Source organism: Carassius carassius, chromosome 2, assembly GCF_963082965.1.
Source record: "Carassius carassius chromosome 2, fCarCar2.1, whole genome shotgun sequence".
Taxonomy (NCBI): domain Eukaryota; kingdom Metazoa; phylum Chordata; class Actinopteri; order Cypriniformes; family Cyprinidae; genus Carassius; species Carassius carassius.
The window spans coordinates 30,959,095-31,031,183 of NC_081756.1; the positions used below are offsets into that span (position 1 = coordinate 30,959,095).

At 38.2% G+C, this 72,089-nt stretch overlaps 3 protein-coding genes and 1 pseudogene across 4 annotated transcripts; 3 read left to right on the top strand and 1 right to left on the bottom strand.

Annotated features, from left to right (window-relative positions):
• The window catches only part of LOC132098875 (ornithine decarboxylase antizyme 2-like), a 15,243-nt pseudogene extending 8,473 nt beyond the window's left edge, over positions 1 to 6,770 (top strand).
• Positions 6,771 to 8,100: 1,330 nt separating this feature from the next.
• Positions 8,101 to 12,598, top strand: slc25a44b (solute carrier family 25 member 44b). Of its 2 annotated transcripts, none has more exons than XM_059514573.1 (4): positions 8,101 to 8,249; positions 9,260 to 9,923; positions 10,109 to 10,236; positions 12,389 to 12,598. In XM_059514573.1, exons 2-4 carry the CDS (start codon positions 9,299 to 9,301, stop codon positions 12,578 to 12,580), a joined length of 945 nt encoding a protein of 314 aa, XP_059370556.1. In that variant the 5' UTR covers positions 8,101 to 8,249; positions 9,260 to 9,298; the 3' UTR covers positions 12,581 to 12,598. The 2 variants fall into 2 exon arrangements, with proteins under 2 accessions (XP_059370556.1, XP_059370564.1); XM_059514581.1 differs by lacking the exon at positions 8,101 to 8,249 and adding an exon at positions 9,027 to 9,178.
• A 6,147-nt stretch (positions 12,599 to 18,745) lies between these two features.
• On the top strand, positions 18,746 to 25,013 carry LOC132097765 (cellular retinoic acid-binding protein 1-like). The gene is made up of 4 exons (XM_059503688.1): positions 18,746 to 19,004; positions 20,463 to 20,641; positions 21,391 to 21,504; positions 24,624 to 25,013. The coding sequence occupies exons 1-4, from the start codon at positions 18,935 to 18,937 to the stop codon at positions 24,672 to 24,674; spliced, it is 414 nt and encodes a 137-aa protein (XP_059359671.1). The 5' UTR covers positions 18,746 to 18,934; the 3' UTR covers positions 24,675 to 25,013.
• A 1,121-nt stretch (positions 25,014 to 26,134) lies between these two features.
• LOC132108083 (paired amphipathic helix protein Sin3a-like) lies at positions 26,135 to 52,873 on the bottom strand. The gene is made up of 21 exons (XM_059514596.1): positions 52,654 to 52,873; positions 50,229 to 50,436; positions 48,356 to 48,523; positions 48,164 to 48,270; positions 44,786 to 45,077; positions 44,453 to 44,704; positions 43,633 to 43,785; positions 43,387 to 43,542; positions 43,202 to 43,282; positions 42,954 to 43,072; positions 42,648 to 42,858; positions 42,137 to 42,253; positions 41,780 to 42,018; positions 39,697 to 39,880; positions 39,035 to 39,602; positions 38,007 to 38,176; positions 37,730 to 37,903; positions 36,513 to 36,605; positions 30,633 to 30,727; positions 28,545 to 28,746; positions 26,135 to 27,609 (listed from the first exon to the last, which is right to left on the bottom strand). The coding sequence occupies exons 2-21, from the start codon at positions 50,403 to 50,405 to the stop codon at positions 27,388 to 27,390; spliced, it is 3,780 nt and encodes a 1,259-aa protein (XP_059370579.1). The 5' UTR covers positions 50,406 to 50,436; positions 52,654 to 52,873; the 3' UTR covers positions 26,135 to 27,387.
• Between the last annotated feature and the right edge of the window lie 19,216 nt (positions 52,874 to 72,089).

Genomic DNA, 72,089 nt, shown 5'->3' on the forward strand with positions numbered 1-72,089 from the left:
TAAATTAACCATACCTAACTTGAATGCATCCAGGAGTTTTCTGCGCTGGATAACAGGTAACAGACCAGCAATGTCTTCCTGTTGTACATATTTTAAGTCTTCTTTTGATTCCAAGCCAGAGCTCTGAAGTTTTGATATTATTTGTAACTGGGTTTCTTTAGACAGATTTGGCAAGGTCTTGCAGATGATCTCTTTGATTTCTTCACTCATGTTCGCCATCATTCTGGACTAGAGGGAAATAATGGTGAAGATTTATCAGTGGTGTGCAATGCACAGTGTACTCAGGCAAGGGATAATAATCTAGCAGATTCTCCTGATTAATACAACAGTAGCTTCTCTGCATCAGTGTGAGGCTGTAAACACCCATGTCAGGAATACGCAGGGCACGATACTTTTCAGCAATAAAATATACTGCTGAATCCTTATGAACGAGAACCACTTTGATTTTTCCAGTGACAAGCCCCTCATCATCATCATCAATCACAATGAGCATGTTCTTTCTGTATTTTGTCCCCTTCACAGTCACTTCATTGGCTATCAGAGTGTTTGTGGAGTCAAAATTGTGATGTGCAACTGCTTCTATGATTACATCATTGTAGTCATCTGAGAAAAACTGTGTGCCCCTCTCCACTGAAACACCTGGAGGGAAGAATGTACCAGCACTCAGAAAGGCCTGCAGAAGCTGATGTCTCTCTGCAAGGGTAGAACATGGATTCTTAAAGTTGCGCAATTTTCTCAAACACTGCTTAAAATATGCGTGTTTGCTCTCGAATCTTAAAGTCCATAGGCGAATAAGTGGCCCAAACTGGATAATAAGCTCAGGATAATGACTGACATAATGATGTTTGGGCTTCAGTGGGTTGTCAGGAAAGGTTTGTATTCGGCAATGCAAATATTCATCAATCAGAACTCTTAGGTAGGCTATCTGACCAATTGAAATTGCAGGTGCACAAATGAGGTCCACAACTTCTCTAAGTTGCAAAACCAACTGCCATACTTTGTTGTCACCTGGATTTTTTATTTTGTCTCCAATCAAAACGGGCAACATTCTCAGCAAACACCAATTCTGCACAGCATGTCCCCCAAGTTTTCCACCCTCTGGATTAACCTCACACGGTTTGTCATTAGCATCCCTACAGAGATACTTGAACTGATTTATTCGTCGATTCAACTCAATATAGCTAAACATTTTATCCACCTTAACAAGATGGTTAATGTACAGTGCCAGATCAGAGGATACAATACCTTCAAAAAGATCATGGCCAAGACATGGAGGCAACCCAGGCTGACATACATGTAAGTATTTGAGCGTATTAAACACAGAGTCAAATTTAACACCTCCACTAGATGTAGACTGTCCTTCACTGCTCTGAACATGACCACTGTATGACTGCACTGTGCGTTTTGTGCCCTGGATAAGAGGATCTGCATGGAATGCTTCTCTGCTGATATCACAATATCTGCAGAAGTGTGAAATCCTGCTGAAGTTCTCCACAAACCCTCCTATGTTATGTGAGCCTAGGTTGTCACCTGCAATGGCACACAAAGTTCCCTTGTAGACCTTTCCATCAGACAGGGTAATACCATTGAGCTCAAGATCTTTAAGATCATTGACGAGTGTGCCCATAACCAAGTCTTGACCAAAATACTTAAAACCGTTTTCTTTACAGAGAAGAACAAGTTGCATTTGATCAGTGCTGGATCTGTTGTGTGGCATTAAATCTGCAAGAGTTAGATACACTGCAAGTATCTTGTGTTTTTTCTTTCCAGATCCCAGTGGGTTTACCACTTCAAATGCATCCTGATACAGGATCAAGCTCAGTGATGAGCTCTCCGTTTGGAAGAGAACATTCTCAGCCATATTTTTGCCATCCCACACATCCTTAAGAATATCTTTAGAACCAATACTGGAGTGTACTTGCTTATATTGTTCCTGCACTGACTGGCAATGGAATAGAGAACCAATTGTCTGTTTAATAGGAACATACTGGGCAAAACACTCTTTGCCTGCCTCATTCTGACCTAGACAGATCTGAACTGGCTCAACATAGTTGAAGCTGTTCTTGAAAAATGTTTTTCTTTTCTGATCAGTTTTCAGTGGCTGAGTGTTGCAGGTCCTAAAGAGATCGTCAGTTTTCATGACATCAATCACATTGTTTGTGTCAGGTTCAGAAATCCCAAGTGTAATCAACTTCTCTTTTAGTTTGAACAGCAAATGTGACTGGCTTATATCATTTATTTCCTGAAAATCTTCAATAATTGTTTGGATGACAGAGGATGGGAGCAAACACTTGGCTTTCAATTTCAAATAAAAAAGGGCTAAATTTTTAAAGAACTGTGATTCATCAGCAATCTCTGGGTAAATCTCTTGTTCATCACCTGCATCACTGGGAGGATCAATCTGCATATCAGACTGATCTTGTTCACTCTCATGGGAAAGGCCAGGATTTACAACGGACTCAGCCAAATTTTCCTCAGCACCATTTTTATGTTTCCGACTCATGTGTGAAGTGAATATTGATAAAACTTTAAAGCTCTTGCTACAGTGTTTATAAGGACAAGCGACTGTTTTCCCCTCTCTAATGTGTGTTTTCAAATGAGAGTAAAATAACGTCAAAGTCTCACACTTTGCACTGCAGATATCAACATGACATGTTAGTTCAACACCAGACAAAGTAGGCCTAACTACACGTTTGTTATGTCTGTAAGTGTGACATTTAAAAGTTGAAAAGTTTTGAAAAGTCTGACTGCAATCTGGCAAAACACACTTAAAAGTTAAATTAGGTGTATTTTTATGAATTCTCATGTGCCTTATGTATGTCACTATTGTGGCACAATTATGGCAACAGATCTGACGGAAACATTTTGTTACTGCCAGATTGATTACTGCTGCTGGCTTTAGTGACACCGTATCAGTCTTCACGCATAAATGTTTAACCTTAACCGAGTTGCAATGTTAAGATTGTGAAAGAAAAGCCACAGATGAAGCCAAACGGTTTGACAAAACTCTCTAAAACAGTTGGTAGAAGTAATGTGAGACGCGCAGCGACATATAAATAAACAAAATGCATTCACAAAGAGTCCAGAAAGGCAATATTTTCTCACCAATTTTCCGTTTAAACAGAAAAATGCAAAGCCTTGAGGATTCAAGTGTCTCTCTTTAACCGAACTACAATTAACATTAGCTTAATATTCTTGTTAACTGTTTGTACAACACATTGCATTAAAAGTCGACACAAACAAAATAAAACTCACCAAAACCATCGGTTAGTCGATGTTCCAGTAATCTTATGGTTTGGTTGAAATAAATCAATCACCGGGCAAGATGTAAGCTAATTATTGCTAATGATATTTTCCTGCTGCCTCCATCTGCCGATTGCCTCTCTTACCGGTTAACAAGTGTTGTTTCTCGGATGCAGACGTTCGACTAATGTTTCAAAATTTAAAAAAAAAGTAATATTGTTTTGGCTATTCAAATCTAAGCCTCGCTGATAATGACATGTTAACATCCCTAACAAGACAAGCTCCTGATAATCAGTTTGATATCAAACATTCTTGGCAATATGAATAAGATTTTAATTACCTTTTAATTTGTAGAAGACCCGATGGATGTTGATGAAGAACACTCGATGATGTGTAGCATGTACGTCATTTAAATTGTGCGTCCTCTTCTGGAAAATCTCCTTTCCAAACGATCGTTCCTGAAGTCACTTCAGGAGGAGTTGATGGCAAATTATTTCTGTATTTTTTTTAAAGAAATTTTTACCAAAACAAAAGCAGTAGCCTCAATTTAAAAGACTAATGTTGTATCAAACTTCTGACTGTGCTCCAAATTCTCCAGTCAACGCAGTTTCTAAAAAATACTGTAATTCCCTGTAATTTAAAACATCAGCATACTGTTTAGGGCCTCTGTCCTGTCGCTCCAAGTTAAGCAACCCACAATGCATTGCTAACTAAAGTACTAAACTGTTAAACATTAAAACAGTATTTTAGTGTTGAAAATTGGCTGTAAATTTACAGCAATTGCTTACAGTGTGAACATGGTCCAGAAGCGCCGTCGTGTCCTGTGGGCCAAGGCTCGTTTAAAATGGACTATTTCAAAGTGGAATAGTGTTTTATGGTCAGACGAGTCCAAATTTGACATTCTTGTTGGAAATCACGGATGCCGTGTCCTCCGGGCTAAAGAGGAGGGAGACCTTCCAGCATGTTATCAGCGTTCAGTTCAAAAGCCAGCATCTCTGATGGTATGGGGGTGCATAAGTGCATACGGTATGGGCAGCTTGCATGTTTTGGAAGGCTCTGTGAATGCTGAAAGGTATATAAAGGTTTTAGAGCAACATATGCTTCCCTCCAAACAACGTCTATTTCAGGGAAGGCCTTGTTTATTTCAGCAGGACAATGCAAAACCACATACTGCAGCTATAACAACAGCATGGCTTTGTCGTAGAAGAGTCCGGGTGCTAACCTGGCCTGCATGCAGTCCAGATCTTTCACCTATAGAGAACATTTGGCGCATCATTAAATGAAAAATACGTCAAAGACGACCACGAACTCTTCAGCAGCTGGAAATCTATATAAGGCAAGAATGGGACCAAATTCCAACAGCAAAACTCCAGCAACTCATAGCCACAATGCCCAGATGTCTTCAAACTGTTTTGAAAAGAAAAGGAGATGCTACACCATGGTAAACATGCCCCGTCCCAACTATTTTGAGACCTGTAGCAGAAATCAAAATTGAAATGAGCTCATTTTGTGCATAAAATTGTAAACTTTCTCAGTTTAAACATTTGCTATGTTATCTATGTTCTATTGTGAATAAAATATTGGCTCATGTGATTTTAAAGTCTTTTAGTTTTCATTTTATTAAAATTTAAAAAACGTCCCAACTTTTCCGGAATTCGGGTTGTACATTTACTGAAACAATACACTGCTGTTATACAAGTATATGCCTGTATATACTATTTTGGTGTTTATTTGTGAGCTAGCTTTAATTTTAAGTTTTTTATTTTTATTTTTTTAATTACTATTTAGGTTTAATTAATTTTTTTCTTTTTAGATTTTAAGCCAACAATTTTTTTTAGGTTTTCATCTGATATTTATACTCTATATTATTTAAGCTTTATTAACAAAAAAAATGTTTTAATAGTTTTAGTTAACTATAATAATCCTGCGTTATACTATCAGGAAGAGCACCTCATGTAAAGTTTGACCAAAGACCTATTTTAGCAGTAAGACACTGTGGATGGTGATCACTAAGCCACACTGCTATCGTATTAATAGAGGTTATAAATGTTTCAAAACTTTCTAATCCTGGCCTAAAAGGTCTTGCGTAACTGCTTTCTGCACTCTCGCTGTATCCCAAAAGGGGCAACTTCTTCACAGCCAAACACATTTGAAGATACAGCTGGAAGCATCAACAGTTGTACCAACAAGGTTCGCTCATATTATTATGACTGGGAGAAAGTGCAATAATCAATATGGCGTAGAAGGTTCCGCTTTCTAAATAAAAGTGCTAGTCACCAATTGCATCACCGCAGCTGCCGTTTAAAGCCTGCTATTTGAACACAAGAAACAACATTTATGGGAAAGTTTGTCAGATTTCATTACTGATTTGAAATATGTTTTTTAAATGTAAGTTTGTCAAGCACTTTTTGAGATCTCAGTATTTCCCCATTCAAGATAGTAGTTGGTCATCATGCATGTCCAAAGAAGCCGGCAGGCATTACAAATATGGCCTCAGATCGAACTGACTTTCCTCAAAAAGGAATTTGAAATGTTTTCTCTGTTCTCTTTACCCCTGAAGGCTCACTGCTGTATTGGAGTTTGCCGAGGAGAAACTGAAGATGAATCATGTATTTGTGTGGTTCATGAAGAACAGGCCAGATAAATGTAAGTGATTTTGGGTTGGGTCTTACAGTTACAGTCCCAAACAATTACAATACATTACACATTGTAAGCTACCTTCTAAGATATTATCATAACTCTCATTTCACCAGAGGTGTTGACAGAAATGTTCTAATCCGGCCTATATAATCTGATGCATTTTTGAAAAGTTGTGACTTTTCTTTTCTCTTCCCCAGTGGTCCTCACCAGAACATTCTGCTACCCTGGCTTTGAGCTCGTAAAGCAAGATCATCTAATAGCATCCATTGGAGGAGATTTGCGTCTTATGGTCTACACTACACAACAAACTCACACATCAGAAGAGTCACTACAAGGCCTTCAAAATACAAAGAGGTCTAAAGACTGTTGCTAGGTCCACTAAATGCAAAATCAGTAAACAGTAGTTATTGTTCAAATTGTAGAGGGGCATTCAGGGTAAAGACAACTGAGTAACTAGAAGAAAAAAAACAGTGATGTTAACCTTACTGATTATAATTAAAAGAAACACACCTATATATACATTCACCTAAAGGATTATTAGGAACACTATACTAATACTGATGTGTTTGACCCCCTTTCACCTTCAGAACTGCCTTAATTCTACGTGGCATTGATTCAACAAGGTGCTGAAAGCATTCTTTAGAAATGTTGGCCCATATTGAAAGGATAGCACCTTGCAGTTGATGAAGATTTGTGGGATGCACATCCAGGGCACGAAGCTCCCCTTCCACCACATCCCAAAGATGCTCTATTGGGTTGAGATCTGGTGACTGTGGGGACCATTTTAGTACAGTGAACTCATTGTCATGTTCAAGAAACCAATTTGAAATGATTCGAGCTTTGTGACAATGTGCATTATCCTGCTGGAAGTAGCCATCTGAGGATGGGTACATGGTGGTCATAAAGGGATGGACACGGTCAGAAACAATGCTCAGGTAGGCCGTGGCATTTAAACGATGCCCAATTGGCACTAAGAGGCCTAAAGTGTGCCAAGAAAACATCCCCCACACCATTACACCACCAGCCTGCACAGTGGTAACAAGGCATGATGGATCCATGTTCTCATTCGGTTTACGCTAAATTCTGACTCTACCATCTGAATGTCTCACAGAAATCGAGACTCATCATTGTGTGACTCTACAATTTTCATAGTCATGAAAATAAAGAAAACTCTTTGAATGAGAAGGTGTGTCCAAACTTTTGGTCTGTACTGTATATAGATAGATAGATAGATAGATAGATAGATAGATAGATAGATAGATAGATAGATAGATAGATAGATAGATAGATAGATAGATAGATAGATAGATAGATAGATAGATAGATAGATAGATAGATAGATAGATAGATAGATATGGAAAATTACAATGATTGTTGTGTTCTCTGTAGATGAGTTTTATCCAACACTTTTTATGACAAAATATATGTAATCTGAATTATAGCAACACTCGTATGCTGTAATGTAACTTGTATTGCACTTTATGAATCAGTAAGTGACATGGTCTCAGTACAACCACAAACAATAAAAATACATAATAAAAAAATACAAAGCCAAGTTTAATAATTGAACATATTGTATATTTAATTAAGCACAATTTACTCCTCATCAGTAGCTATGCATTTTTAATGTATAATAAGTAACAATATCTGGATTGTTTTGGTGATATAACAACAGGAACATTGATTAATATTTGCTGAGCACATTGTGGAAAGGTATGTGTATGAAGATTTTATTTTAAAGGCAGTAGTAGACTTTACTTTATTTTATTCTCTTTTTTTATTACACATTTTGCACTTTAACAATGCAAGATGGAATATTCCAACTTTAGCAAGGCACACTAAACAACAAAAACAAGAAGAAGCAGTTTGACAGAGGAGCAAAAGTTTTCAATTGTTGTCTTATTTATTTGTTATTCATTTATTTTTAATTGTTAGAAACTTCTCACAAAATCATGTCAGTCTTTGAATATCCAAAAATTGTCACAAAACCAAAATAAGAAATAAAGTAAAAGAAAGCAAACTGAATGTCATTACTCTGATCAAAAATACATAGATTCCACACACACACACACACACACATATACACTTTTATAAAATAAATCAATAACGTGACATCTACATTCTACAGTATTTCGAACACACCTTTCGAACTTTAACCTTTAATGGTCAGTCAGATCAGAGAGCTGTGATTGGTCGGTTCAGCTGAGTGATGCAGCCTGCGTCATCACAGTGGCAGACGATCCCGCCCATGTTCAGTCATGTGCCCGATAAGCGAGCGGCTGTAGTTAGCGTTCCTGTCCTGTACCGAACAAGCACACTAATGCCAGCTTAAATATGTCAAATCACTGAATCATTTCTGCGGCACGGTAAGACGTTTACTGCTGTTGCTCAAGTGTAGCCGAGCTTAGATCATAGATGAGAAAGCGGAGCCCGGCTGTCCATTCAGCCGCGTGAGAGCGCTGCTAGCTAGCCACTAATTTACACACAATGCTATTACAGCGAGCGGGCTCCTGACAGACTGACACTGGGTGCGTCTAAAACAGCTGCTCTCTGAATCGTCGACCCGGACAGTGTTCACCTGGACCGAACACGATGAGAGACAGCAGTGTTATGTTACAGAGATAACTTAGCATCAGTGTAAGTTGCAGAGATCTAGCGGCAGTTAGCTCAGGCATGTAGACTGAAAGCTAATTAACGACGATAGCAATGTGACCTTATGATGAACCATTGCACTCTCTAGATGTTTCAGGAACTAATAGTGCAAACTACTGCAGCTGAGGACAAAAATTAACCCCCGGGAATGAAAATTCTGGCAACATTTAATCGCCTTCATGTCAATCCGCTTTCTGTTTTAGATATTTTAAGAAGTGGCACAGTGGTTTTTGTCACAGTGAAAGTCAGTGGAAACCGAAACTGTTCTTCAAAATATCTTCTGAATTCATCTGAATAAATAAAGTCATACAGTGTCACCAGGCTGAACGATCATTTTATATGCGTAACTTAATTGTTTTAAGATCTACACATTTCAAATTCATGTTACCCCCCCCCCCCCCCCCATATATATATTCATCTTGGGTTTAGACTGTACATTTAAAAATTGTAGTAGCACATTCCTCATCACATATTAAACATGCTCAGTTTAATTATTATTATTAATATAATTAAAGGGATAATTCACTCAAAAAAAGAAATAACATAAATTCAATCATGATTTACTCACCTTCACGTTGGTCCAAACCAACTTTTGTGTTCCACGCAAGCGAGAAAGTTCAACAGGTACACTTTCAACAGGAGGGTGAGTAAATGATGATAGAATGGTCATTTTTGTTCAGCTATTCCATTAATATGTGTCATCCCTCCCTTCTCCATTTTCCAGGTGGCTTGAGACTAATGCGGGGCACTACAGCCTGGAAACATGCAGCAGAAGCGCAACATTCAGATCATAGAATGGGAGGACTTGGACAAACGCAAGTTCTACTCCTTCGGGATCTTCATGACCATGGCCATCCGCGCCACGGTCTACCCGGCCACGCTGATCCGCACCAGGCTGCAGGTTCAGAAGGGGAAGTCTCTCTACACCGGGACCTACGATGCCTTCCGAAAGATTCTGAGAGCTGAGGGTCTGAGAGGACTTTACAGGGGCTTCATGGTGACCACATTCACGCTCATATCAGGGCAGGCATACATAACCTCCTACGAACTGGTAAGGAAATATGTCTCCAACTATTCTAAAGACAATACGCTGAAGTCATTAGTTGCGGGAGGCTCGGCCTCACTGGTGGCCCAGAGCATTACCGTTCCCATAGACGTCATATCACAGCAGCTCATGATGCAGGGCCAAGGGGAACATCTGACCCGCTTTAAACTCAAACCCACAATGGAAGCAACGCACACTGTATTTTTCGGCCAGACGAGAGACATCATTGGGCAGATATTTGCTGCGGATGGCATACGTGGCTTTTATCGAGGATATGTGGCATCTCTCCTCACATACATCCCCAACAGTGCCGTTTGGTGGCCATTTTACCACTTCTATGCAGGTAAGAGATGTACTGACCATCAGCATCACCTTTATTTATTTTTTTTTAATTAACATATTATGCTAGTTTTGTCACATGGACAAAAGTCATCTTGGTTGGCAAAATATCGATCCCATTAGAGACTGATATAATGTCAGTTGATTCTGAAGAAGCTGAAATGTAATTTGCTCTTCTTGGCTTCACAGAGCAGTTGTCTAAGATGGCTCCCAGTAACTGTCCTCATCTCGTGCTGCAGGCAGTGGCTGGACCTCTGGCAGCTGCCACTGCCTCCACTGTCACCAACCCCATGGATATCGTCAGGGCCCGGGTTCAGGTGATTTACATTAAACACAGTGTAAGATCAGACAACCTATGTGTATAGCTGGCGTGAGTGTGTTTACATGTGCAACAAAACACAGACTACTATTAAAAACCAGCTTATGTAAAACGCAAAATGCTAATTGGTTAACCAACAACACAACAGAAGTGATTTTACTCATGCAGTGGGTATAGAAAAGAATCATCCCCTTTTAAAATAATCACTTTTTGTTGCTTTGCAGCCTGAAATGAAGACAGACACAGTTATTGTTTTATCCAGCTGTATTTAATCAGTGCCGCTTATAGCATCCAAGTGAAAGATATAATACTAACATGTCAGAAAATAAATAAATAAAACAGAATGACTGAGTTGGATAAAGGATCACCCCCTTGAGTAAGTATTTTGTTGAACCACCTTGCTTTGATTACAGCCTTTAGTTTGTGGGGATAAGTCTCTACTAGCTTTGCACATCTAGGCTTTGCAATATTTGCTCACTCTTTTTTGCAGAACTGCTCAAGTTCAGTTCAATTTGATGGTGAGTGTTTGTGGACTGCAGTCTTCTAGTCATTCCACAGATTTTCAGTGAGGTTTAAGTCTGGCTTCTGATCAGGCCATGCAAGGACATTCACCGTTTTGCTGTATGCTTTGGGTCAGTGTCATGTTGGAAGGCAAACCTTCTTCCCATTGACAACTTTTTAGCAGAGGGCAGCAGATTTTTCTCAAGAATTTGACTGTATTTTGCTCTAACCATTCCCATGGGTTCTCTGTTTCTCTGGTGCAGAGAAACATAATGTCCACAGCTGAAAGTCAAATGGCTTTGTCTGCCATTGAGAAGGTGATTAGCTTCACCTGATTGCGTTTACAAGTCATTTTAAGGAGGGGGTGATCCTTTTTCCAACTCATTTTGTTTCATGTTGCTGTTATATTTTTCACTTGGATGCTATAAGTTGTACTGATTATATACAGGTGCTGGTCATATAATTAGAATATTATCAAAAGTTGATTTATTTCACTAATTAAATTCAAAAAGTGAAACTTGTATATGATATTCATTCATTACACACAGACTGATATATTTCAAATGTTTAATGTCAAATTTTAATTTTGATGATTATAACTGACAACTAAGGAAACTCCCAAATTCAGTATCTCAGAAAATTAGAATATTACTTTAGACCAATACGAGAAAGGATTTTTTACAGGACTCAATACTTAGTTGGGGCTCCTTTTGCCTGAATTACTGCAGCAATGCGGCGTGGCATTGAGTCGATCAGTCTGTGGCACTGCTCAGGTGTTATGAGAGCCCAGGTTGCTCTGATACGTCTGTGTGTAGTGGTTCTTGAAGCACTGACTCCAGCTGCAGTCCACTCTTTGTGAATTTCCCCCACATTTTTGAATGGGTTTTGTTTCACAATCCTCTCCAGGGTGCGGTTATCCCTATTGCTTGTATACTTTTTTCTACCACATCTTTTCCTTCCCTTCACCTCTCTATTAATGTGCTTGGACACAGAGCTCAGTAAACAGCCAGACTCTTTTGCAATGACCTTTTGTGTCTTGCCCTCCTTGTGCAAGGTGTCAATGGTTGTATTTTGGACAACTGTGAAGTCAGCAGTCTTCCCCATGATTGTGTAGCCTACAGAACTAGACTGAGAGACCATTTAAAGGCCTTTGCATGTGTTTTGAGTTAATTAGCTGATTAGAGTGTGGCACCAGGTGTCTTCAATATTGAACTTTTTCACAATATTCTAATTTTCTGAGATACTGAATTTGGGATTTTCCTTAGTTGTCAGTTATAAACATCAAAAGTAATAGAAACATCTGAAATATATCAATCAGTCTGTGTGTAATGAATGAATATAATATACAAGTTTCACTTTTTGAATGGAATTAGTGAAATATTTTTTATGATATTCTAATTATATGTCCAGCACCTGTACAGCTGGATCAAACCAAAATGGTGTCTGTTTTCATTTCAGGCTGCAAAGCAACAAAATCTGATAATTTTAATGGGGTGATTCTTTTTTATGTCCATTGTATGTAAAACATTTTTTATATTTACATAATTTTTCTGGTGTGCACTTTCTCCAGTTCTCCCATTTTTACGTAAATTTCTCTTGAACCCCAGAAAACCTAATCGCTGAATATCTGACTGTTTTTTGGGGGGCAGGTGGAGGGCAGGACGTCAGTCACTGAGACCTTCAACCAGCTGATCAGAGAGGAGGGATTCTGGGGGATGACCAAAGGCCTCTCTGCTCGCATCATAGCCTCAGCGCCCACAGCAATAGTCATGGTAGTCGGTTATGAAACTCTGAAAAAGCTCAGCTTACGCCCAGAGCTGGTTGACTCGCGACACTGGTAAAAAAAAAAAAAAAAGAAACTTTACAGTGTATCATCTCCACTATGACTTCTTCACTCCACCTTATTTTCCATGTTTGCCTTTTAAATCTCCTCCCTTGTGATGCTTCAGTGTGACAGTGCTGATTGCTTTTGGGTGATTATGAAATATCTTTTTTTTTTTTTTTTTTATCTAATAGTAACACTGCAGCTTTTGAGCTCTGTGTTACTGTCTGTCAATGGGGGAAATGCTGCTCAGGTTTGTAATCGGTGTATGAGGCACAAAAGTTTTTCTTGAATTAATTTTTAAGAAGTATGTGATCTAACAGATTGAATGTTTTAGAAAAATACTATTTTATGACTAATTTATTGCTCGTTGTATAAGTGGGATAAGTCTTCAGTCATTGTTAAATTGTCAGTAGTATATAAATAATATTTCTTTTAAGATTTCATTTAGAGAGCTCACTGTTGTACTGTCCCTACAAAGGCATTTTATCAGTAGCAGTAAACTTTAAGTTTATATTGTACTTTAAGTTTATGTACCTAGGTCTTTTCATGTGCACATTGTTCACCTCTGAATGTGCTTTTCTTCGTTTTTGTGGGGTGTTGGGATTTTAAGTTGCCAAAGCTAAACAAATATTCAAGGAAAATCTGTTGCTGACAGTGAATAATGAAAAATCAAAACCGATTGTAAATATATGGAGTTATATGTGTGTGCCCTTCCATTTTTACTCAGTCTTTCCGACCTTTCTTCCATACCATGAGCCGATGTTTAGCGGAATGTTTGAGCTGCTCTTAAAGCACTGAAAGTTAATGGGGATGAGCTGTCACGCTCTAAAAAGGACAGCTTAGCATTATAATAGTGCAATCAAAATATCCAACTTGTGCAAAATGTTCAACATTTGGTCAAGTCATCCATTCGAAGTGGAAACTTCTGCAAATCTTTCACTTTGTGGAGTATCCCATTTTGGACATTCTGCTATAGTGTTCAGTAGAAGTGAGAGAACTGATGACACAATGTTCATTTTTGGGTGAATTATCCTTTTGAGAACATCGTATGATGCAATTGGAGTAAACCGTGGGAATAGAAGTTTTTTTTGTTTTTGATGTCTGTGAAGCAGCTGTAAGATCTCAAAAGAAAAAATTACCTGTAAATATAGAGTAAAGATTAACTGTAAACAGAAGGACAGCATTTATGAAGCATTCAGATTCTGTGCTGTTGTGATTCTACTTGTCACCACTAGGGAGCAGACACTTCTAAAAAGTTCTCTACTCGACTGTTCTCTAGTCTATTTTTATTTTTTTGAAAGGTACTGTAATTTTTTTTTTGGTATTCTGACGCAGTTTTTACTTTTATTTTAATTTTAACCTCATCCTGGCTACCTTAGAACAGCAGGGTAGACAGCAAATCAATAGTTTAACTTCTATACATTCATTTGTATATAGAGGAAACGGTGTTATTTTTGTGAGCATCAACAAATTAATAGTTTATGGGAATGAAAAAATATATAAACGCACAAGTAACTTGAGGCAAGAAATAGATTATTTAATCATTTTAAATAAAAGTGCCACACGGCGTGTTATGACTCACATTTTCTGAAATACTGTTTGATGCACATTTGTAACTGCTGATCTGTAGAAGTATGTGTAATATACATAGTAAAGATTATAGTTTATATTCAATCAGAGGGGGAGCCTATGTGGTCCTCGAGATGATTAAAATCATTCAAAATAAGACGAAACAAATAGAATTGATATTTATTTACTTATTTTAATTTGCCTCCTAAACAGATGCCACGAAAAATCTCCCTGTTGAATAAAACAGCATAGGCTGGTTAGGTAGGTTTTAAAGCTGGGATGCTGGTTTCTGCTGGTCGGACCAGTTTAGGACCAGCACATGACTATCTTAGGACCAGTTTAAACCAGCAAAGGACCAGCTCAAACCAGCATCACTGCTTCAAAACATACCAAACCAGCGTATGCTGTTTTTTTTTTTCATCAGTACTCGAGGTATAAGTAAGCCTCATTTTAATAGTGTGATTTCTAGTCAATTCAATTAATTTAATATAATCATAAAATGATGTGGCCATTTTTATAATGAATATACATTTATCTTGTTATCTTATACTCTCTAATATGCTTATATTTTTGCTAAACTATATATATATATATATATATAAATATATATAAACAATACTGGAGCAACTGTAAAATCCATGGAATATGGTTGTGGATAATGGGGGCTTGGAGTCAGAAAGGTTGTGATTTCAAGCTCTCACAGAGTGTTTTTGCAGAAATCATGCACCATAAGTAGCTATAAATTCAAAAGCAGTGGTGCAAAGACATGTTTTCAACACTGCAGCAGAAGTACACAAAGATTGACTGTTTAAGAAGAGTATATTTATTATTTACATTTCAGGGCAAGTACGCTGCCCCCTACAGTGTGTTTGTCTTCAGGCAGCAGAAATTCTTTCAGCTCTGATTTAATGATTAGTGCCAGAACAGTGCTTCTGTGGAGCCTGCAGTTAGAGATGAGACAAATGTTTCCCTGTAGCTACATTCATATGATAGTTAGTTGCGCTTCAGACCAAACTTTGGGGAGGGGAAGGGAAGATATTTCTCATCCAAACTTTAGATTTCAAATCGCAAGTTTGCAAGATATCATCAATCCGTTTCTGTCAGTAGGAGAGCTTTGAAATGTTGATGAATCTGCTGCAGCATGATCTGATCTACATGGAACAACAACTCCCTAAACAGAAAAATAGCCTAAAGAAAAAAGTTCAGTTGGGATGCCATGGAAATGGTTTCTGCAGAAAACCAATATATATTTTTTTTGTTTACACTGAATGCCATAAAAACCACAAAACAAATGTAAACAAATATAAACTGGGACAGTTTATGCTCAGAAAATAAATAAAACACAGAATATGCCATCGCTTCACTTGCATAATTCACACTTCCCAAGATTTTAAGCAGAATAATTAAATCATAACAGAAGAATGGCCTGGTGATGGGGATGCAATGTGGAGCTGTGATCAACTAGTGCTGTGATGGGCCTCAGGAAAGTGCTGCCAGTGATCCATGTCTCAGCCAGAACACCATGGCACAGACTTCATCACTGCGGCCAAAACCACCATCTTGCTCCCGCAACAGCTATGGTCAGCTGAAAAGAGCATTGCTGTCATTTACCATAAAACAGCATTTTATGAAAAGATATTATCCTTATTCTTTGGTGGGTCCATAACATATTTGTATTATTATTATTATTTAATAATATTTGTCCATTTCTTTATTGTAACGTTAATTTATTTTCATTTATTAAGAAAAAAATGCATTAAAAATGGCCACTTCAGTTAACATTAACATGAACTAACAATGAGCAATATAATTTACAGTATTTATTCATCTTTGTTAATGTTAGTTTATAAAGCATACATTTCTTCATTGTTTGTTCAAGTTAGATAACAGTGCATAACTAATGTTACCAGATACAACTTTTAATAAAAAAAAATGCATTAGTAAATGTTAAAATTAACAAAAGGGGCTGCGTTCAAAGTTGTATATTCTCTGAGAGGTACTTCTTTTGAATTAAGTAACTGTTGGGCCACCTTTAAATAAGATATGCAAATGAAACCTTGTGGCATTTTCTTAATCCTAATTAAAGAATGCAGCTGAGAGAAGCGTTCAGTGATCAGCAGATGGGAAGCTTGCGAACTCGGGTCTGATGGGTTAATCACTGATTAGTTTGAGGTCAACTTCGATAAATGATCAAGCAAAGATCAGATGGACTTGAGATTGAAGCACAGCTCTTCATAGTCAGACATTGACACATGCTGTCCCACTGGGAACGACTTCCATTAGGTACATAACAGATGCCCTAACAAGTCTGGGGATCTCAATATCTGTGATATCAGTGGACAGGGTGTTGTCACAGAGAGTTGTGTCTATTTGCAGAGCTGGACTTTGAAGGATGCTCTCCATTAGTGTATGTCGATTGGTGATTTGTGGTTTAATCTAGTATATGACTCAAACCAGGTCCATCTGCACTCTTAAAAGTACAGGTTCTAACTCATGCCCAGAAAGAATCGTTTCTGGTTCCATAAAGAGTCTAGCAGTGAACAATTATTTAAAAAAAAAAAGAAGTTTGAAGAACATTATAAAAACCTTAAGAGCCCCTTTCCACTTTAAACTTGTGATGCAAAACCCTAAACACAAGAAAGCAAAAGTTAAGCACAACTGCATGGTGGTCATTATTTATGCACACAATAATTCAAAACTGTTCACACTTGTTTCTAAATATACGATTATATGACAAATATAAGCCAGTTGAAATTGCAAAATGGCATGGGTGCATCCATCAATTTGAGAGGTACAGAGGAGTGCATATATGAGGTGGAGGAAGAGCAAGACCAAGAACAGTCATTTCAGATGAAAATGGAGCAACTGTGATAGACCATGTTATCGTTCATGGAATGACAGAGGCAGGACAAAGAGTTTAACCTAAATTGAGCCGATTCTCTGGCCACCACAATCAGTCACAATCACCACAATCAACCGCAAGAAGAGCGGAGTTGAGTGGAAGTTTTTTCCCCATCGCCTTAAGTCCTCTGATTCATATATGTATGCATGTGTATGTATAGATAAACCTATACTGTGTGTGTTTCCTTTTTGAGAGTATTTCTTTTTTGGTATATTATCTAAAAACTGTTACCCATTATCAGGATTGGACCTGTTTTGATGTGTTTCAGTTCCTGTTTTGCCTTATTTGGTCTGTTTCCTGTCTCTTAATAAGCCCCAGTCTGTTCAGTCTATGTCTGTCGGGTCTACTGGTGTACTGTGAGTGTTGCTCAAGCTCCTATTGAGATGAATTGTTTCCTTGATTAAAGACTGCTAAACATTCTTTTGTGCCTCCCATGTTCTTCCTGAACAGCGTATTGTGACACCCATACAAAAAACAACAACTGGGTAACACTTGATTTTAGTTAACAATATGTACTTACTTTATAGGGTTAGGATTAAGGTGTGGTTTATGGTTACCTACTTGTAATTACGGATAATTTGTGGTAAGCTGTATACAATTTTACCTATAACTGCTTAAATGCAACAGCCTATTTTCTAGTCCATTGTTAATGCATTACTATATACTATACACAATGCAATACAGTATGTAAATGCAACCTTTCTACATGTTCCTGAGGAACAATGGCCCTCCACATCATGGTCTTGGCATAGCTGATTGATCAACTGATTGATGGGACAAAAGGTGGCCGATGAGGGTGTGTGAGCGAGTGGATGGGTCCGTTCCTTCTCCTGGATACTTCCTAGAGAAATGACAAAATGCTCTCTGCCCTCTCTTTACATTAATTATCAACTGCTGTCTCAAATGCACTTTGTCAAAGAGATAAATGAAACAACATCGGGACAGGAACAAATCAGACTGCCTAGGAGGGGTGGGGGGGTTGGGGTTAGCCTGGGGCCCCTAATTTTCTCCTGGGGCTCCTGTCCTTCTCCTCTTGGGAGGCAGGATCCAGGATGAATGGGTCTTCATGGGAAACGTGTCGAGGACTGTTTTCAAAATGTGCTGTAGGTTGAAGAGAAGAAAACTGACTCAAATTGATCTGATTTATATCTGGAGGGCATATAGAGTAAAAAAATGAGGTGGGATTTTCTTGGAAACAGTTTTGACTTGGAAATGACTTGTAACATGTCACAAGTAATAGAACAAATTGACAAGGAATCCTGAATAATAAGATAACATTTTGTAGTAGAAAGACTGAAATAATATTTTCCTTTAAAAAATGTACGCCAATAGTGCACTCCAAATTTCATCCCCCAGATATATTTGTAATCAATATTGAATGTTGCAGAGCTGAATAGTTTTTAAAAAGTGCACTGGTGGAAAATGAAGCCTAGATTTTACATCAACTTTAATCCGAAAGTCGAAGAACTGGCAAAGCGATAAAAAGACCATAGAAGAGCATGAACTGACTACTTAAAGTCTCTAGGCACTTTATATGAGAATAAATGTGACAGCTCGGATTAGTATTAAAGCAATGAATTCAAGGGTGTGAGATGAATGAGAAGCGTTAGAGAATGGGTGCTCCTGTAAGCCATTACATCCATCTGGGTGGAAGAGAGGGAGGGACCACTGACGTACGTCACAGATGCTTGCTATCAGCAGTGGTCCAGAAGGCGTAACACAGAGACCGAAAGAAAGAGAGGGTGACATTGTAGAAGAGACCGGGTGAGAAAAAGAAGAAGAAACGGAGTGGAAACTATCAACTTCTTAGATCCAAAAAATAAAAAGTGGCTGAAGATCTGTTTTCTGAATTAAAAGGCAAGTTTTTAAAGCCAGAGTGATTAAAAGGAGCAGGTCAAGATGGCCAATTTTGCTGGAACCTGGAACATGAAGAGCAGTGAAAACTTTGAAGAACTCCTCAAAGCACTGGGTAAGTGATCCACTTACTTCATCCTTCACTGAGTGTGTAGTATATGAACACTTTAGGCTGATTTGTCCTGTTGTTTAGGCCCAGTCCAGAATCCTCTCTTCTTCTGCTGTTTCGACTTCAATAGCATATTCATGGATTAACTAGTGTGAAGAGTAAATCACTGTTATTTTCAGGCTGTTGGACTGCGTCTTTAGTGTCTTTTGTTTCTTTGGCTGTTTGGATTCTTATTCAAATTCTCAAAGCCACAGAGACTTAGTAAGGGCACAAACACGCACCAACTCAGTGGATTAAAAAATATATATATATATATATATATATATATATATATATATATATATATATATATATATATATATATATATATATATATATATATATATATATATAATATATACATGCACATATGAAATTGTTTCATACTAATAATAATAATACATTTTGTGCATCCCAGAAATTATGATTCGATCACATTTCTGAACAAGTCTTGAATAAGATGTTTTTTTTTTTTTAAGTTTATTATTTGCATTACTGCTCAAAAGTCTGGGGTAAGATTTTTATATTTTTGAAAAAAGACTCCAGCATTCTTTGATGAGAGTTCAAATGAACAGCATTTATTTCAAATATAAATCTTTTCTAGCAATGTCTTTACTGTCACTTTTGAACAATTTTAATGCATCCCTGCTGAATAAAAGTATAATTTTTTTCTTACCCACACATTTTAATGGTAGTGATCATATCATATCAGAATTAAAAAAACAAAAAACAAAACAAAAGGCATGGTGAGTGAAACTGATGCCTGTAATTCTCCAGAAAACTCCCAAATATAAAAAGAGACATTTTGGAGAACTGAAATGTTTATGAAACCAATCAGACAGTTATTCACCCTAATAGTTTACACTACAGTCCTGTGCCAAAAATGTAGAGTTTTAATATTGTCCAAGTAGATACTGCACAAGACCAAGAGCCGTGGCATTCCTTCCAGTCAACACCCTGTCATTGCAGCTCCTTATTTGCAACATCTGCTGATAACAATCTACTCTGTGTTCCCTTGATAACTATTTATGCAGAAAAATGGCTGTATGAATGCTTGACTTGCCCTAGTTATGACTAGGAAAAATGAACACCAGTCACATAAAAAAAAGCATGAAAGCCACACAAATGAAAGCAGGTCAGATATTCCCCTTTGCCCCAGTATCTAATGCAGCAGATTCAAATAAATGATGTAAGTATGCCATCTTGAGGGAATTAGAGTGAGATATACATACAAGTGGATAATTACAGCACAGTCAAGAGTGACGAGTGCTCATGGAGTTATTCAATCATTTATTGTAAATAATAATCTTTTCCTTTGTTTGCTCTACTCTGCCTCAATAACATAGAACAGAAAACATTTACAGAAGCAAAGTGACAAATTTGACATAACTCATGTGGCGTAATGAGATGTTTTGTGTAATGTAGGGGTGAACGCTATGCTGAGGAAGGTGGCCTGTGCTGCAGCCTCTAAACCCCACGTGGAGATCCGCCAGAACGGCCAACAGTTCTACATCAAAACCTCCACCACCGTGAGGACCACAGAAATTAACTTCCAGATAGGACAAGAGTTCAACGAGGAGACCGTAGATGGGCGCAAGTGCAAGGTAACACGAGTTAGGGTTGTCGTTTTTTTGTGATCAGCATCTTTCAGAAATTATTATACAATAGGAGTTCATATCTTTATTCGGTAAGGTCTCGACCAATTAATTGTTTCAATATGATCATAAAAACAAAGCAAAATGGCACAATACAACATGGAAGCATATCACTAAAGCTAAATAAACATTTTGTGACTAATCTCTCTTTCACCTCTTAGCAAGGTCACAGACAGTTTTAACAAGCTGACCTTTGTGACTGCTGCCTTTTTACAGGCAAATAAAAGTAACCACAGGCCTAGCATAAAATAGACATCTGTTTTTGACATCAATGGACACCCAAGCATTTTTCATTTTACTATTTAGCTATTCGGCAACATTAAATGAACATGACACCTGTATATTTAGCCATTCAATTATATGAACAAAAGATTCGAGTAAAGCTGAGAGGCTGATGAATATGAAATGAAATGTGTGCAGAGGGTACATCGAAAGGGTAAAATATATAGCTGTTACTCATCTGCATGATCTAGCAGGTCACCTGTGGTGGTCATCTCTCCTCAGTCCATTACTAAGAGCTTTTAACATTCAGTGGACGTAATTCAAGTGCAAATGGACAGAATAATTCCTCTGAGAAAAATCTGAATGTTCTTCCCTGGAAAACATATTTTTTTTCAGTGTGCAGTAGATGTAGATGCAGATGTTCATCTTCAAAAGGCTGCATTGTGAGATTGCCAATAGCCTGTAAATGTTCACAGAGCTTGGTCACATGGGAGACAGAGAACAAGATGACCTGCAGGCAAACTCTTGTGGATGGTAACGGCCCTAAGACGTACTGGACACGAGAGCTGAGAGGGAACGAACTCATTCTGGTGCGTAGCTTTTCTAGAAATCGCTTCTGACTTGTGCGCTCCTCATTTGGGAGTCACACTCATATTCTTTGCGGACACCTGAAATGTAACTTTTTTCTTCTTCAGTGAAATCAATCTAATATATATTTTAATCAGTAATATTTTTCTTATATATATGTATAGAGAGGCCAGTGAATTCCATAGTTGTTTTTATATAATTTTTTACTTTTATTAGTTTGTGGTTTTAAATGGCTATATTGTTCTAGCCAACACCAATTAACTTGAGTATGTATAATTCAGAGTGTGTGTATGTAAGTGTGTGTGAGTGGATGTATATGTTTTACACTGTTTTAGTGTAACCCCTTCCTTGCTGTCAACTTTTTTTTCCTGCATTGTAGTTGAATTATTGATTTTATTTTACATAGTTGCAGTGTTACAGTCACACCAGTTCATAGGTATGTGTGTGTGTGTGTGTGTGTGTGTGTGTGTGTGTGTGTGTGTGTGTGTGTGTGTGTGTGTGTGTGTGTGTGTACAAGTGTGTGTCCGCACGTGTGTGAGTTTCACCCCTTCATTGCTGTGAAATTTTGTTTCTGCATTGTGGGCTTTTTTTGTCTGTATTGTCTGTATTTTTTTTTAAAATTCCCCATTTCACATTAATTTGCTATGGTCTGTCATTTTTGACCGAAGACCATGAGAGTGGCTTTTTTCCCCCCGACTACTTAGCTTTTTCAAATCATGGCCTCATTGCTTTTTTTGGTTTTTTTTTGTGCCGTAAAAGTCACCATATTTTGTACAATTCTGGAGAAGCTACGATTTAAAAAATGTGAAAAAACAAATGACCGAAGACCACACAAGGGCTAAAATGATTCATTCTGTGTCTGCTCTTCTCTATTTTGTGCTGAATGTCTCTAAATGTGATATGTTTCTGTCTGCTTTGTGATTACTAACACCCATGAGAAACTGATTGCTTTGATTTGTTTGGAATTTTTCCAAAAATGCAACATTGGGTAAACATCTGGCCTGCTCCATTTTATAGGCCAGATGGACAACAGTAAACTGGCCTTATAACTGAGGAGGTTTTATTCACTGGCTTTATTCACTGGCTTTGCTGCCCCTTAGGGACATCAGATGTCTTCCTCTCTCATTCCAGTATCTGTTGTAAACTTCAGAGAGGATTTGAGAAAGACTTGTGATGGTGAAACACCCATGCAGTGAAACATTTTCACCATTCTTCAATGGGTCACTGAATATGTGCCATAAAAAGCATTTCATGTGCATTCAGTAACTTGAGCATAACAAGAGAATACAACCTACAGTAGCACCTAACCTTGTGTGACACTCATTTCTGGATCACATGCATCCTGATAAAGTTCATGCTATTTATAAGTAACATGATGTGTAGGCTGTATTTAAAAGTTTAGAGGCTCTACACAACGCAAGTTAAAACCAAGGCCTTACTGCAGTATTCAGTAACCACTTGTGCAAAATTCAGTACACTTCAGTGTCCTAAGGCATTTTTAAAAGCACTGGAAGCACAAACACCCTCTTTTCTTTTTTCTTTCAAAAGTGTTATCAAGTGTTATCTTGCATAAAAATTGACCTAGCATGAAAAGTCACTAGTTTAAAAAAAAAAAGTAGCAAAGGCCTTTACTCCCTTAAAATGGGATTTTGGGCCACACCACTTAAGATGTCGTTTGATGAGACAATGTTATTTGTTGTACTGTGTACATCTTTGTACAACAGATAGCATCATTTTTATACAATCTATTGAATTGATATTTATATCACTGTAGTGAATAATAATAAAATAAAATAAGATGAAATAAAATGCTATATTCTTGTACATTTTAACACCTAAGAAATAATTACAAAATATTCAACTTTCATTTTGATTCAACATTTGATTCAAAATAAGCAGTAGCTGAGTGAAAGCCTGATATAGGCGAAATTTGCAGCTCTTTTGCAAATGTTTCCACCATTTTATGTTTTTTTATTTATTATTATTATTTTTTTGTTTGTTTATTTTTGATGTTGCATTCTGTTTTATGTTGACATTCATGTAACATTTGTTGAAAAAGCTATTTAAGAGGCAATTTCAGACCCTACAGTATGTACTCTATTAATGGAAAGTTACTGCTAAATAAATGAGCTCAACAGGAAAATATGCTGATCTACTAACAGCACAACTTGCATTCAGTCGTATTTTTGGTTCACATTAATGTGTTCATGGACCTCGACACAGTTGGTGGCGTTTCAGCATGTAGGACAAGACATGTACAGTAGAAGTCACATCTGTGTCTTAGACAGCAGAAAATGTGATGCATCACAGTGAACTGGTAATGCATCTGGCTCACATCAAAAACCTTCTGAATGTTATGATGGTGATGCATGTCTTTCCATTCAGGACCAGCTGTTTTGTCATGAGCTGAATAATCATGACCAGCTGCAGCTAATTTTTTTTTTAAATGCCTCGTTGCATATGAATATAATGGGCGACTGCTTTTTGTTCTTTTGTTTATTAAAATTAATGCATTCTTATGAACCACTAGAAACCATTTTTCTTATGCATTACAGCAGTCTTCATTATAAATGGTTTATTAATTTTACTTCATTTTTACCTGCTTTTTTCCCCATTCTAATGATTAATGTGTGTGGCTTTTTGTAAAAATGACCACATTACGATAAAGCTGGCATTATGGAACAAAGTTACTGTCAGTGACCCAGAAAATACTTTGCAAATGGGCCTAATTGATCATGTTACATGTAGACACATGACACTCCTCTCTGTAATGTGTCCCACGGCACCAGCGCACACAGCAGATGGCCCGTCCTAATACCAACTTTTAAAAGAGTGCGTGAAGTGGTGCTGCTCCTGAACGCAGATGGTCTATGGTGTTGTCAGCTGCTCTAGTTCTGTTTTGATGTGATTTCAGAGGCACTTCCTCTCAATCCCATCAATACATCAGTCAAAAAAAATTCCAAGAAGCTACAAACAAAATGTTGATGTCAGAGCAAAATAGCTTCATTTAGGAGTGTCAGATATAATCGATCTATGAATGCAAATGAAGGAACAAAATGAAGTGTGAAACTGTGAAGAATGAATGAGTTAATGGCATTGTCTCTTTATTTTCATTGCTCAGACCTTTGGGGCTGATGACGTGGTGTGCACGCGGATTTATGTACGGGAATGAGCAGAGGTGAACTGGATGGAGGGATATTCCAGCACTTGCAGCTTTGGAGGGAGGAATAATATTTTTTTCTTCATTATTAACTTGCACTATAGTGTGTTAGTCGATACTTCCTTTTGTTCTGACTTCATCACCATTTGTCTATTCAATTTAATCATTAGATTCATTTTTATAATGTTTTTATTAATTTTCTATGTACAGTCAAAGCCTGGCTTGAGCTCTAAGATGATTAAGGTGGGCTGGAACTTAGTTCTATTCATGCATATCTCACTTGTAATTTTTTTTACTGTACTTTACTGCAGCCCTATCTAATGATCTTAATGAACGTTTTTCAGTCTTTGGTCCGTGCACGGAATAAAGTTGATTAATTGTTATTAGTACGCTATTTTAATGTCTTTAACCAGCATGTTTTACCAAAAGACAAATCATTGTGAATTTATAAAAACAACCCCATTCATAAATGTACAAACCCTTAAACTGCTGGATGATCCACGACTGTTTTTATATATTGTGATATTGTTCACGAGTCCGTTTTTTGTCCCGAGGAGTTCAACTGCCCAACTGTTCTTCAGAGACATCTTCCAGGTCTCACACAATCTTTGGTTTTTCAGCATCTTCTGCATATTTAGCCCCATTTCAGCAGAGACCGTATGATATTGACTGAGGACAACAGAGAATCAAACACAACTATTATAAAAGGTGAAAACATTGATGCTTAAGAAAGCAACACGTTGCATTGTAGTGACAAAACTGAATTTTAAGCAGCCATTATTCCTATCTTTATTGTCCCATGCAAAAGACATATCTGTCATGGCTAACAATTTGTAAAAGAATCAGCGGGCCCGAAGAGGAAAAGCAGTCATCCGTCTCCATTTTATGCTCTGTAAGTTATTGACTTAATGACCCATTTCTCCAGGGACCGCTTAACTATAATATGGAGCCAAATCCATAATTAAATAATGAGCCATATCGAACCAACAACTTTTTTTCCTCTCCTGGTAAGTTAAATGTCAGTGTAGACTTTTGTTACTCTCTTTGGTATTTAAACCCACTTACCCACCCCCTTTTTTGGGGGGGTCAAGAATCTATAAAATATTACTATTTTACATACATTAAAAACAATTAAAAACCTTTAAAGACTAGTAAAAGAGTTAATTGCTTTTCCTAATAAAAGCAGTAGAGAATTAGCGTGAGAGCTCCAGCGTTGCAAATTACTGTATTCCTCAGTGTGTTAATGAGAGTTTGGCTAATGTCTTAAGTTAACACTCTAGTCTAGTCTATTTGAGTGTAAAATATTACACTGTGCCCCAGGAGAATCTGCTGCCAGTGTGGAAAAACTAGTGTTTCATTGCACATTAACTGTGTTCTCAATATTCAGAGAACATGAATGTAATTCAGTGTGAAAAGAAGCTTGCATTATCGATCCTTTATTGATCCAAGAAGCTCGACACCCAACAGAGTAATCTACTACAATTCTGTTTTATTTCAATCTTTAAAACAATAATGAATAATATAAAAGGGCTGTACATGAGAACATAGAAACATGCTGTCATTGCCTTCTTTAAATATGTTTTACATATTTTTCAGCATAGACCAAAGCCTTAAAGCACATACAAATGTGCCCCAGGTTACATTTCCAGACTTCTCGTTACAAGAGGGCAAAACGGGACCAAACAGGATCGTTTCTAAGTTCTACTCAGAACACAGGCAGTGATATCACAGATTTGAATACAAGTTCGCATAAGGGCCAAATATAGCGTCATGAAAAACCATCCTATTCAAAATCTCAGGTTCTGGACAAACCTGGAGCTGTCGAAACGAACATTTCCATGACTACATAACGAGAGGAGACAGAGTGACCAGACAAAACACTTTAAACAGGTACTCCCTTTGGTAAGAATAGTCATAAAGTGTTTTCTTAGCCTCCTCCACTAAGCTGATAAGGAAGCCTAAGAGCTGAACTACGTAACAGTGAAGGCTGTCAGAATATAAACAGTCTGGCATATATACATTGTATTTACATTACAAGAGCTTTTGTGACTGTACTTATTCTGGTGTTCTTGATTGTGACACATTGTGGCTGGTATCTTAGATGTCTATTAATTAACGGTAAGACCTTCATTAATGGTGCTGTAGTTAACCAGTGAAAAGAGACCTTAATTACATGTCATGTATATTGCGGACAATACACTTGGGAAATACACATCATCAGTCTTGGTTTAGCTGCGTAGCCCCAAACCTGGAGGCTTTTTTTTTTTACTGAATCGAGATTGTGGTGTATGTGGTTAAAGTGAACCACAAAAGACATATTGCTAATAAACTACTATTCACCTCGAAGAGATGAAAAATAAAAATAATACAAATGGGCATGAACTTGACCTGTATTTGTAAACAGGTCCTTTTCACAAAAAGCCTCTCAAAAAAGACAAAGCCGATTCTTATCGTCTTAAAAATCGAATGAAAGTCTGACTAGAGCTGCAGCATTTTGCAAGAAGAGTGTTCTTGCCCTCATGATTGAAGGACACTAACCAACTGGGTATAAAGTCAACAGGGGGAAAAAAGACTCCTATCTAAAAATTTAAAAAGGTAGAAATTAAAAAAGAAATTGAGCAATCTTCAAAGAACTCAAATGGCGGTCAGATTTTAATTTCAGTGCTACTTCAGTCATCGTAAAAACATAAAACGGAGAGAAAAGCCCTCTTGAAAAACTTGAGCTTTACAACGTAGTGCTGTAGGTGACTTTATATTTGTTGACGTTCTGGAAGTGGAGGATCTTGGGCTCACAGACGGTTCTGCAGGGCAGTAGCCCCTCCCGGCCCTCTCCCATCAGCCACTTGTAAGTGGCGGCCGCCATGTCGCTGGTCACGTGCTCTTTCCTCCACCGGTCTAGCCGCGCCTGAAAGCGCTGATGCAGACGAGTGCTTACTCGCTGGTGAGACTGAAAAGAAGCAAGGAATCAATCAATCGTGAAGCCTCTTGATGATCTCAAAATGTTTTTTTGTTTTTTATGCAAATGATCTCCATTAAAATGCTAAAAAAGTGGAAATCATGACATAAAATGAAACCCTGAAAAAATTGTCAATTTCCCCTCATGTTATTCTTAACCTGTATGACTGACTTTCTTCTGAAGAACATAAAATACATTTTTTTAAGATTATTGGCAACCAAACATTTGAAAGTCCAACAGGAACCAAAACTGTGTGTTCCTGTAGCTCAATTGGTAGAGCACTGCGCAAGGTTGGGGGTTCGATTCCCCGGGAACACATGATATGTAAAAATTGACAGCCTGAATGCACTAAGGAAAGCCAATTGAAACAAATATAGTTTTTATAATCAAAATTCTTCAAAATAACTTTTAACATACAAGTCATACAAAAATGACTTAAATATAAATAAAAGCTAGGGATGTAATGATTCACTCAACTCACTGATTCGATTCAGAATTTTTTTTAAACAAAAGAGACGCAGATTCACTCTCTGCCAGCAGGTGGCGCTTAAAGCGTTTCCTTGGCTTCTGCTGCAAACAAAACAGCGCCGTGCTTATGCACTTTAATATGCATTAAACAGAGGCAAGATGAAAAGAAAAAATACCATCTAAATTTTTCCCCTCAGACGTACATGTATATAAACTCCTACACCTAATTGAATCGCGATTTCTTTAGCATCTCAACTGATTTGAATTGTCACATATTTTGATTGATTTTCAACCGGCTTCTGGTTAATCATTACATCCCTAATAAATGCTGAAAGAATTTCCATATTTGGGTGGACTATCCCTTTAATATATCAACACTTCTGTTGTCAAATTGTGTCAAACAATGGGGGTCGCTTACTTCAACAAGTTTGAGAACCATTGATCTATCATCTATATACCTGATGCGCTCTCAGCTGTGCAGTGCGTCGGTACATGTAGTCTTCCGACTTGAAGACATACACCATCTTGTAAGAATTGAGCTTAAACATGCACTCCATTTTTGAGTCCTCGCCGCCCTCTGAGGATTTCTTGGTTGTTTCTGTGGCCTCTCTCATCTGCATCTCCTGACCTCTCTGGCACTTGCGGATTCGCCTTAGGTTCCTTCAAAAGAAAAATGGCACATTGCTTAATTTTCAAGAAACCGAAATCTTTCTTAAATTTAGTACAAATACTATCAAACACGTTAAGGCTCAGCATCTGATAGCCTAAGGAGAGGAACATCCTAATCAAAAAGAAAAAAATATGCACCAATGCAACTGTCTACAGTGCACCTAGGTCTCAACAGATATGATAAATTATCAACATAAATGATCATCTCCACTGAAAACTAATATCCATGGCAAAACCATATTGATCAAGTGCCAAATCAAGATGCTGGGTGAAAAGAAAAACACACACAAAAAAAGTTAATTTGCCTGCTTCAATTAAAGACTAAAATTAGAAGTGTACTTACCAAAGGTTACAGATGTGAATGGGCATAGAAACCATGACTGTTATTTTGAATTCGGGACTTCACTTAAAGAAACTAGCCAATCATCATCATCAAAAAAAAAGAAACAAACAAACAAACATAAAGAAACCAGGTAGGGAGTAAGGTTAAATGGCCAGGATATGGATTGACATTGTGCATTACCATGCACTAGAAGTGTTAGTTCCATTCATTTTCCTAGCAAAGACTTGTGCAGATGTCTGCTCTTCAACCTCACAATGCACATAAACTGAAATAAATCAAACCAAAAATAAATAAAAATGTGACTGTCAGTTTGTGGATGAACATGAAGACATCAAGAGCATCTCTCCAACACTGCACAAAAAGAAATGCATTAAAAAAACTGAAAGAACAAGCAAATCAATCATCCTCCCATGCTAGAGCTCAAACATCTGTTGGAAAGAAATACACGCACATTTGAAGATAAAATTCAGACAAGAGTTTTATTGACAAGCCCCTCTCTGAAATACAGCCGTCTTCGTGTCAGACCATGGTGAGTTAAAGTTCGAGTCATAGCACCACTTTGTAAACTGACATCCCCAAACGAACTCAAGAGAGAATCAGCAACGGGAGGACACATCATCATCATCATCATCATCATCATCATCATCTCTGAGATCTCAGCATACAAGGTCTACTCACTCAAATCTTACAGACTAGAAGAACATTTATACAAAAATCATGAAATCAAGTCACATACAGAAATATATCTGTGAAGAGAATTACACAAACAGACCAGAGCACACTTTATGTGAGAAAGCAAAGAAATTTTCTGAAACCCAAAAGTGGGTAACGTTAAAAAGATTATGAAAATCTATTCAAAAGAAAGTACAGATCTGAACAAAGCACTGCTTTTTTTTTTTTTTTTTTTCAAGAACGGGCTCATCTTATCTAAATACACAGTCTTCAGCCTCTTTAGAAAGTTGCTTTTCCAAAGACCATGGTGACTCAACCGGACTGTCTTAAGAGCAGGCATATAAAAACATCTTCAGTATTTGCAGATGAAAAACATAATAAAATTGAAATGAACTTTCCACCTCATTAAATGCGTTATAAAGTCTCATCCTTGATTTTGCACTAAAACAAAACAAATGGTGCACATAATTTGAGAGAACACCTCTGCACACATTCCCCACAAACACACCATACTTACAATTCATAAATAAGCATAAAGGAACCAATATGACTGTACTGTGGCCACATCTGAGCAGAGAGAAGCAGCCTAACAATGAGTTTTCATTAAATAAATGCTCTATAAAGTGCGAATGCAAGCAGGCAGACAGCTTGTGTGTTTGGATAGAAATAATAATAATAATAATAATAATAAAATAAAAAAAACAGGTGATTACAAACAAGTAGCACTTGTTCAGTGTGACATTTCCCAAGACTACCAAAAGCCTTCCTGGGATGTTCCTGTCTTGAGCTGATGCTTCATGGGAAGGAGGCAAGTTTAAAGGACTCATGGCTGTAAAGATGGGTGTACTTGGCTGAGCCTCACCTGGGTAGAAACACAGGCTTCTGGGAGAGGTGCTCTCGCAGCTCTGGAGAGGCCGAGCTGGTGTTCAGATATCGCTCCACGTAGTCGGGCCAGCGCTGAAACACACAGACAGATGTCCATGGTTACTTTTTCAGAATAAAAAAGTTTTTTTTAACAATATGCACAGATAAATCAAATATTACACAGTGCTACTTTGGCTGAGAGCACACTGCAAGATCTCACACTCACACACACACACACAATTTATTTTTCTTCTGGCTCAGGCTGCACCTCTGCCTTCCAGTGGTGCTACTAACTAACGGGCCTCAGAATATAGAAAAGTCCTGGAAAACTGTGGGAGCCGATGAAGAAACAGATGGACATTGACAACCCATTTCTGCAAGACCCATTTAAAATACTGTGTGGGTCATCTTCGCCTTGGCAATTTGCTAAAGCAGGGGTGTCAAACTCATATGTAGTTATCAAATAAACCTGAAGTACTTGATTAGTTGGATCAGGTGTATTTAATTAGGATTGAAGCTAAAACTCTGCAGGGCTCTGGCCCTCCAGGAACTGAGTTTGACACCCCTGTGCTAAAGTCTTCCATAATAACCATAATGACCAAAACAGTCCACCACCACGGTCTGATTTCACGTAGAACTTCACAGCATTAAATCCGTAAGGATCCACTGTCTGTCACCTTCCTTTGACATCTCTGTAAGCTCTATGGAAGGATCAGTAGTTGCCACATATATCTCCATTCATCATACAGCACCTTGTTGTTTCTGATCCAGTGGATATTGCCACAAGGAGTGTTCCTTGACAAAATATTCGGCTGTTCGGAACACACTTGGCTTACATCCCAAACAGTGCCACTAGCCTGAATCAATTTATGAAGGAAGTCCCTGTAGAGTGAGGGACTGGTGAAGAAGTTCTCAACAAAAAGATTGTAGTCAGTGACAACAATTTTTCAACCACAGGGGCCATAACTGAGTAATAACACAAAATGGCCTTTACTGAAAGAGATGTTCCCTCCCAAATCCCCACCACAAATAGAGTCTGCCAGGACTGTTGAGCAGAACTCTTGATGTCTTGCCATGGCACATCCTTTCCTTCTGATGTTTGATCCATTTAGACATTATTGTGTTCCCAGCTGTTCTTACAGGTCAGAAGCATGTGGTGCCTTTATATCTGGTTCATCAACATTGTCACCTCTTGAGGTGCATCAAGAAAGACAAATGAGAAAACTACACTTTCATATTTCCATTTCCTCTCAAAACTTGCAGCAGCAGGTGCCACAGATGTAGCAGATATGGTTGGATACGGCGATGGAGCAGAATGACAAAATATGTTCCTCTGAATGATAGATCTCAGCCTTCAAGAAACGAGTCAGCTGAAGGCCTATTGCACAGCACAGAAAGTTGTGCAATGGAATAGTGCTAGAACCAAATTTGCACACACTGCTACACTGAAGTTAGCATGACTGGGCTGTGCTCTGCAGATGTGTTTAATGACTGATTTTGATGTCATACACTATGCAGCCCATGCCTCCCCCACAAAAAAGTAGTATTGGTAAGAACAGTGAATTTTAGGCAGATTTCAGATAATGAGCTTTAAAAACTTTTAAAAATTGCATTAGGTAGGGCACTATGATTTCTGCTATGCGGAAAATATGGACAGAATTGCACAATCCAGTCACAACAATGGAATTTAATGTTTCAGGCTGAACGTCATGGAATTTGTGTTTTGGTGGATTAATAAAAGTAGGTCATTACACAAATCAAAGCACGATACGGACTAGTATCTGTAAATATTAAGTAACAAAAATACTATTTAAATATGAATCCTGCATGTTCTGTGTGTCTCTGTGTGAATAAAAGGTGCAAACGTGCCGTTTCGGATACTACACACAGACTGAAGTGTGTGTGACGCTCGCAGTGATATCAGCTTCTCCCGGATCAATATATGAGTACATGAACATAAATAATCTCTACAACTACCTAGAGTCACTTCATGAGCACTCGACCATTTCATTTGAGAGAAAGTACTGTCATATCATATGCACACAGAAATATAATAGTAAATATAAAAGGTATCCAAGGAAACTACGTCAAAATAAAAGTTTGATTTAACTTGAAATTATTGTGCATGAAATATATTAATGTTGTTCAGTAGAATGTACTTAACACTACAAATACTATTACTAAAGTGTATTAAAACTTTATTTTTTAAGGAACAATTAAACAATACTTCTTTCATGTTTTAATGTTAATACTAAAATGTTTCCAAAAAAATTAAGGTCGTTTAATTTTGTTTTATTAGGTTAAAAGATTACTTGAATGTTTTATGCCTTCCCTTTTTAGAAGGGGGGGGGGGGGTGATCGCAGACTTATATATGCATTATTACCAACTATCTCTCAAATGGACCACTGACACTATCTACAATCTCAATTGGGAGTATCAATGGTCCATTTGAGAGATAGGTGGCGGTAATGCACTTATAATCTACGATCCAGTGTATGTATGTATGTATGTATGTATGTATGTATATATATATATATATATGTATATATATATATATATATATATATATATATATATATATAAAAAAGACGACGCCTCATTCGCAGGCTGCGTCGAGGACACACAGTACATTTTAAACATTTCACACATTGTAGTGCATCAGAGGTAAAAAAAAAAAAAAAAAGATACTACTACTGTTCAGTTATTTGCACAGACTGATTGTTTTGTGTCTTTACACAGCAATGTACTGTCACGAGCTGCAGAGTTTAATTTGGTTTTGTGTTTGTTTTTGCCATGATTCCTATCCACTTGCATTATATAACAAATAGACATGCAGTGGTTTGAGCTAAAAATCTTGGTTTGTGTTCTACTGAAGAAACAGTCACCTACATCTTGGATGCCAAGGGGGTAAGCAGATAAACATCAAATTAAAATTTTTGGGTGAACTATACCTTTAAAAAGTAACCCTGCAGATTTCTGTAAAACAATCGTCTTCTGTAACATAAAATTTGTATTGTTATCATCTTATCATTAACCTTTACCTTGCTGGGCGGTTTGACCAAAAATGTATATACCGTTCTTTTTTTCAAAATTATGCCGGTTTTCCGGTTTATGACGGGGTTTTTTTTTCATGCATAATCAGGTGTACAATGCATTTTCTGCTGGTTGATATTCCAAGACGTGCTTGCGGCTAAGGTGCTGGAGCAAACTGCTCGTGCATAAAGCACTTGCATAAAATGGATATTATATATGCATAATCTGCCTGCAGTGCATATGCAGTCCGCAGGACGGACTCATTGTGCTTTCACACAGGACGTGTTTGCAGTCCGCTACTGATCCGCGTCGGTTTAGTCCACAAACACAACATTTGTTCATTGTTTTGATTTCATATCATGTAAAAAAAAAAATATATATATATATATATTTTATATATTATATATACACAAAGGCGGCAACACAAGCAATTTGCTCCAGGACCTTAGCCGCAAGCACGTCTTGGAATATCAACCAGCAGAAAATGCATTGTACACCTGATTATGCATGAAAAAAAAAACCATCATATATAAATATATTTTTTTCAGCATGGTAAGTCTTATCACAGAACAGTAACAATCTTTCATAGTTCTAGACATTAGTTTAAACTCAATAAATATAAACAATGCATTATTCATGCATTTTACTTCTAGGTTTGTATAATAAGCTGCTCAAGAAAGAGGCAAAACATTTAAACACAACAATTAGCCTACTTTTCTTGTTAAAATATTTAAAATTAAAACACCACAGATAGAAACAGTCTCGTGCATTTTGCATTTAAATCTATATCACAAGCAATCCCACGGGTCTTTGTTTTTCTGTTTCCATAAAAGTGAACATATATATTGTTTTCCTTGTTTATCTAAAAGTGCTCTTTTTCTTGTTTTAAACCTAGCCAAAAACCCATGTGACTGCATTTCCATGTCAATCCATGTTCATTTTTCTAGAGAACAATGCGCTTTCACTTTAATTCAGCGCCTGCAGCACAGCAAAAACAGACTCAGTACGTTAACAATCGTACTGCTCCTTGACACCTCGTGCAGCTGGAATCCGTTAATACGCACAGCAGACAGACTGTGTGAAATAGGCGTTATAACATAACACCAGAGCACTGCTGTGTGTACCCTCACCACGCCCATAGACAGTAAAAGAAATGGACACAGCGACCCCATTGGATTCAACGGAGAAAAATAAAGTCAATTAGAAGCACGCACTTCCTGGGGGTCGAGCGTACTGCGCAGACTCAAACTGAGCTTGATGACGTAGATGTCATGTGAGCAACCTGTAAGTCTTCTAACCGCTGTTGCCAAGAGAAATCTGAATCACCCACCGAATCTTCCAGAGAAGGAGAGTGTGAACGGGAGCAAATTTTGGTAAGTATTCTGATGAATTATCTCCCTTGACTTTATGCCTCCACGTCCCCCCGATAACCCCATAGACAGTAAAAGATTGCCTGCGAGCTTCTCCTCCTGTCCATACGGTAATTTCTCTACTGTGCGACAGAGAGTCGCTGGTTATGACGCAATCGTTAGCCTATTTTTTTTACAAAAACTGCTTCTACGGGACCATAACGTAAGATACAAGGTAATGGAGCCTTTTATACATTTTCGTGTTTCTTTAGAAATAATTAATGGACAAATGGAGTCTTTAAACGCCCCCCGACCACGCCTCGCAGTCGCTGCTTAGAAGTGCAACGTTGTAAAGGGTCCATCTGAAACATAGACTGTATAAAAACGTGGACGTAGTGTCCGTGACGTCACCCGTAGACTCCTGAAGAGAGTTTTTGAAGCCTAAAGTGTGCAGAGCGAGCCGTCGCCATCTTGGCAGTGCGTCACCGCGCGACTCTCCCGGACAATCGAAAATGGGCAAAAGAGCGTGAGCTGGTTGCTGAAGCCACGCCCACCTAGCGGGACGCTGTGACAGCAGTGGCAATTCACCTGTCACTCAAGTGGCCACGCCCTTAATTATGCAGAACTTTAAGGCTTAATATAATTTAAACGGATGAGTTATAAAAAAAATTCACCCCCCTCACAGTTGTCATGAAGGGCAAAATTAGCTATATAGACCAAAATAATTTTTTGAACCAGGCTGAAAACATGTTTTTTCCTGCTGTAAAGTTGGGCGGTTTAACATGGGGAGACTATGGGATTGACTCTCTTTTGCAGCCAGCCTCAAGCGGCCAGTCGATGAATTGCAGTTTTAGTCACTTCCTTATTGGCTTCACTAGAGAGAGCGGGACGTTGCCGCTCGGTCTGAAACAGTGTCTCGCGGCCGCGGCGCAGCATAATGTTCGTTCCGAACACTGAGTAATTAAATACACCGGTATGGCGGTATATTAAAAATTAACATCGTAACGAAATTATACACCGGTTTTCGGTATGAACCGGTTTACCGCCCAGCACTACTTTACCTTATTATATAGTTATTTCTTTGCAAATGTTTTTTCAAAATTGCAAATCGCATTTTTAACCAAAAAAAAAAAAAATGAAATTCTATTTTTTTCTCCAAATCGTGCAGCCCTAAATAGAATATTTAGTTTGTAATAATCAACTGCGGATTTGTGAAAAATCACACTACTGTCTAACAAACCAATAGTCTAAGCCTAAAGATGCCAGATGCATTTTGCTGTGCTTTTTTTGTAATTGTTTGTCTATGCATAGATGATCAACTTTCACTGTGATGCAACATTCCGACACTGCAACAGGGTTCTTGGGCTGAATAAGCTCCAAAGTAAACCAAGCTTTACTAGTAGTCAAATGATATTGCTGCAACACTTTGCCAACAGCATAGTTTGGATTAATAGGTTAACACGGAAAAATCTTTAGCCAAGTCTCAGGCATCTACCTCGGTATCCACAGGTCCATCCGAGTTCTCCTCCTCCGTGTCCAACAGCTCCACGGCCAGCTGCACAGCCCCCTTAGACTTCTGGAACAATAACTGGAATGAAAAAAAAGAAGTCCTGTTTAAATATGCATGGATAGCAGCAGACATGAATTACTTTAAAACTATCAGCTTCTATGATCTCACATTAATAGTTTCCCTTACATATTAATTTACCCTTATATTTTAACCTAAAAACACTGTAGATATGCATCTATCTACAAAGATGAAATTGGGGTTAAACAAAGTAGTTAAATAAAGAGGAAGAGGTGAAGAGAGGCAGCAGATAAATGTGCTCATTAAAACAAAGAGCAGTGATTTTGTCTGATTAAGTCACTTTGACCGATAGCTTGGTGGATGGTCAATTAGTTTGCTTGGAAAAACCAACAGAAAACTCTTATCAGTATTTCCTATACAACCATTCTTTACTGTGACTTCAACTGACTTTCACTATGAATGCAATTCTAGTGCAAAAAAAAACACTTCACTTTTCTTAAGTGAATGCATAAAACTTAAAGTCCAAAAGTATACTTTAATTTTGATGTGAACACTTAGCATATGCATACAACTGAACACATATACACAAGTATATTGAATCCAAGCTGCCAAAATGAAGTGACGTGGCCAAGTATGGTGAATCATACTCGGAATTAGTGCTCTGCATTTATCCCATTCAAAGTGCACAAACACTGCAGTGAACACACACACAAAGAGCGCTGTACATTCACTCCCCCCACATACAATCCCTGCCGGTATGAGACTCGAACCTGCAACCTTTGGGTTACGAGTCTGACTCTCTAAGCATTAGGCCATGACTTCCTCCGTAGTAACAACATGGAAGATGGAGTACGTCCAAATTTCAAAAGTCGTTTAAAAAAAGTCATGCAAACAAATGATACTGTGGTGGTTGTTGCTGACTATTTAAATCTAGCAGGTTTGGTCTCATGCCGCAGATCCAATGACGCCGTTAGTGACGATTCTTTATAACCAATCAGTGATCAGAAGTGTTTACATCTCACATTTTAGAATCTGTACGGCTCACTTGGAACCTCAACCAAGGTGGTAAAAAAAAAAAAAGCAACAAGTACTGTTCACAATGGAAACCCCCTTGCCATGCAGTGAAAAAGCACCACGTGATTTTGGTCACAGCGAGTGTGTAAATTAAAAAGAGATAGTCGTACCTTAAAACAGTTCTCGTCGGACATCAGCTGCTCGGCTTTGCGCTGGTAGGCTGACTCAGAACTTCCTCTAGAAGCTTGGGTGGACAGCGACCCACCGGTGGATTTGTTGGCACACTCGCTAAGGTAAAGATCAGTCACCTGTACACAGATCTCATCGCTTACTATATGCTGCAGCTGTGGGAAAGAGAAAAAAAGAAAGATTAAACTGTAAGGTGAGATAGAAACACTGAAAATGCTCACTTAACAGGAACTCGACCTAATAAAGTAAAAACCCTACCTGTCTCACTATACTCTGGATGAGTTTGTCCATTGTGAAGGCAATGTAGGCATGGATGGTAAACATTTCCCTCAGCTGGTCTTCATACTGTGATGTCTCCATGTTGCCATCCAGAAGGTTTCGCACCATCTCTAAGAAGGCAGAGTAGTAGTCTTCAACATCGATGTCCACTGCAAAAACAAACAGGGCATTTTTAATTAAATCTGAGAGAAATGTCATTAGCTCTAACGTGTTAAAACCCTTGAAAGCAACTGATGATGAAACTAGTGGTTGACCGATATATGCCAAGGCGATATATCGGCCGATATTTGGCATTTTGTAAATATCGGCAAATAAGTCTTTCTGCTTGGCCGATGTGCTCGAGGCGGGACTTTTATTTTTACAGATAGAAGTCTGTCTAATAAATCAAAGAGAATGGTTAAACAAAGCAATTAATGTATACAAAAAGTATTATAACGATTTATTTTATATTATTAGTAACAGGCAAACATTATAATACTTTCTCGTTTGCTGTTAGCTTTAAGCAAACACACATTTACATCATTTAAAAAAAAATCTTTGAATGATTCATGAACATTTATATCACAAATCCCAAACTTCGAATCCAAGCTGTGAGATCTTGTGAAGTGTGCATTTTTATCCAGCATGATTGCGTGTTCTCTGTGTGTTGGTCCGTCCATGTTAATTTAATACTTAAAATTTAAACTCATGATTTCAAATGATGCTAGTGTTAACTTCGTTTTTACCGATAATTATATTTTTATTAAGTATTTATTTATTTGTAAACAATACTTTATAATCTAAAGTTTAAGTAAATTTATTTTACATTTATTTTTTAATCCATTGTCAAATGATTTAATTTTTTACAAATATTAATTACAATTTGAAAAATTCTATTGGCCATCCTGCTTTCCAGGATATCGTCTTCAAAAATTTAAGAGGTCTCACACTCAAGTTCTCAACTTTGGTGTGAACCATGCTGACACAATGACTACCTGCTTAAAACCTGAGTGAAATCTGAAACTTACTGGGTTCTTTCAAACGCAGCTGGATGGCCGGGCTGTCGTTCTTCTCTCTTTTCAGTCCCAAGATGTTCTTTTCCCACTCCCTCTCTCTGCCATCTTCCTCTATCTGTTTCTCTGCCTGTGCGTAGATCCGTAGCAGTCGGGAGCACAGGATCTGATGAAGCCGTTGGAAGATGTACCAGTTATTGTTGACATAGAAGAGGTTGTAGGCATCATCACAGTTACTCAGCTTCTGCTGGGTGGCTGCTGTGTGGCTGAAGAGGAGCTTAGACTTTGTTGACGTCGTCCCATTGTGCTTTTTAGTCCCATCTTCATCTGGTTCAGTCTCCTCTTCTTCCTCCTCCTCCACATCAGAAAGCTCGCCGCGCCGGGCGAACAGCATGTCGGGGATGAAATGGTGTATAATCTGCTTGATTTTGTACTTGTCATCTTTGTGGATGCTGGACTGTCTCTTGACATGGTGGATGATGAGAGCGGCTGCATCTTCCAGGATCTGGCTGTCCTCGTACACGAGGGTCATGTGAGGGCCTGAAGGAGGGGCGGCATTGTCTTCTGAAGCCTGCTCCTGACGCTAAGTGGATGAAAAGGCCATTGTGTGCAACCAGACAATATTTGAAATCCATTTCATTTTTGAGCACAAAATATACATTTTGAATGTTTCATACCTCATCATAAAGAGTCTCGATTTCATTGAGCAGCATCTTGGAGCGAAACACCTTTGCATCGTTCTGTTTGAAGTTAATACCTTGGTGATCTAAAGACTTCAGGTAATACTTCTCATTCTGTTCCCTCCAGATCTTATTGAAGCCACGCTGAGCCTCTCGCCACTCTTCTTCTTTAGTTTTCAGCCTAAGAAAGACAAACATAATGAATTCCGGGACGAAAACCTCAAATATAAAGATCTGTATAAGACAGAATCTCCCTATCTGACAAATAAATTGAGATGTATAGAAAACACAATGAATATGACAAGTAATAACATGGTAAATGACTTCGGTACTACGGCTGCATACATTTTTTTTTTGTAACAGTGGCACATAAGCATTTAAAATCTCATATTTCAGCTGCTTAGATATCAATGATTAAATCACACAACAGGGTGTGAAAACATTTCTTGGCCAATCTTCTGCCAAAAGGGAGAGTAAAAGTTACTCTTTAAGGGCATTCACATTTTGCTTTCTTTGAAAGAGCAACATTCAGACGTTACTCAAATGTGAAACATAATCTGGTTCTCTTTGCATTCACATTATAGACTCTAGTCTTTAGTTTGGTCAGAAACTAAAACATTTTTGCAGCTATCAGTTCTTCATTCAAATAAAGTGAATCTGGAGAAGTTTGCCAAATCACAATTTTGATATTTAATCGGAAAAACTGTGCAGCCCTATATGCTTTTGACCCCAAATAGTCGACGATTCGATGCTTCGATTCGAGGAGCCTGATTCGACTACCAATCTCACAGTCGAATATTCACGGGCTGTTATGATTATGCCCTTCTGACTATATGGGAGCGCTCAAATGTCTGATTTCACATAGAACTTGCGGTTTTCTCCCAATAAGTTCATATGCAGCCTATTATGATAAAACCGTGAATAAGAATCTGAAAAGAAAGAAGCTTCAAATTAATATTTTAAAGTGCGTGAATAAATCCAACCACCCTTATAGATTTATGTTTCACTTTCCATAATCCGTGACTAACAGAGGCGCATCTTGGCGGCAAGGATTTAAAACTTTACCAAGACTCAAATTGACACAGGCAGAGACTGGATTTTTCGAACAGGTAGGGTACAAGTGATTTCAAAACATTTCAGCCGGTGTATATATATCGTGGATATATTATTTACCTGATAAAAGATGCATTTGGTTTTGCGTCAAGCGCTTCATTGTAGTACTACGGTGATTATCTCTTTACTGCGCAGCACGAGCAGGACAAACAGCAGAATATAAATAACTATGACTGTCACACCCATACCATTATAATGAGAACAACATTATAATAAAACGCTGTGAATTTTTAGTTTAGCTGCCATGTTTCTGCACACTGTTTCGTGAAAAAAACGTCCACAAAATGAGTTCGCATTCAGAGCCCCGCAGACACGTTCATTTGCATTCTGGCTCTTTTTGCAGATAACGTTAATATTAGGACTTACAGGCTATGTTGTATAAATAACGAAGCGTATTCTATATGAAATTATGAGTTGAATTCCATTGATTAAAAACTTGCTATCAAATGCTCACTCTACTGATCATCTTCAGCGTGTGCAGCTCTAAACATAAATGCAAAACATTAATAACTACTGTCATATAGGCTAACTTTATAATGAGAGCACTATTGTAATAATTGTCAATTTTTAGGGTTTCGCTGACGTTTAGTGTTAACTATCTTTTAAATAAAAAATAAAAAACATTATTTACCACGTTTATATCTGCGAGGCATTTGTTACACATTTTCCCTGTGTTAACATCAGTAATTATGACTGTCGAATGTCTGACTTGACTCAATGTATTTTGCCCCGCCCCCAAACATATGATTCGACTATCAGTCGAATATCAGTAAGATTCGAAAATTCTGATTCGACTATGAAAATCCTTAGTCGGGGACACCCCTATGTTCTACAAAGAATACGTTAAAAAAAAAGTTTTAAAAACTAAGAAGAAAAGAGGCTTTCCTCACGACGGTGCATGACATTTTTATAGTTTTATGAATTTTCTAGCAAGGAGTCACCTAAAGACAATAACATTTATGCTGACCTTTTGAGTACAATAGGTACAGAGACAGCAGGGTTCGTCTTAAGCCCATCTATGATGTCTGGAGCTTTATCACCATATATCCTCTGAATAGCTTTACGATGGATGACCTCAGAGGAGCCTCCGATGGTGTTGTCCAGCCGGAACTTGGCCTGTTCCTCAGCAGTCATGCGCGAGATCCTCTTCTGAACAGCCTCCAGAACACGGATAGTGGCGAGGTTTGTCTCCAGAACCACATCAAGCTGCACGACACAAGACACGTTTGATCAAACACTGAACTGAATACCCTATTACATTGATGACAATGAAGCTTTGGTAAACTAAAAAAATATCTATACTTGTGACATTGATTTTGGTTACCTCAAAGCGCTCATCTTCACATCTATATATATGCTCTTCATACTGGGTCTTTTTGGAGCTGACGAAGGTTGAGTCCTCAGACCAGGATGGAAATGACACCCACGTATCATTCAACACCTGAAAATTATTCAGCATAGGGCTGTCATATCATCAAGATTTTCACTACATATGAGTCAAACTGCTCCCACACTGGAAAGCTAAATGTTGCATGGTGTATTCTTGTAACAGAGTTATTGCCATTGCCAAGTGAGCCATCAATCCTACTTTAATAAAACAATAATCCATTTAACAATGAAAAAGAGAAACAAAACTCTCTCTACAGCACAATTCCTAACTACTGAAAACTCAATTCAACTCAAATCGAATGGGTACCTCATAATAACAGTATACCATCACCCAAAACAACCAGTTGCAAAATGTTTTAGCTTGCAGAAGAGTGTTAAGTGTGCAAAATAAATTAATTTAAAGTTGTACTAGGCGTGAAAGTATGGCTCCCCGACGGTGAACTCACCTCTTTGCACAGTGGAGTCCTGCCTGTACATCGAGGCTGCTGGAAGCTCTTGGGCAGGGCTCTGTAACTGGAGCCCAATCTTTTGCAGGACGCATAATCAATTTCCATTGCAATGCCTTCAGTGGCTCGCTCTTTGGGAAAGCTCTCAATATGGGCACCCTCTCTGTAGCCGAGAAAGTTCTTGAACCATTTAAAAAGCTCTGGGAATTTCCTGATAACCAGAAAAAGCAATAGCAAAAATGTCTTTAAATCAGACTGAAAGTATCTCTCAGAGGTCAATATGAAATTAAACTGAATTCCACTCACCCCAAAAATGGCAAGACCAGCTGCACAAGTTCAGCCCGTGAGATCACTTCTTGATTGAAGATGACCAAACAGCGTAAGAAATTGTCGTAAGCCTCTGAACTCCGCAGTGCTTTCCGCACCTAAGAAGAGAAAATAGTGTTTAAGCCCCATAACTCACCATAATCCTTGTAAAATATACTGTGCTAACATTATGCAGGTATTTTTGTATTCCATTGTAACTTCTGCAAGACCATGTTAAAAGTAATCACCTTTTCAAAAAAGAGAGATTCAGCACCAATTCCAAGTTTGCTGGCTTCGGCCACTGAATGGTCTTTTACCTTTTGCTTTTTCTATTGAAGAGCATGATTAATACTGGTTAATAATACAACGTTTACAAAAAATAAAATAAAAAGCCATAAAGAACTGTTTACATTTAAAGTTTTTTCAAAATCACCTTAACAGGGGGTGTAGTGGGCGGCCCTGGGTGTCTGCGGATTTGACAGCCATTCTGGTTAAACCTCTGTTTGTTGTTTAGTTGGGGTCTCTTTACTGTGACCCCGTGATCAATACGCACAGATTCAGCTTTCTCAGCTGTGGTCTTACTCAATAACTGAGGAGAAGAGAAGAAAGCCAAGTGAATTCAGCTCAATGATTTTTAGATATTATTATCATGGATCTCAACAGACTGATCAAAACCTACCAATGAATTGTTAGCATCTGGCAGGAACTGGCCGAATTCTGAAAGAAGGTCCTCTTGGTTTTTGAAGAGCTGGGCCACCTGAGCGTAGACCTGCTGCTCCGTGAGAGTGGGTGTGTAGTTTCCCCCTGCCTCCTTAGCATTACGCTGCTCCTTCTATACCACAAACAGACCACACGTTTACAGCAAGCATGCTGCATAAAGTGCTGTAAACACGCACTGCTCTCTAAAAGTTTCAAGTCTGTAAAATTTATTAAATGTTTTTAATTAAAAGATTTCTCTTTTACACACCAAGGCTGCATATATTTGATACAAATACAGTAAAAACAATAATATTGTGAAATATTACATTTTAAGATAACTATTAAATATTTTAAAATGTTATTCATTTCTGTGATGGTAAAACTAAAAAACTGGAGTGACGGCTGCTGAAAATTCAGTGTTGCATGATCCGTTAGAAATCAGTGAAATGTGCTGATTTTGTGCGCAAAAAAAAAAAAAAAAAAAACATTTCTTATTTTTATAAATAATTTTTATAAACGCTGCTTAATATTTTTGTGGAAACTGTGATACACTTTGTTTCATGACTGATGAATATAAAGCTCAGGAGAAAAGCATTTATTTGACATAAATCTTCTGTAATATTATGCATGTCTTTACCATCACTTTTGATCCAATTAACAAATGCTTGCTGAATAAAAGTATCAGCCATACTAAGCCAAACTTTTGATGGTGTACTTGGGTGAATAAAAAGGTTGGTTGTACTACACAGCTGTAGAGCATTCCGACATACAGAAATTGTCCTCAGTGCTTCTGCTCTCACCTGGTATGTGTGCAGAATTTCCAAGAAGGATTTATAGACCTCTGGCTGGTTATGAAAGCGGTTCTTGATTTTGTTCACGTAGTTGATAGCATGGTTGAACTCTACAGGCTGGTTGTTCTGCAGCGGGGTTGAACCGGCAGTGCTGCTGCTAATGGGAGTGTGGGACTGGACCGAGGGCGAGCGTGGGGAGGCGTATGAGGGAATGGATGGATTAGGCTGACTGGTTGGGGTAAGTGCAGGAGACGGCATTGGCTGAGAAACATAAAACTAATTTAGACAACTTTGCAAATGCACAACCGAATATGTACAGAAGGTAAAACTATTTAATTTTACCTTGCTGATCTTGGCAGGGGTTGGCTGGCTAGGGATGACCAAGGCTGCAGTGCTGGTGGGAGCTGCTGTTTGGGTCTGGAGCTGCGCTGGCTGAGTTATGGGAAGGTTCTGAACAGAGATACCATGCGGCGTGATGTGGTGGATCTGGCCAGGAGTGGTCACATTAACCAGATCATTGGTCTGAACCTCAATCTTGTAGCCAGGAGGCAGGAAGGTGTTGAAGCCCATGATGAGGTCTGGATGGCCCTTGAAGAGCTGGGAGACTCTGCTGATCACACCTGGTGTATCAATGCTGACAACACAAGGACGGTACATTTATGGTACTTGATTTGCAATGTCCTTGAGTCTAAGAACACATCATCATAACAATGCTTGCAAGAAAGCACTACATGGATTTTAGACTTGTGATGGTGAGTATTTTTTCCCACCGGTTAATCGATGTGTGACAACAATGGTTATACCGGTATCACCGGGGGGTGGGATTCCTTGAGGTTTTTCCCTTTTTTCCTTGATTTCCTTCACTTTTAAATAGCTTATAAATGCCTGTGCACATTTTACTTTAACTTTCAAACTTGCGTCAATTCGGCATTAAATGCTTGAATGTACAACAACAAACTCAATATATTAAACACAGAACTTATGTTAACAAGCCTGTGTTTTTATTCGGCTTGTTAACATATGTTCTGTGTTTAATATATTGAGTTTGTTGTTGTACATTCAAGCATTTAATGCCGAATTGACGCTAGTTCGAAAGTTAAAGTAAAATGCGCACAGGCATTTATAAGCTATTTAAAATTATGTATTTATATACATATATACACCGTGGAACCAAATAAATAAGAAACCTAGAACGTTTATTAGCTCAAGTTGGTCACACAAATTCGCTGAACTGACCAGCAGAAAGCTGCTTGAAAGTGACTGATGTGTGAGCAGGGCTTCATACATTGCTACTCTACTGACAAAGAACCTACTATAATCGACCTATTGCACAATATTTGCACATGATCAAAATACGTTTTGGTGATGCGATATATTCTCTATTGTGTTTACATGCGTGTGTGTTTGTTTACATTAAAAAGAAAAAAACATTTATTTCACCAAAATGTAGCTGATCTTGTATCTGTCTTTCTTTAGGTCAAGTCATACATTTATAAATAAAACCAACTGTTTGCCATCAGTTGCCAGGAGATGAAACCTACATTTCTGTCATTGTATTCTTTTTAAAGTTTAAGGGGATTTCCAATAACTGGTGTCAGCACTGTTCAATGCACTGAATCAACACCATTAATTTTTGGATGACGTAAGCTTATGAGTTACCCAGGTAATGCACTGACTGAATTGTTTAATGTAGACTCACTCTTAAGACTCAAGACTCACTGGTTTAACAATGAAACTAATGCAGATAGCTACTGCTGAAATATTACCATTAAATAGTAAGAGGCATAAAAAGACAATTATACTGTTTAACGTGATTATTTATGGAGCAATATAGAGTCCAACAAAAAAATAGACAGGTCTAAATTCGACAGTGATCTTATCACTCTAAAAACTGTTATGGTTTGTTGGTTTTCACCCTGATGACTGGCTCTAATTATACATTTATTTACTCCAAAGCATGACACCCAAGCTTAAAATACTATATTTTGGTACCTCCCAAAGCACTTAAAGGTGCTGGTCAAATAATTTGAATATTATCAAAAGTTGATTTATTTCACTAATTAAATTCAAAAATTGAAACTTGTATATTATATTCATTCATTACACACAGACTGATACATTTCAAATGTTTATTTCTTTAAATTTTGATGATTATAATTGACAACTAAGGAAAATCCCAAATTCAGTATCTCAGAAAATTAGAATATTGTGAAAAAGTTCAATTTGAAGACACCTGGTGCCACACTCTAATCAACTAATTAACTCAAAACACATGCAAAGGCCTTTAAATAGTATCTCAGTCTAGTTATGTAGGCTACACAATCATGGGGAAGACTGCTGACTTCACAGTTGTCCAAAATACAACCATTGACACATTGCACAAGGAGGGCAAGACACAAAAGGTCATTGCAAAAGAGGCTGGCTGTTCACAGAGCTCTGTGTCCAAGCACATTAATAGAGAGGTGAAGGGAAGGAAAAGTGTACAAGCAATAGGGATAACCGCACACTGGAGAGGATTGTGAAACAAAACCCATTCAAAAATGTGGGGGAGATTCACAAAGAGTGGACTGCAGCTGGAGTCAGTGCTTCAAGAACCACTACGCACAGACGTATGCAAGACATGGGTTCCAGCTGTCGCATTCCTTGTGTCAAGCCACTCTTGAACAACAAACAGCATCAGAAGCGGCTAAAGACAAAAATGACTGGACTGCTGCTGAGTGGTCCAAAGTTATGTTCTCTGATGAAAGTAAATTTTGCATTTCCTTTGGAAACCAGGGTCCCAGAGTATGGAGGAAGAGAGGAGAGGCAATCCACGTTGCTTGAGGCCCAGTGTAAAGTTTCCACAGTCAGTGATAGTTTGGGGTGCCATGTCATCTCCTGGCATTGGTCCACTGTGTTTTCTGAGGTCTAAGGTCAACACAGCCGTATACCAGGAAGTTTTAGAGCACTTCATGCTTCCTGCTGCTGACCAACTTTATAGAGATGCAGATTTCATTTTCCAACAGGACTTGGCACGTGCACACAGTGCCAAAGCTACCAGTACCTGGTTTAAGGACCATGGTATCCGTTCTTAATTGGCCAGCAAACTCACCTGACCTTCACGTATTGTGAAGAGGAAGATGCGATATGCATTGCTGCAGTAATTCAGGCAAAAGGAGCCCCAACTAAGTACTGAGTGCTGTACATGCTCATACTTTTCAGTTGGCTTAAGTAATATTCTAGTTTTCGGATATACTGAATTTGGGATTTTCCTTAGTTGTCAGTTATAATCATCAAAATTAAAAGAAATAAACATTTGAAATATATCAGTCTGTGTGTAATGAATGAATATAATATACAAGTTTCACTTTTTGAATGGAATTAGAGAAAAAAAATCAACTTTTTGAAGATATTCTAATTATATGACCAGCACCTGTATATTTATGACCTAAAATCCCGAACATTTGGAAGCAAGAAAATAATTGGTCTTTTCTTGGCCTATTGACACAAACAATTCCTTTCCGTTATCACTGACAAAGAAAGAGGGTTCAGAACACAAAAGCAGCCAACAAGGAAGTACAAAGACAGGTTAAGCATCTCTCTCAGCTACCTTGGCTGAGGATAAAGTCCCCAGAGTGCTCACAAAAACTAGATCAACCCATCCGTGGTGTGGAGCAAGAGCAAACTAGAAGGGACAGAAACAAAAACAAAAAATCTAACAAAAACAAAACTTAAACGGACCTTTGAGACTTGAACTCCTTCATGATATCCAGGAAGTCATTGTAGACCTGCGGCTGATTGCCAAACTGAAGCTTAACTTGATCCAAATAGGAAAGCGCATCTTCAACCTGAAATCACATACATCTCAGGTCTCCAGCAATCCATCTAAAATAATGCATATAATTCCCATGCTCTTCTAGGCAGATCTCTTACCTTGAGCCTTTGAAACTGCTGCTGACCCAGTGTTGGGGCAGGGGCTGGGGTAGCATGAGCGTGACCCTGGCCCACTGGCTGGACCGCTGGCCCATGGTGATGAGGCCCACTGTGCACAGCAGAACTGCTGGTATGTCCATGTCCCCCAGAACTCTGGGCCATTGACAACTGTTAGAGCAGAAGGAGAAATGGTTAATTATCTGGACCAATTACATAAAATGAAATGTAGGTTTGCAAAGAGGTGGAAAATTTCGAAAAATTATGAAATATTCCAAAAAAATCCTGAAATGTTGAAATGATTTCTGGAATATTTTCTAAATTTATTTATATGATTATCATCTATCTGCATTAAGTTTATATCCAATTGGCCACTTTTATGCATTTGTTTGGTTGTTTGTTATGCATCAAAGTTACATATTTAAAGCTGTTTTTTTTGTCGTTAATAAAGCCTGTATGCTTCATATAGAGAGCTACAGTGCCTTTTCTTTCAATTTTGCTCCGAACTTCAAACTCATTGAAACCACTTTGTTCTTTCCTGTAGTGAACCTTTGCCTGCTTGGTGATTGAATAAACTGTTCTGGACAGCTGCTGAAATGAACACGATGCATCCAGCTTGTGATACTTGAGAGTTATAAATGCAACGCTCCACATTTTGTTTTGATTGGATGATCAAGTGTTCCAAAATAAAAGCAAATAAAGTGTGAGTTTACACAGAATATACACATGTATATTTTTTCAGTGCTATGGCCTTAGTATAAATGTTTAAACATGGCCATTTTTAAACATGACTGTTTGGATTTATATGAAATGATAACACTTCACAATTTGAAGGTTCCATGTGTAACATGAACTAAAGGTTAATATAAGCTGTAGAAATTTTGTTCCTTGTTAGAGTGTGTTAATTTCAATATCAGTACATTTTTTAATGTTAAGGTTGCATCTAACTATAATTAACTATAATATTAATTAATGAACTATGAACTAGCATTAATGATAAAATTGTAATTAATATTTTGTATTAATATTTGTATTTTATTTAAAAAGAATGGTTCAGTGTTTTTTTGGAATAATATTCAGAACTATTTAGTTTTCATTCAGTATTTTAAAAACTATTGGTTGATTAATCTGTGGTCCAACACATTTATATTTATTTAAATCAAGACAACTCTCAGAAATAATTTTCCCAGCATTTATTAATAAGCATGGAATGTGCATAGGCTTGGTCTTGGTGGACTAGATCCACTACGTTGCTGCTGGAGTAAGGATACATCTGAAATGCATGTGAAATGGTGACCGGAATTCAGAATGCTTCAAGTAAAATAGGGAGAACCCCCGAGCAGATCTAGGCAGGTGGTGCTGGGGAAGGTGGAGGGTTGGCAAAATCCCATGGCGTGCTGCAATGACTGGATCAGACTGTGTGCGCTACCGCGGTTCGCGTGAAACAGGAAAATAAATCTTTGAAATCCACATTTAAGCTCTGTTTCCAAACAATTAAAATGACAAATAAATGCGCGCTCCACAAGACATATGTAATTATACCATCTGGATGCTCAAAACTGAATGGGAGAATGCATTAATCTCAATAATGCATTCATATAAATGCAATCTTTACTGTGCTACTTTATCTGGATCTGATTTAGAACAAGTAGAAATCTGTGAGAAATATAACAACCCAAAGACAAAAGAACTGATAAAAATGAGCTGTTATAGGAGCAATAGCCATGTGGGCAGCACTGTGTCATATGCTATAGCTGTGATCAATGTGTTTGAGTCTCAGTACAAGGTTCAGGCTTATTTGGTCATCAATGAAATCATCGGAATATAGAGACATATATACCAAAATAATGCAAAACTGCTGATGACTTTTTAGTACCTGATAGGTCTGTGAGACAGAGTACTGCATGCTGGATGATGGCTGCATGTTGTCTGGTGCAGTCTCGTAAAGGGAGGAGGCAGAGTTGAGGACACGGTGCTGAAAGCTGTCCACACCCCCGGGGAGCCGCCGCTGAGAGCCGATCACTGGGTCCTGATCCTCCAAGCGCTGCTTCATTCTGTACTCATGCTCCTCACTGAGGCGGAATCTAGAAACAAACAGCAAATATTCTTATGAAATTCATTGTTAAATATATATACACTACCAGTCAAAAAGTTGGACACACTTGACCGAATTCATGTTTCTTGTGATCTTAAACACGGTTAATTCAAAGTAAACAAGTTTGGAACCAAATGAGGGCGAGTAAAATACCCAAAGTTTGGGCAAACTATTCTTTTAAAAACCACATGATCTTAAGAAATATGAAATTAATTTTGTAAACAAATACATGTAATCGCATGACAAACAGTCAAAACAAATACAAATTATTGTAATGCCTGAATTGAACTAGACAGTGAAATCAGACAGCTGGCACTTTATGAAGTTGGTTGAGAAAAGCCTAGACTGTTAATATGCAAAATATGTTTTATATATTATTCCAATATTCCAAAACGTGCCAGCAACAAATGCATAAATAATGAACTCATTTTTTTTGGATGAATAAGGCTTATTGGTAACATTTTAGAATAAGGTTAAATTAGTTAATGTTAGTTAACTACTTTAGTTAACATGAACTGAGCAAGAACAATCCTTCTACAGATTTATTAATCTTAGTTAATGTTAATTTCAACATTTACTAATGCTTTATTCAGATCAAAAGTTGAGCTTGTTAACATTAGTTAATGCACTGTGAATTAGCATGAACTAACAATAATTAACTGTATTTTCATTAACTAACATTAACAAAGATTAATAAATGCAATAATACATGTGTTGTTCAGTGCTTGTTCATGTTTACTAATACATTAACTAACATTACCTTATTCTAAAGTTATTCTTATTCGTTCCTTATTACAACAGGCATGATAAATTTATATATATATATATATATATATATATATATATATATATAATGTGTTGTCTACAAATCCGTTTATAACAGAAACAGACTTGTCTAAGGAAATTTAGCACCATTTAGTCATGCATAATAACCAGAAAGCGTTTAAATCCCACATCATCTTGAAAAACTCAATGTGTCAACAGCCTGCTGAGAAGAGTTAGTGTTAAACTTAGTGACACCTGCCACATAATGACGCTCACTCGATGTCTGCTCGACTTGGTTTTAAACGGTCCATTATTTACACCATATTTAGCGCAGGTCGGCTAACAGATACCACGATGTTATGAGCATTGCTATTACTCACATGAGACTGCGACAAAACTTTAAACAATGTTATAGTTTTCTATAAACCTGTGTAGGCGGAGAGTGGTGTGAAGACTGTTACATCGTGGGGGAAACCTGCTGGGGCATGCGCGGTCTCACTTTTATTTGAATGGCTGTTTTATCCAACTGGACAGTTTCTCGTCGTTTGTGTGTGTCTCTCTCTCTCTCTCTGTGGGTGTGTGTGTGTGTGTCCGTGTGAGTGCGCATGTCAGACCTGAGACTAAATGACCTACACACTTAACACTGAAATGCACCGTAAAACATGATCGGACATACATAGTATATTTAAATATGTACGTATTGATATTTATTGGTGTTCTGGTTAATAAAAAGCGTTTTATCAAACCAATAAACCTCCCTGAACCTTTCTAATGCGTTATAAGAGGGGGCGAACAGTCACCGCCTCTGTCCGATGCAGAGTTCAGACTAAGACAATCTGATCACACCAAAATAAAATAAAAAAAACACACGACCCAATTACTACTGCTTCCCTAATCGACCAAAAACAGCAAGCATCATCTAATAAACCACCAAACACCGGCGGTTTGTGTAGCGCCCGATGCTGCCAACTGTTTCTAGCTACAAATCAGGAAGTCCTACTTGAACGGTTTCTACCGGTAAACACACAACTTCGGTGATCAAAGCAGCACGGTTATACTGTACGTTAGTACAGAAGAAACCAATAAGCCAGCACTGATCGCTGACAGGTCAAAGGCAGAAAATTATAGTTAGACCTTCAGGATGAGCAGCTGATCAATCCAACAGAGCTTAAAAACCTTATGTAGCCAGTCAGGCTAACTACGGCTAGCGTCTCGACAATTACTCTTATATAATCAGCAGTTTGATATGCATCGCTTCAAAAGAACATCATTTAATGTCGCTATCTTTGCATTTCACGTCACCCGGGTGATTTACTGGCCATTTGGTGAGGAGAGCGATTTCAGCGTCATCAACTACTGAGAGTTAACCACGTTAGCCTGAATGAAGCACTGCGACGACGACAGCTAGCGAGCGTCCGCTAGCACGCAACAGCCAACTCACCCCGCAACAGACACTCCGGATCACTTCTTTCTGCTCCGCCGAGAAATCAAAACCTATGAAGCTTGGTAACAGCGCTCTCAAACGATGAATCGTTCAAGGTTCGGATTTGTATGGCAAATTAAAATACACGCGAGCACCATTCAGTCTAGGCGCCAGACCTAAAAATTGCATGCTAGGTTGCTAATTGGCTAACATGGGAAAACAACCTCAGCAGGAGGATCCTCTCGATCGGGGGCGTGGTCTTTGGAGGAGGCGGTACCAACAAACTCCAACCGGGGACAGCGATTGGTGGAGCGCTGGTGAAATTCGAATATATCAGATTTCTGCAGGATTTACCCGCCCGCCTCTTCTGACAAAAGGAATAGTAGTGTGGATTTTGATTCATCTCAGTGACTCGACTCTTTTGAATCTGTTCACTAAAGATTCATACAGGGCAAGTTCAAGCTAAAACCGGTGTGCACCGTTTTGCCACGGTATCCGGTTTGAACGACATGTTTCCTGGAAACGGTGTGCAACCGGGTTTAAGATACGGTCTGTGTTCGAAATGGCATACTCGCATACTGCTTAGTGCCCAGAACACAGTGTGTAGCCTACTGATTACTATTTTTTTTTTTTTTTCAAAAATAGTGTGTGAAACGGTATACAATAATCAACAAATGTTTCAGAGTAGTGTGCTAAAGTGTTGTCAAATGACAAAACATTCAGCACAGCTGAATCAGAATCAGAATCAGAATCAGAATGAGCTTTATTGCCAGGTATGTTCACACATACGAGGAATTTGTTTTCGTGACAGAGCTCCGCAGTGCAACATAACAGCGACAGAACAAAAAACACAATAAGGAATAAAAAATACAAAAAAATACAAATAGGTGGGTAAGGATTGACAATATACAAATTGACAATGTATGGCAGGTATATTAAAAAGAGCATTTATCTATGTACATGTATATTATGTGGAAAAATTGTAACTGTACGCTAAGTATGTGTGTTTGGATAAATAAGTGTATGTGTATATAAATATAAATATAAGTAGTATAGTGTGTTCCATGTATGTACATGTATATTATGTGCAAAAGATTTACGTGTACGCTAAGTATGTGTGTTGGATAAAAAGTGTAGTGTATATAAATATAAATAGTGTAGTGTGTCCCACAGTTATTATCAGCTGTTCATAAGATGGATTGCCTGAGGGAAGAAACTGTTCCTGTGTCTGGTCGTTCTGGTGCTCAGTGCTCTGTAGCGTCGACCAGATGGCAACAGTTCAAAGAGGGAGTGTGCTGGATGTGAGGGGTCCAGAGTGATTTTAACAGCCCTTTTGCTCACTCTGGATAAGTACAGTTCTTGAATAGATGGGAGGGTTGTACCGATAATTCGCTCAGCAGTCCGGACTACCCTCTGTAGTCTTCTGAGGTCCGATTTAGAAGCTGAGCTGAACCAGACAGTTACTGAAGTGCAGAGGATGGATTCGATGATGGTGGAGTAGAACTGTTTCAGCAGCTCCTGTGGCAGGTTAAACTTCCTCAGCTGGCGAAGGAAGTACAACCTCTGCTGGGCCTTTTTCACAATGGAGTCAATGTGAATGTCCCACTTCAGGTCCTGAGAGATAGTGGTGCCCAGGAACCTGAATGACTCCACTGCAGTCACAGTGCTGTTCATGATGGTGAGTGGGGGGAGTGCAGGGGGGTTTCTCCTGAAGTCCACGATCATCTCCACTGTTTTGAGCGTGTTAAGCTCCAGGTTGTTGAGACTGCACCAGACAGCCAGCTCTTTAACCTCCTGTCTGTAAGCAGACTCGTCACCGTCCTGAATGAGGCCGATGAGTGTGGTGTCATCTGCAAACTTCAGGAGCTTGACAGAGGGGTCCTTAGGTGTGCAGTCATTAGTGTACAGGGAGAAGAGCAGTGGGGAGAGAACACAGCCCTGGGGAGCTCCGGTGCTGATTGTACGGGTGCTGGATGTGTATTTTCCCAGCCTCACTAGCTGCTGCCTGTCTGTCAGGAAGCTGTTGATCCACTGACAGACGGAGGTGGGCACGGAGAGCTGAGTTAGTTTGGGCAGGAGGAGGTTTGGGATGATCGTGTTGAAGATCGATCGATCAGCTGCTGAGGTTGTTACCTCACAGATAAATGTACTAACCATTCAAGTCTTGTTAATTAAGGATTTATACTAGTAAACAATGCTATATTGCCCAATTGAATTCATTTCATAATTAATGGTCTTTAGATACTGAACAGAACTAATAACGATTATGTAAATAGTAGTTAGGTGGTAGATATTTATATTTCAGTACTGTAGTAGGTTACATTATAAAACAGTATGCACAGTGTTTAAATTAGCATACTTAAAAATATTATTAAATGAATGCAACTTTATTGGGACAAAAACCTCCCTGCACCTATACTGCTAACCACCTTATAACACTGTATTAATTAATTAGACGTTTTATTTCCTATTTTAAAATATTTCCTTTATCTTTATTGAAAATAAATGCCCTTCTGATCTGATATGTGGTGGGAAAAGGAGTAACCTAGAACAAGTTTGGTAAAGGGCGGCCTCAAACTCGGGTCAAAATCTTTCATCACACGTCTTTTCTCTGCTGTGCTACTGATATATTAGAGATAAATAGACATCTTTTGCAGTGCTGTTTATCGTAGCCTGGCATTGTTGGGTGGAGTAATTGTAAATAGTCTCTGCCAACAAATGATTTATATATTATATTACTTCAATATTTTTTTTAATTCAATATCTTTAAAATAATCTGTACTGCATAAAGCACAATTATATATCTGGAACTTCTTTAAATCTGTCTAAATATCATTTAGTAATTGCAATGTCTTCTGGTCCATATCCTTTCCTTAGGAATGTGTGCTAGACACTGATTAATGTAACATAAAAATACTATATATATTTAAATATTTTGCTATTGTATTGTGGAATGACACTTTCATAAACTTTTCTATACTCCTCTGATTATATAATGGTAAATATTACAATATCATAGCACAACAAGAGTGATAAGCAATAATGATAAGCCTAATACTCACAATAAAAACAATGAGGTCATATAGATCATAACACAGTCTCGGAGGTAAGATGTGGATTATTGTTCACCTGAAATGTTTGTAAATGTAGGATCATAATAATTAGGAACCACAGTTTGCACAAATCCCTTCACTCGATTGTAACATCGAGTGTATTTTGAAGTATTAAACACGTATTTATATTAATCATATCAGGCATGAAAATTCTTCAAAAAGAACACAAAGAATGGCCTTCTCAGCTGCCATAGTTGCAACTATTGCGTCGTCAGAACAGGGTGTTCAACGCACGTATAACGCACATATAACGTTTTGCACCATTTTTGCTGGGGCTGAACCAAGTGCAGATCTGTTCACTGTTGCATCCAGTGATTATTTATTTTTATTTTTATTTATTTTATTTTTGTATTATTTGCAGACATTCAGAATTAAGAAGCATGGGAAGTCGGCCACTGAGTCTTCTGTGTGTTCAGAATGAGTAATTGAATCATTCACTTATTAGGAAATACTGAGATTTTTAGTCATTTTGTCAACTGTCTGTAAAAAACTTTCAACAGAGTGCGCCTCAAGCTACGTTTCACATACATGTATGAAAATCGGTACACACATGTACACCAATACCTACAAAAAAGTCCCTTGGTATGAAATCCGAATCCCAACAGGAAGTCGGTTATTTAGAATTTCCTCTGCAAAATGTATGTCCTTTTTGCCATTTTCAGGGGTTGTATTAACGAACTCCTCCTAGAGATTTATTCAGATCAACACCAAATTTGGTCAGTGTAATCTAAAGGCCTTTCCGATGCTAAATAGCCAAGATCTTGAGTTTTCGTTGAAAGGTGTGTCTGTGGCGGTCTGACAAATATCGATGTTTCGCCATGAGAAAGGAAGTTGCAAAAATTAAAGAGCTCTGGAATGTTTAGTCGCGCCTCTGTGAAGTTCTGAAGGCATTGCCCCTAGCAACCGATAGCGAATAAAAGTTGTTGTAACTCAGGCATAAAATGTTCGATCTTCCCTAAACTTCACATGTTTGATAGGATTCCTGGTCTGAACACATCTGAAGGCCAATATTTCATTATAATCATAGCGCCACCTGCTGGCAACAGGAAATGACTTGTTTTACACTAACTTAGACATGCGATGTCCAATCTACACCAAACTTCAAATATTTGGAGTCATGGCCTGAATACATCTAAAGGCCAATAGTCAGTTATAATCACAGTGCCACCTATTGGCAATAGGACACATCATGCTGGCAGCAGGAACATTGAAAGATATAGGACTTTGACATATTCCTTTTATATTTATGACTTTAAATCCATATTTCTCGCCGTTCACCTTTTTACTAAAGCCACTCGCTGGCGGTGAGCCCGCTGCTTGCAGCTTTAATTTCAGTTATCATTTGATCTCACTGCTAGATGTTAAGACATTTTTTACATAAACTAGGCCTTAAAAGTGCAAAATAAACAAATGTATTTCTAAGATGGAAAAATGTATGCATCTTGCTGAATTAAACCAAGGGGTCAAAGATTTGCCTGGTTAGCATGACCCTCTAATTTTATGTTCAAAGTTGACACAACAACACCATCTGGACCCAGAAGCATTTTTTAGCATTGATGGCCATTCAAAATTTCCAGAGTGTTCTGCAACATTTGAAAAAAAAAATTGACAACAAATATTTCATGATATTATATTAGATGTTTACTAGTTTCCAATTTGCAGAATAGTTGCTAGCAAAGGTTTTGGGACGTGCACATTCTTGTGGTCCAAACAGGGCTTCTTTAGTTTCAAACTAAAAATTAAAACATTTTATTCATTTTGGCAGCTCATTTACATGAAAACTGTATTTGGGGGGCCTGAAAATGCAAACTTTTGAAAACAGATTTCAAAGTTTAAGTTTTTGAAAATAAAACATTATCTCATTAAAACCTACAATTTTCTTTTTAAATAAACAGCTAATTTGTGAAATAGATGCTCATTATTTGTTCAGTCCATAGGTATTTGTGAGTATTTGACAACTTAAATACAGTGTTTAGACTGTTCATACATATAAGGTAGTATTATACAATAAAATTTGCAGTTGTAAAAATAAGTATTTTTATGATTTCATCTGTACATAAGAGAGAACATATCTGATTCTGTTGAGATGAATAGTGTTGTATGGAGGGACCCACAACAGCAGAGGGAGACAGAGTAATTTCTTTGTTGTTAATCTCTCTCTTTAAAGACATGGTAAATAAAATTAGCTCCCTTGCATGTTATTGAATCATGAATAATGATTTGCACACAGGGGCATTTTCAACTGATGCCGTGGGTCCAAATTTATACTTATTCACCATCAGCTCTGGCAGTTTCCCTCAATTGCTCACACACTCTAAACTCATTCTGTTAAAATCTAATTAGATTTTCTAACACCAGGACTGATTTCTCAAAACTATAAAACCTATTCCTGATCAAGTCAAACTGCAAAGGGTTTTATTACAATTATAATTACATATATTTAGCATGTTGAATAGAAAGCTCTAGTGTGCATTAATCATCACGCCATCACAATTCTCACCATGGGAACAGCAGAAAATCTAAATTTTTCACACACCAGTCAGGACCTCAAGATCTGGTGTCACAGGTGAGTTGTTGGAATTATAAAAACAATGGAAAATATGATCAAGGGAGAGAAGGTGGTAAGCAGTAGGAAAGGCAATAAAAACATTTGTCAATGATGAGATTTGTGCTTGACCATGTCCTCTGTGTAAGACTAGCAGAAATCTGACTAAGCAGGAAATCATTGTGCAAGTAATAGAGGTTTTTCAGAAGAATATTACATTGGTGTCTTGCCTGATGTTTATAAGGCCTAGAGGGGCTACTTCCCACCACTGCTACAGCTACAGTACTGTAACATTTACTGTGGTGTAGATGAGATTGTCTGATGTGGCACAGACAAAATGTTGATTCAAGATAGATGAGATGTCATTCTTTATACAGTAAGGTTTTTTATGCTGCATTATGAGTTATATTTTGAGAAATAGTTTTTATGAAGGAAGAAAAAGACGAGGTCATGATGTTTTTTTTTCTTTTGTAGTGCGTGTGTTCATTATATCTCTGCATTGGATGGCTTTGTGAGTCTTTTGAGGGTAACATTTAATTAAGATAAAATATAACGGCACATAAAAAAACTACAATTTGTTTTTGGTTGCTTGGGTCTCTTTTCTAAGTAAGCAGATCTGATCCAGCTTATACTGCAAAGTAAACTAGATGTCAGCAGTGTTTATTAATGATATTAAAATTACTCATCATATAAGTAAACCCCTGTAAAAAATAATAAATAAAAAACTGCTATTTTGTAGCAAGTCAATCTTAATTTCTTATTTGGATCAGTGGGTGGTCATTAAGGGCATATAGCGCTTGAATGGTTCAGATCTTATTTAGATGGCTGGACTTTCTGTGCAGCTGTGATGACTCAGTGTCCTCCTCGGCTCCTCTCTCTTGTGGGGTACCACAGGGCTCAGTTTTAGGCCCTCTCCTTTTCTCTCTTTATCACTCCCCCTTGGTTCAATTGTCAGGAAGCATGGATTGTCATTTCATTGTTATTCTGATGATAGCCAGATTTATGTGCCACTTAGAAAGAATGACACCGTCATAATGTTACTTGATTGTCTTCACGATATAAAGTCATGGATGGCTGTTAATTTTTTAAGTTTCAATTAAAAAAATACAGAAAGGATGGTTTTTGGTGGGACCACTGGGACCCCTCTGGTTGATTTGGATGCCTGGGGTCAGTTAATCAAGCCAACCATCAGTAACTTTGGGGTGAAAATTGCCTCGGATCTTAAGCTTGACAATCAGAACAGGGCAGTAGTTAAATCGAGTTTTTTCCAATTGAGGCAGCTGGCCAAAATAAAGCAACATCTTGCGAGGCAACACTTTGAGACCGTAATCCATGCTTTTGTTACCACTCAGCTGGATTACTGTAATGCACTGTACGTGGGGGTTAGTGGGTCTTCTGTTGCTCGTTTGCAGCTGGTGCAGAATGCTGTAACGTGTCTTTTAACTGGAACATGTAAATATGAGCACATCTCCCCAATTTTAGCTTAACTTCACTGGCTACCCATACATTTTAGGATTCAATTTAAAATTCTTCTATTTGTTTTTAAATCCCTAAATGGTATTTCCCCACCCTACATTTCTGAGCTCCTGCATGTGCCCAAAACAAAGCATAAGCTTAGAGGGGACTGTGCCTTTGCTGTGGCAGCTCTTAAATTTTGTAATGATTTGCCTCTGCCCATTAGACAGGCCTCTTCATTGTCTTTATTTAAATTGTCTCTTAAAACACATCTTTTCTCCTTGGCTTTTGACACCTGATGTTAATATTTGGTTATTTATTTTAGCTTTCTATGAAATCTTAATTATTAATTGATTTTAAAAAGTGCTTTTTTATTTATTGTCTTGCTTAGATTCTAGGATTCATAGAACCAAATGGTAATAACTTGCCAAACTGAATGTGAGGTTGTATTTTCGCAATAGTTTGGCATATTGACAGAGAACGTAAAGTGGGCACAAAGTGGAAATTGCGATTGTCTTTTGTGAATGATTAAAAATGTGAGACAGGAATTGATTTCATCAGAGAGAGATGCCATTGCTAGGGAGAGGGGAAGTTATCATTTTTGATTAAAGTTAGGGCACACACACACACACACACACACACACACACACACACACACACACACACACATATATATATATATATATATATATATATATATATATATATATATATATATGTGTGTGTGTGTGTGTGTGTGTGTCTGTGTGTGTGTGCATCTCAATGAATTAGAATGTTTTGAAAAGGTTCATTTATTTCAGTAATTCAACTCAAATTGTGAAACTTGTGTATTAAATAAAATCAATGCACACAGACTGAAGTAGTTTAAATCTTTGGTTCTTTGTATTGTGATGATTTTGGCTCACATTTAATAAAAATCCTCCCATTTACTATCTCAACAAATTAGAATACTTCATAAGACCAAAAAAAATAAACATTTTAGTGAGTTGTTGGCCTTCTGGAAAGTATGGTTATTTACTGTACATGTACTCAGTAGGGGCTCCTTTTGCTTTAATTACTGCCTCAATTCGGCATGGCATGGAGGTGATCAGTTTGTGGCACTGCTGAGGTGGTATGGAAGCACAGGTTTCTTTGACAGTGGCCTTCAGCTCATCTGCATTGTTTGGTCTCTTGTTTCCCATTTTCCTCTTGACAATACCCCACAGATTCTCAGTGGGGTTCAGGTCTGGTGAGTTTGCTGGCCAGTCAAGTACACCAACACCATGGTCATTTAACCATCTTTTGGTGCTTTTGTCAGTGTGGGCAGGTGCCAAATCCTGCTGGAAAATTAAATCAGCATCTACAAAAAGCTGGTCAGCAGAAGGAAGCAGGAAGTGCTCCAAAATTTCTTGGTAAATGGGTGCAGTGACTTTGGTTTTCAAAAAAACACAATGGACAAACACCAGCAGATGACATTGCACCCCAAATCATCACAGACTGTGGAAACTTAACACTGGACTTCTAGCAATTTGGGCTATGAGCTTCTCCACCCTTCCTCCAGACTCTAGGACCTTGGATTACAAATGAAATACAAAACTTGCTCTCTTCTGAAAAGAGAACTTTAGACCACCTGGCAACAGTCCAGTTCTTATTCTCCTTAGCCCAGGTTAAACGCCTCTGATGTTGTCTGTGGTTTAGGAGTGGCTTAACAAGAGGAATACATCATGTATTCCTTGACACGTCTAGGTTCTGTGTTTGCGGTTCTGTCGGTTGGTTATGCATTTTTTTTTCACACTTTTTCCTTCCACTCAACTTTCTGTTAACATGCTTGGATACAGCACTCTGTGAACAGCCAGTTTCTTTGGCTATGAAGGTTTGTGGCTTACCCTCCTTGTGAAGGGTGTTAATGATAGTCTTCTGGACAACTGTCAGATCAGCAGTCTTCCCCATGATTGTGAAGCCTAGTGATCCAAATTGAGAGACCATTTTAAAGGCTCAGGAAACCTTTGCAGGTGATTTGAATTGATAAGTTGATTGGCATGTCACCATATTCTGATTTGTTGACATAGTCAATTGGTGGATTTTTGTTAAATGTGAGCCAAAATCATCACAATTAAAAGAACCAAAGACTTAAACTACTTCAGTCTGTGTGCATTGAGTTTATTTAATATACAAGTTTCACAATTTGAGTTGAATTACTGAAATAAATGAACTTTTTCATGACATTATAATTTATTGAGAAGCACTTGTATATATATTTTCAATAATGATGCGCTTGCCTGGAAAAAGGATGTTCAGTTTTGATTTCATAGTGACTTTAAGTGTCATTAATGTGTCATTGCAACAGTACCCTTACACTATCATATAATGTGCCAATAGTGTCACCTATTCGCGAAAACATATTTTAGTAATTGTTGTGTTATAACATATATACTTACATTGACAGTGGTGGGCTTTGCCTCTTAATTGCTGTCATATTTATAATTATTAGTCACCATATTATTTCTAGTTAAGTTGTTTTGCTTTATTTTTGTTGTTTTGGCCCTTCCTTGTTTCATTTTTATGTTTTGGTGTATAGAAGGTTGCAAATCACAAATGCTTCCTCCTTAAAAATACAGAGGGACCAAAATATTTTGTCATTTTTAATTGGTGAGCTGAGAGGTTTCAGCAGTGAGTGCAATATGGTAGTGTGTAAGTTTCTAGGGCAAGTGAGTGAAGCCAGTTATAGTGGCCAATCTGGTGCAGGAACAGTTGTTGGCATGTGAGTGTTAGTGCTTTTCCAGAGTACCAAAGACAACAGTTACTGACTGTGAGAGAAACATTCTACTTCAGAAATGACATTTGCACCATCAGGAAGCTGTTGCAATTAAATAATGTTTTTAGACATTAAGAATTGAACTATTGTGTTTTAAAATTTTAACTGTATTTACAGAGATGATAACTGATCACTGAGACAAATATAGAAGACTGGCAGATGGAGGAATGATATCATGACCGTTAGGGAAACCATCACATGGGGGATCAGTAGAGCAGTCCATTGAGTTGGTTTGATCTTTTGAGAGGATCTTCTGTAGACACAGTGCATTTAGTGGAAACATAGACAACTTTCAGTCTACTGAACTTTTTTCAACATCTTTGAAATATTGTAATGTGTCAATAACAAATGTCAACGGTGAAAAGAAATTCAACTTTTTTAAGAGAAGTATTCAGCAAATTTTAGTTAGGGTTATTTTGGAGCAGTTGCACAAATGGTATGCATTGCTTATGATAATTTACACGGTTATTGTGGACTTTTTTTTTTTACCATTGAGAAGTCTAAACCCCCATAATTATTCCCACACATTACACCAGCCCTGTTTTAAAGGGTGACAAGATGGTTTGGCTAATGGGATGTAGATACTGAGAGGTCAGTTCACTGAGGGTCTTCTAGGAGAGACTGGCACAGATTTATTTGGGACAAGTCCCAATCCACTATTCTAGAAGTTTGTAATGAAGTAATTCTGTGGTCTACAGAGGGCCATTGACCTTGTATATTCTGAGGTAATTAGTGAGCCACAATACTCCCTGTTTCCTGGAAACATATAGCCTACTAGTTTATATTTATTTATTTCTATAATCTGATGTCCACTTATAATGATAATATATATATATATATATATGTGTGTGTGTGTTTCACCCTGCTTCAGACCTTCCAAATTAAGTGTACTTTTTTTTGTGCTGCCCTCTGCTATCTTTACTTAGGAAATAAGTAAACTTTAAAATAAATCACCTTTATTGAGTACATACGATGGCTACATATAGCTAATAAAAAAAGTAAAAGAGACGTGCAGCACATCTAAACTGTTTGGTGTCAGAATGGTCAGATTATATACTTCAGCTGGCAAGTGTATAAGTTCCAAAAGATTTGTTTTTATCATTGTTAGGGTACAGTACATATAACACAAATGAATGCAGACTTCAGTGGCTTCAGTGTACTTAAGTGCCTTTTTGTGAGCAGTAAACATAATGCTGTGATAGATATTAAATTTTGCATGAATCTCCATTTTTTATTACGCATTTGTGTTTTTCCCCCTTTTTTTCTGTATATTGTCAGTGTTTTGGGTCTGTCCTCCTTGTTTTTTTTTCATTAAAAATTATCATAACCCACAGACATCTATATCAAAGAATCCCCCATGTCAATTACTTTTTTGCCTTTCATGATGACTCCTTGTGATAGATCTTAAATTGGGCATGGTACTTCATAAAAATGAAGCATTATAAGCCTTGAAAATCCTCTTTTGTTTGACTATATCAAAAAAGGTAAAATATAACAGCCACACACATTTTATTGAACAGTTTAGGCAAAGGTTGCAGGTGTTCCAGGTAAAAATTATATAAAAGTAAGGCATTTTGAAAGGCTGCAGGCATTAAGTGAACACATAAGTGAAAGATTGCATGAAAATAAAGATGACAGAGTAGAGTTACTGAATGGTGCATAAATTATGTATGGCCACACAACAGATGCTTTGCAACAGTCCAGTAACTCTGGTTCTCTGTAATTGTTGTCATTGTGACTTCTTCCTTTTATGTACTAACTAAATATTGTAGTACGATGTGAAGAAAACAGCTTTGATGTATTTCTAAAGCATTTGCTCGGATTGCTTTTCCAATGCTGCAATATATAGGCAATATTCTACATGTGGTAATGTGATTTCAGCAGCTCATAGGTTTCTCATAGCGACTTTATCCTCAGCATGACACATGCCCGTGGGGGCATCAGAAATTGCACGATGATCAGAAACGACAGATTAATGCAAATTCAAGTAGTCATTCTGCTAAATATCCATTTAACATAAACACTGAAGCAGTGGAGGTCAAATGAGCCCTCAGCTGTGGTGATGACCCATACATATGGTTGTCACATCTTTATCTCCATTTCAGACTCTGTCAGCGTGTCTTCTGAAGTGCCATAACTCTATAATCTCTAGAGATCTGTAAATTGCGCAAAAAAATAAAAAACTTCTGCTGTTACCATAACGATATTATCTTTTAAAAGAGAGACAACCACTTGTCAGATGACACATACAAAAAAAAAATTAAGTTATTGTTAAAGTCTACAATTACCAAGGAGAACCCTTCTAAGATCAAAATCAGGTTTTCATCAAAAACCCCAGTAAAGGTATCCACAAAACTGTTTCTTACTCGTACGACTGGGAAACGTTCAGAGGTGGGAGATTTCAGAGGAGATTTCAGTTTATTCTGTCCTTTCATTTACATATCCTGTGTCTCATTCTCCTTTCACGCTGAGAGTTCCTGTTGTGATTTTCCGTCCTTGTCCCCCCTCTGTGTCCACTTGGCAAATCAGACTCCCCTCAGGTCCCCTGTGCTGTGTCTATTCTTCAGGCTGGAGACCTTTGACAACTGAAACAAGACTTTTGAAGGCTCGGCAAAGTGTGAGGACAGAAGTCCAACCGAGCAGCGATGCCTCTGGGCAAGCGGCATCCACAACACATATTTAGCAACTTACAGTCCAAGACCTTTCTCTGTTGTGTGCACTTAGGTCCAAGCATGATACCTCCATTATTATCTTGGGTAATCAGATTTCTGCCAGCATCTCAGGGATTTGACAAATGGCCCTGTGCATCAGGCCCGACTCCCCATTTCCCCCTCTTCAGGCTCATCCTGTAAATGTGCTCATTCTAAGTGTGATGTATAATGGTGCCCAGTGCTGTCAGACAGCTCTGAATGAGATTGTGTATTCCTTTATTGTTCCTCTGCCTTTGCTGAGGCAGTCAGATCTGAGGATGGACATATCCATCGAGATGCCTCAATAAGCTGAATCTCCTGGCGAACAATCATGTTGTGCAGTGCTGATATGTCAGAGACTGACACAGAGAATGGAGAAAATACCTCAGAAACTAATGATTTCTCTGTGCTGTTGCTTTTTGTTGAAGTCCCTGACAGGGGTGATGCTCGACCCTTTTACTGGGATACTTTATTAGAGAGAAAACAAAAAAAGTGCTGGATGAGGTGGATATTTAACTACAATCCATTGCTGGAAACAAAACTTGCTAATGTCTTCTACTGGTTGTAAACGATGCAGCTCTTTATACACATGTAACTTGTGAACCACTCTTCTGCAGTCAAAGACAATTACTTTCCATAATAGTATCACATACGAGTATTAAAATATGCACATACATTTTTGATTGAGGGCCTGTGCCCCTGTAATGACAAAAAGCTAGAAAGACCCCTGCTGTCTGAGCTAGCAGTAGTAAGATGAAGTACAGCATGATGTTGCATGAAATCATGCTCGTAAGCACAATCATTATTAGTCGGGGGATTGGCTTTGCTTGGTTTCCTTTTGTTGGGAAGATTTTTAGCAAGTTGGATTCCTCACAATGCAGAGCTTTATGACTCCTGAAAATAAACAATCAATTTGCATTCAGTGAAAAAATGTGACAGATTAAAGCACTAATGAGTAATTTATTATAGCCAAAATATTCATATGACAAGAAACGCTTTCCAGATGGCTATATTTGAGTTGCCTAGGCTTATCTTCATCCTCCCATGGTCTCATGGAGTGAAATACCTCATTTGTTTTGACTCAGTGCTGTCTTCCAGCTTGCCATGCTATTTGGCATCATGCTGTTTACTTCTGGAGGAGGGCATGGGTGAGTGGATGCTGCTGCTTGACACATATTAGTCCTTTTCCTCCTGAGGTTTGCATCGAGCTTTGATGGCTTGCTGTGTTCTCTCACAGTCAAGAGACACTCTGAACATTTAGGCCTTTGTATATTTGCGGTTTTGTGTGGGTCACACTAAGTTGCACGCTGCCAGTTAATCATGACTACTTAGTCAGTAAAAGGCTATATACCTTGTCATAGGTCCTTACCAGTGAGGTTCATTCTGTTGCAACTCAATCAATAAAGGAAAGAAATTTAATATAGAAGCTGAATTTGATTCAGTATTGAAGTGTGATGGAGGTCATTAGTTGTAAATTGTATAACTCTGTACTGCTAAATGTGTTCATGTGAAATGGATTTGAACTTAACCCTTAATCATAAACCAACAGAAAAGCAACAATGCAGATGTTCCTGCTGTAAAGAGTATGCACAGAATAATGTACACTCTGTCCAAGTGTTGCTGCAAAATAAATTGTGACAGGGTGGTCAGGACCCCAACAATGAGCACATGGGTCTTGTATCAACCTGAAGAGTTTTATTTTGCTGTAATGTCTTGCTAACTGTCTTGCTTATTACATGGCCATTCACCAAATGAAAAATTGATCTTAAAAATTGTTTATTATCTTATTCGTAGAAAAAAATACACCACTACAGTGTGCAAAACAATTGGCATAGGAACAAGCTGAACCCTTGGAGTAATATCAAAACTGAAGTCCTCCAAGGTCATTTTCACTAGTCAATAACTGAGATTCAAGATAGAGCATTGAAATGCAATGCGTGAAAAATGCACTGAAAATCATTTGAAATGAGAGAGCAAGTCTGGCATGTGATATGAGAGACATGAAAGTAGTGCCAGTTTTAGTTACCAAAATGAGTGGTCTAATACAGCATTGCCACTGACAAGGAATGTTAGGAAATATCTAGCAAATTTTCTGGAGAGCTGTGTAAAAAATATTTACAAAAGCCAAATGCTACTATTATATATGTACTACCATTCACAATCTACCGGTTATAGGCTAAACTCTATTATTTATCTTTCCATCTATGCAAATCTATTCCCCCGCAGCTTTAATAGTGCCCTAAACACACAACATCTGTGACAGCAGAGCTCTAGTAATCATATGCCCCTTGGGTCTCAAACAAAGTTGCAAACCATCTCAGGCTTAAGCATACCAATTGGCCAACCTTAAAACTTTTCCATTGTGCTCTGCCATGGGCATTTCTCTCTAGTTATATCAATCTCTTTATTTTTATTCTATTATTGCTCTTAAAATGTGTTCAGTAGAAAAATGACTAAGTTTTGCCCAAGGTGACCTGCATTTCTTTTATGTCTATTCTTGTTTTCCCCTGACATTTTTCTCAAACCCACATAGTTTATGTGCGGTCACAAATATGAATGTTTATTATCATTTAGCTGTCCTTAATGTAGACGTTTAGGTTGTCTTAGGCACCTGTGGTGCACTTTCATGAGACTGGGAGATCTACTGAGGGCGGCTTGAGGGGCAGTTGGATATAGGCCAGAGGAAATCTAGCAACACGTCTTTTCATTCAAATGCAAATTTTGGCCTCTGGATCAACATTTCCAAATCCTGTCCTTCATTTGCTAGTACAATTTTTATTTTATTTTTTATTTTTTTATCAAACTAACCAGAGGCCCCACTTACATGTATCATCCATAAATTACCGGTGATGTAAGAAGCCAGGACATTGGAGGCAACCTTTGTTCGGTGATACCGATATTGAAGTCTGCATGTAATGAGGTCATTCATCGTCCTTTGATGCAGCAGAGCTGGGCGGCCTGGGAACAAAAGGTGGCTGGCGGCAAACCTGACTCATAATGACAGAACAGACAGAGTCGTCTCGGCTAATGGCAGACTGTCATGATTCTGATGATTTCTGCAGCTCTATTTCACTGGTTTTGTCCCTGAGCAGTTCGTCTGCATGATAAAGTCCTGAATGCATTTCTGATGGATCGCATGTTGTTGTTTTGATTTTTTTTTACCAACAGAATGTGAATGAGTGAGTGTGACATATGCCAGAGCATCTCTTTTCTCATCTGTAATTTTGTAGACACCACTGTTATTTTGTTCTGATTTCTGAAATGAATTTCTAATGTAAAATGAAGTACACCCGCCAGGCAAGCCGGAAGGTTTCTGGCAGTTTGAGACAACATTTACCGTTTTACTCATTTACTCGTTTTTAACTCAAATCTCTCCATTTTAATACTCTAACTGAAATTTTACAGAGTCTCAGTTTGATAGTGAATAAAGTCAGTGACACTTTAAGTATTTGATTGAATGATTAATGTCTTTGTTGATTATATGGCACATTTGAGTGAAAATGTTTATAGATCACATTCAGAATGTTCTTTAGTCAAGCTGCTGAATAGTAAACCATGCTCACAGCTGAAACTGTGAAACTGAATACAGAAAACGAGCTCCATATCAACCGCCTGGAAATGATGGCTGTATGTCGAGCTCTCTATGCTTTCTTACCACTCCTATCAGGGAACCACATTCTAGTCCGGTTGGACAACATAAATCTCCAAAGTGGGCTCTCCTCAAAACCTCTATTCATTCTAGTGAAAAGCATCCTAGAGTGGGTCTCGCTGAGGGCAGCGCATGTGCAGGGCATTCTGAACACTGGGGCGGACATGTTGTCCTGGGGTAACCTCCCCTCAAAGGAGTGGAGGCGCCATCCCTAAACTGTTCAAAGGATTTGGGATGTCTTTGGGAGGGTCAACCTCTTCGCCTCCGAAGACAATTCTCATTGCCCAATCTATTTTCTAGCCCATGACTGGCCCAGTCTCCTCCTTTATGCTTTTCTCCTGATTGCTCTGATTCCCCAGGTCATCAGACGAATCAGGGAGGATGTCCACAAGGTCCTCCTGGTAGCCCCTCTTTGGAGGAGCCAACCATGGCTCTCAAACCTGTCGCAGCTGTTGTAGCAGAGCCATGACCGATCCCCTTAAGATGGGACCTCCTCTTTCAAGTGAACGGAACGATATGGCACCCCAGACCTGTGGGCTCTCCATGTATGGCCTCTCAACGGGAGTTGGTACACCTCCCAGAGAGTGTCATGAATCCATCCATCGACAAGGTGCTTCTATAGCCTTAAATGGTCGGTTTTTACCATTCACTTGTGACATATATAAGATATTGTCCTTCCTCCAAGACTTACTGGATAGGGGCTATACTCCCTACAACCATAAAGTCTATGTTGTGACTATTACAGCCTCTCATGCTCCTATAGCCAGGCTGTCTGTGGGTAAAAGCAACCTGGTTGTTCCTCGCCCCTTCACGATCCCCACATGGGACCTATCAACAGTTCTTAGAGAGCCGCCCTTTGAACCACTTCAGACTGCTGACTTACGGTCTCTATCACTGAAAACCACTCTGCTAGTGGCACTAGCATTGGTTAAGCGAGTAGGAGACTTACAAGTGCTCTCTGTGAGTCCCTCCTGTCTTGAGTTCGGGCCTGGCGACTCCTAGGTCATCCTGAAGCCAAGGCACGGGTATGTCCTGAAGGTTCTCTCTACTCAGTACAGAGACCAGATTGTTGTTCTCTCTGCGCTTCCTCCTTCTCAGGATGATCAGGAATTTAACTTACTCTGCCCTGTCAGGACTTTAAGAGCATCGGAACAGCTCTTTGTGTGCTTTGGGGCAGCACCAAAGATAATTCAGTCTTGAAGCCAAGGCTATCCAGATGGATAGTGGACATGATAGCACTCACTTACTCATCCTCTGGGCTCCAGTGTCCAATAGTAGTTAGAGCACACTCCACAAGGGGCATGGCCTCCTCATGGGCATGGTCTAGTGGCGTGTTTATCACAGGAATCTGTGGGGTGACTGCGTCTGGGTCCCTGGGGTTAGCTTTGTCCCCTACAGGTTCTCAGGCCCCTTGGGACCTGAACTGTAGGAGGTCAACAAGATGACTGGTGTAGTTGCACCCCCCGACTGGTCTGGGTTATTTTACGTATTCGTTACAAGCCCTTCTTAAGTACTCTGGGTGAATACCCGGTCATTCTTCCTAATAGCATGGCATGACTGTATTGTATTGACTGTATTCTATCGAACGCCACGAACCAATGGTCATGCAGTTTCACTGCGTGATTGAAAAAGGCTTTAGAAATTGGAGAAAAATGACTTTTCCCCATAGCATCTCAAGGCTTACGACGCAGTACTCGTTCCGTATCTCAAGGAACCGAGTCTACGTTAGTAACCGAGTACGTTTTTAGATCATGATTCTTATGTGTTTATATATGGTTTTAAATAATTGAAACTTACTCTAAAGTTATCTTTCTTTTTTTAGGGTTTCCAAGCCATTTTTATCAGAACATGACAATCCCACATGCAATAATATACTTGTAAAAGACAGTGGGGAAAACACTTTATTTACGCTTTATCAGCTTCAGGTACTGATAGAATTGTGTTACATATCTAGCACTGATGAAACATATACAGATTTGTATAAGATATGGAGGTACTGGATGCTTGTTTATGGTCTAAAATGGGTTTACATAGTGTTTCTGAACTGTGGAAACCTAAATATAGCATACCTAATGTTTTCATATGCTTGTCATCACCTGATGCCCCTGTAGACAGAGTAGATTTGTTTTATGATGGCGCTGGGTATTGCAAACACTGCAAGCGTTATGTATTTTAAAATTAGATTGCCCCAAACCATGAAACAGCTGCCCTGAAAATAGGAATTATTTGTAGCACAAGCAAAATAGAACAAATACACCTAAAATGAACCCATGAGCATCATGAAGACGGTTTCTTAGAGACATCAAGAATGAGAGAACTTGGTTTCCTTTTCTTCAGCCAAGACTCATTAAAATAAATGGCAGGATCAAAAAGCCAAGTTTAATTAAAGCCAGACTTTGATGTAGTCATTTGCCACCTGTGGTTGTGTGTCCCTACCCGAGAGGTCCAAGAGACAATAGGGAGAGCAGTAAGGAAAATGTTATTTCCCTTTGAAGCACATCTGTACCAACCACATCCCCAAAGTAAGCCTATTTTCTTCCATCACTGTCACTGTCAGGTGTGAATACTTAAGGACATTTTCAGCTTCAGGACTTTTTTGTTCTTTATTACCCATTTGCAGGGTATACAACATTCCAGTGACTCTCATGAGAATGAGCTTATTCCTTAAATGTAAAAAAAAAAAAGCCTCTGCTGCACTGCTGACATCCTCTGATTTCTGTTTCCTGCATTATTTAAAAGAGGGACACTGAGAAATATCACAGAAAAAATAGAGATTTTCAATGGTCAACCTCTACTGCCAAGCCACTCTGAAGTTAAACACACATTTTTAGGAGATCACAGTTGCAGCCATTAAATTAAGCTCTTAAATCAAATTCCTTAAACTGTTCAAGAACAATGTAGCGGAACGGAGATCATGGCTTTTAGACACACTCACAAACTTCACTAAGCACTTCACCTCAGTTGAACTTTAAAATGTGTTCCACTTCATCAAGTGGACGAGGGAAATTTATATGGAGAGATGCTTGTCCCCTCGATTTTGACCTAGGGTGTCTACTCATATGTTGACTTCAGGCAGCTCCACATAACAAAATGCAACATGACTGTGACATCACAGCAGATCGCACTTCATTTACTTCCACCCCACGACTCTTGAAATATATATATATATTTTTTAATTTGACCATATAATACTTGCTGCTATTTTAAG

What these genes read in the sequence shown, in the direction of transcription:
- slc25a44b (XM_059514573.1), top strand. Translation starts at nt 9,299, where the DNA reads ATGCAGCAGAAGCGCAACATTCAGATCATAGAATGGGAGGACTTGGAC. An exon ending in ATTTTACCACTTCTATGCAG is followed by an intron (nt 9,924 to 10,108) that starts GTAAGAGATGTA and finishes TTGGCTTCACAG; the next exon opens with AGCAGTTGTCTAAGATGGCT. An exon ending in TCGTCAGGGCCCGGGTTCAG is followed by an intron (nt 10,237 to 12,388) that starts GTGATTTACATT and finishes TTTGGGGGGCAG; the next exon opens with GTGGAGGGCAGGACGTCAGT.
- LOC132097765 (XM_059503688.1), top strand. Translation starts at nt 18,935, where the DNA reads ATGGCCAATTTTGCTGGAACCTGGAACATGAAGAGCAGTGAAAACTTT. An exon ending in AGAACTCCTCAAAGCACTGG is followed by an intron (nt 19,005 to 20,462) that starts GTAAGTGATCCA and finishes TGTGTAATGTAG; the next exon opens with GGGTGAACGCTATGCTGAGG. An exon ending in GAGGGAACGAACTCATTCTG is followed by an intron (nt 21,505 to 24,623) that starts GTGCGTAGCTTT and finishes TTCATTGCTCAG; the next exon opens with ACCTTTGGGGCTGATGACGT.
- LOC132108083 (XM_059514596.1), bottom strand. Translation starts at nt 50,405, where the DNA reads ATGAAGCAGCGCTTGGAGGATCAGGACCCAGTGATCGGCTCTCAGCGG. An exon ending in GTACCTATTGTACTCAAAAG is followed by an intron (nt 39,881 to 41,779) that starts GTCAGCATAAAT and finishes TGTCTTTCTTAG; the next exon opens with GCTGAAAACTAAAGAAGAAG. An exon ending in TCGAGACTCTTTATGATGAG is followed by an intron (nt 39,603 to 39,696) that starts GTATGAAACATT and finishes TCATCCACTTAG; the next exon opens with CGTCAGGAGCAGGCTTCAGA.